Source organism: Dromiciops gliroides, chromosome 4, assembly GCF_019393635.1.
Source record: "Dromiciops gliroides isolate mDroGli1 chromosome 4, mDroGli1.pri, whole genome shotgun sequence".
Lineage (NCBI taxonomy): Eukaryota > Metazoa > Chordata > Mammalia > Microbiotheria > Microbiotheriidae > Dromiciops > Dromiciops gliroides.
In genome coordinates, this window is record NC_057864.1 from 32,255,288 (window position 1) to 32,324,510 (window position 69,223).

The following is a 69,223-nucleotide window of genomic DNA, read 5'->3' on the forward strand; positions in this document are numbered from 1 at the left end:
GCCCCCCATATAGGGCTTTTTTTGAAAATGTGAATTTGTTCCAACAAAATTCATATATTAGGAACAATATGACCATAATGCAAATTTTGTGTTATTTATGCACAATTTCATTTTCAAGAAACAGAGAACACAGAAAATGGCATAACTTCGCAATAATTTGCAAGCTTTGCACCTTCCAACACCAACTTTCCAAGCAAACAAGGTATTTTTTTTAGGGCAAAGTGCCTATCTTTCTGGTGCAGTAGGAACCATGCACTGAGCAGAGCTGGTCCAACCATAGCCTCCTACTATGTACAATGCTCCTGGCCCCAGCTTCAACCCACAAAGGACACCCTCTCATCCTGGGTGACTCAGTTTTGCTATCTCGGGCTACAGGCCAAGGGGCCTGAGGCCTCAGACACAACCATTGTTTAATGCAGTGTTTATGTATTTCTTAACTACTTAATATGTATAAAATTGTTACCATTTTTATAAGGTTCTCTTTTTATTTATACATCACTGAGGAAGTTTCTGTGTTTTGTGCCCCTTAACCCATTTTCCCCACAAGTTCTGTGATTTTACCTGCAAGATCCTGTGTAGTTCAGGGATAATATGTCATCTTATGGCAGAAATTACTGTAGTTGTTTACCTGTTGTCTCCCCTAATAGACTGTGAGCTCCTTGAAAGCAAAAATGTCTTTTGGGGTTTTTTTGTATCCCCCTCAGCAGATAGCACGGTGCCTAGCACACAGTAGGTGTTTAACAAAGGCTTCTTAATTTGACTTGTCTGTGAGTAAGGGATGACAGAGGGGGCCATCTGTTGAAGGAGATTGTATGTAATGAATTTTCTTGTGCAGGGTTTTCCTTGGTAAAGAATAGATCCAGGGGATAGCTAGGTGGAGCAGTGAATAAAGCACCGGCTCTGGATTCAGGAGGACCTGAGTTCAAATCCAGCTTCAGACACTTGACACTTACTAGCTATGTGACCCTGGGCAAGTCACTTAACCCTCATTGCCCCACCAAAAAAAAAACAGTAGTATTCTGACTCCCCCTCCCCCCTCCACCTCTTGCCCAAGCAGTGAACCAAGGGAAATGAGTCAAAATGCAGCCAACTCTGAAAAGGACAAATCATCAGGAAGGAGCGGGGTCTCAAGGTTGGCTAAAAGGAGTGGGAGAAGATTTCATATATAAAGGCAACCGGGGCAGCTAGGTGGCGCAGTGGATAGAGCACCGGCCCTGGATTCAGGAGGACCTGAGTTCAAATCCGGTCTTAGACACTTAACACTTACCAGCTGTGTGACCCTGGGCAAGTCACTTAACCCCAATTGCCTCACAAAAAAAAGAAAAGAAAAGAAAAGAAAAAGATATAAAGGCAAGTCTCTTGCCTATGAAACAAGCCTTCCAGGGGGCACAATAGGAGTGAGGAGCATTTGGCTGGGGCTTTGGGGTGGGAGGGGTTAGAGGGGTGGGAACAAGGAATCAAGTGGTATGGGATAGTAGATGGGGTTGGGACTTTACCTACAGGGATTCCAATTCCTGGAATGTGTGGGGAGTTACCATGTGTGAGGACACTATTCTCTGAATGAGGAGGCTGGGGACCAGGCAGGAGTCAAGCAGTGCAGGCTGGGAGGCACACCGTCAGATAGAGGCCAAGCTTATTAGAGATGATGGTGACTTCAAAGACAAGCAAGTCTAGAGCTCAGGGTTGGAACCAGCCCAGAACTGAGAGGACAGAAGCTGTGGGACTCCCTGAGGGGGAGCAGAGGAGAGAGCAGTTCTGGAGAAGGTCCTCTCCAACAAGATGGCAGCCAAAAGAAAGCCCAGGGACGTTTGGGCCCAGCCCCAGCGCCCTCCAGTGAAATGTGTGCCTTTGTTGCTGGGCACCAGAGTCCTGGCCCCAAACACAAACAGGAGACCTTGGAGACCCAGCCTGGCCCAGGCACCAGCCCCTGGACTTAGCCTAGTAACCAGACTCCACCCAGGGGTGGCCACCTCAGGCCTGGCCCCTTCCAACACACTTTGGCTTCCGCAAGTCCCCCACCCCGTTTGGGTTTGCTTCTTTGTCTTTGCCTCTGCTTTCTCCCTTCTGTCTGGCTATTCCTTCTTCGTGTCTGAGCCCACCAGTGATCAGGTTCTGTGGGTCTGTGAATCCTGGCTGCTGTCTCTCTGTCTCTATCCCCCTGCCTCTCTGAGTGTCACTCCTTGTCTCTCTCTGGGCCTCTCTGAGTATCTCTCCTTGTCTCTCTGTGTGTCTCTCCTTGTTTCTCTCTGGGCCTCACTGAGTGTCTCTCCTTGTCTCTCTGTGTGTCTCTCCTTGTCTCTGTCTCTCTCTGGGCCTCTCTGAGTGTCTCTCCTTGTCTCTGTGTCTGAGCAGCTGGCATACAGATGGCATCAGACCCAGAGAAGCCGGAGCAGCGGGGGGCCTCAGCATCCTTTCCTTGCTCAGCCTGCGACATGGTTTTCCCTTCAAGGACTCTTCGGGAGAGTCACGCCTATCGCTTCTGCATTGGCCCCCTTACTCCAGGAGGGCCCAGGGGCCGAAGGAAGAGCCCAGCCGGGCCCTCAGCCTCCCTCCCACTTGGCAGAGAAGTGAGTGGCAGCCCAGCCAGCCCCCTTGGACCCTCCCATCCCCATAGTCCCTGCTTGGCTTAGAAATATGGGCAGGGGTATCCAGCTCCACCCGCCTTCCCAGAACCTCTGACTCCCCCAGGGATGGGATCCAGGAGTCCCCATGTCCAAACAGGGCCTCGTGGCCCCTCAGCCTGGATCTTGTCCTAAGGGCCAGTCACACCACCCTGAGGATCAGCTGGAGACCCCCAGAAAAACCCCAGGCCAGGGGGAAGCCAGTGGAGCCAGTCTGAAGAGGCTGACAGAGGAGGTGGGTGGGGGCGGGGGCGAAGGGGCAGGGTTCCCCCAACCCCAGACCCCAGGAGGCCTCCCAAGGGGGCCTTTACCTCCATCAGTCAGTCCCTCTCCCTCAGCCTCTGTCCCTTCCTGTCTCGCGTGCTTCTTCTCAGCTCTGTCTCTCTCTGTCCTCCACAACCCCTAGAGACCTTCTGCTCTTGGGAGCTTCTGGGCTGGGGAGAAACCCTTTATCAGCCCCAACCCCATGACAGAGCCAATAGGCTCCCCTTGCCCCCCTCCCCCAGGTTCAAAGGCTTCGAATGTCCCTACAAGAGATGGCTTCTCTCCAGAAGGTGAGGCTCAGGGAATCAGTCCTAGCTCTGGAGCAGGAAGGTCTCTGAGACCATGTAGTCCAACCCCCTTGTTTTAAAGATAGGGAAACTGAGGCCAGGGAGGCAAAGGGCATACTCAAGGTCACATGACTATCATCAGGCACTAATGGAACCGAATTTGTCTGACTCCAGGGCTAGGCCTGGCTGTCTGTGGGTGTAGCCTTCAGGCATGGGCAGGGGGGAAGATGCCCTACTGGGAAATGATACCCCGGGGTGTCCAGAGAAGTATGGCCCAAGGCAGCAGGAATGCTGGGATTCCCCAGGCAGGGGAGCGGGGGCTGCCCTGCCCTGGGATCAGTTCTCCCCTCTTCAGGGCACTGCAGGGTCCCGTGCACACCTAGAAGAAACTCATGCACGGCGTCTGGCAGAGATTGGAGCCCGGACTCAGAGGCTGGAGAAGCACCGGGAGGGTATGGTTAGGACTGGGGCATGGAGGGGATGGAGGAGGACAAAGTCCCCCGGGGACCGACCCCCCCCCCAAGATTCCCTGGAGGTCAGAGCTGGGGCAGAGGGGAGATGGACTCCAGGCCTGATGCACCCCTGGCTAGTGCTTCCATGTCCTCTGGGCAGTGGGGAGAAGCCAAGCCCCCTGCCATTACTTCCTGGGAAGGTCTGGGCCTGGGCTGGAGCTAGGAGGGCTGGCTGCCTGCCATGTTTTCTCTGTGTTTCCTCCTCCCCACCCCCACCCCGGGCAGAGATCAGGCAGCAGCTCGGGGGTCTGGCTGGGGGTGACGCTGGCACCAGTATCCTGGGGCAGGTGATGCTGGTGATCCAAGCCCAAGAGAAAAGGACTCAGCTGGCTCTGGACACTCTTGGGGAGCGTGTAGAGAAACTGCAGGCACGGTGAGCCCCCTGCCCAAAGCCGCAGGCAAGCCGGGGTGGCAGAGAGGGTTAGGGCCTGGCCGACCCCCTATGAGCCATCCCCCTGCCCTTCCTTCCCAGGACTCAGCCAGATCTCCCAGCAGCAGTGAAGGAGGAGGAGGAAGGGTCCAGCCTCAGCCTCTTAGCCCTCCCAGCCAGTCAAGGGGTCCTGACTTCTGAGATTCGGTGAGGTCATGGGGGGTGGGGGGAGAGAGGAAGCCTGGCTTGCTGCTTACGTCACGGGGTCCTAGAGCTAAGGAGAACAAAATCCAGAGAAGGGAAGGGGCTGAGAATCACAAAAGAAGGGATAACTCATCCAATATGCCCCCCATGACAGATGAGAGAACTGAGGCCCAGGGAGGAGACTGGACTGGCCCTAGATTATCCAGATAGAAATGGGAAGGACTGAGAGGCCTTCAACAGCCTCCTTCCTCCTCCTCCTCCTCCTGTCCTAGGGCCCTACAAATGTCCTACCTCCAGTCTGGGGGCAAGGACCCCGGAGTCCTGGCCAAGATATGGGAGCTCTATCTGGAGGCTGCACTGTTGGAAGGGGGGACTCAGAAGAAGCGTGAGTGAGCCCAAGGACCCTGCCCTGAGCTGCCCTGTGAGCCCAGCCCCAAGGGGACCCAGGAAGGGTATCTCAGGAGTATCCTAGTGAATGAGAGGGGAGGGACAAGGCTGGTCATGACAAAGTAGAGAGAGCTGCCTTGGAACATAGTGAGGTTCCCCTCACCATGGACCTTCAGACAAGGGCTGGGGGACTGAATGACCATTTGTCAGAATCTCTCTAAGATGTGGGGATTCTGTGTCTTTCATCCTACGGGTCATAGGCAGTCATGGAAGACTCTTGAGCTGGGGAGGTGCACACTCAGAGCTCTAGCCCAAGCAGGCAGGGAGGCCTACAAACACTTGTCCCCAGTGAAACAGGTTTGGGGAAGCCAGAGAGAGTCAGAGTTCATTGGTCCACAGAAGGGAAGGCAAGTGTTGGCCCCCGGAAACCAGACACACGGTCGCAGGCCCTAGAAGCTATCAATGGGCACTTGGAGGCTGAGATCCTGGCCCTGCAGATGCAGAGAGGACCCCGGAGAGCCCGGCAGGGTGAGTCTTCCAGCATCCACCCTCTTAGTACAAGACCCCCAAGGCCCCTGGGTTGTTTGCTCCCCACTGGTCAAGTATCCCTCCCAAGGGACTCTAGGACATCTGAGTTGAGCCAGCCAGAGCAGGAAGGGGACGGAAGGCCTTGTAGTCCCTTCCAACCCTAATGGGGAGTGAGCTCCCTGTCACTGGAGATGGCCTGCAATTAAGTGTTGTGCCCTGACAAGCAAACTAAGACTGAGACTTGCCCAGTGGCTCCTCCTGATACCCTCACTGGCCTCCCTTTCTGGCCCTGACTACCCTTTCACTCCCAGTTACACTGTAGCCATGCTGTAAACACCCAGTGACTTCCATGTCTTCCCATTAGACTGTGAGCTCCCAGAGGCCAGAGACCATTCCTGTGCCTTTCTTTGTAAGCATAGTGCCACGAACATAGCAGGTGCTTATAAATGCTTAATTTAACAACTGGGATTTGGGCCCAGGTCTGCCTGAATCCAGGTCCAGAGCTCTATGCACTAAGCCTGACTGTTAGTGAAGCAGCAGAGTCAGGAAGGGGAACCTGGGTTCAAATTCTGCTTTCGATGCCTCCTATTTGAGGCAAGTCTCTTCAGCTGGTTGGCACAGTGTATACAGGTCCATGGGCCTGGAGTCAGGAAGACCTGAGTTCAAATCCAGCCTCAGGTGCTAGTTGTGTGACCCTTAACCTCTGTCTGCCTCAGTTTCTTCAACTGTAAAATGGTGATAATAATAATACTGTCCAGGGTTGTTATGAGGATCAGATGAGATATTTATAAAGGCAAAGACATGTGGCCCAATGCTGGGCACATAACAGGTACTTAATAAATATTTGTTTCCTCCCTCCCTCCCTTCCTTTCTCCTCTTCCTTTCTTTTGTTTTTTTTTTTTGTTTTTTGGGGGGGTTTTTGCGGAGCAATGGGGGTTAAGTGACTTGCCCAGGGTCACACAGCTAGTGTCAAGTGTCTGAGGCCGGATTTGAACTCAGGTACTCCTGAATCCAGGGCCGGTGCTTTATCCACTGCGCCACCTAGCCGCCCCTCTTCCTTTCTTTCTGCTCTAAACAACTCTAATGCTCAAAGTTGCAGGGAAGTGGTGGACTTGCATTGATAGGGGGAGTTTCCTCTCCTGGGAGTTCCTTTATATTGATGAAGTCACAGGTTCAGTCCCCATCCCTACCATTTGCTCCAGCATTTATACCCCCATTTTAGAGGATGACATTGAGCCTCAGAATGGTCCAGGGGTTTGCCCAGGATCACCCAGCTTGCCAGTGTCAGAAGCAAGATAAATGTTGATGTATTTGCCCTCCCTGGGCCCCTAGGTCTCCTTTCTTTGAGTGTTCCTCTCCCACCCACTTCCCCATAGTCTCCCTGGGCTTGGTCCCCTCCTTAGGAAGCCCCCCCCCCAAGTCAGAGCCTGGAGTCAGGAGTACATTCCCCCTCCAGGGTGGCAGGGTCCAGCCAAGTCCCATGTAGCCCAGGGAGCTCTGAGCCAAGGAGCCCCCCTTCAGCTCTCGGTGGCTCTGCCGACCTACCCAACAAGAATGTGGTCTCCCCAAGCAGACCTCAAGTTCCCTGAGGCTAAGGCTGCCCAGGACTTCTGAGAGAGACCTAGAAGAGCAGGAGCAATTCCTGGGTTCAGATTCTGTCTCTGCCGTTTGCTCCCCACATGACCCTGTCAAGTCTCCTCGTCCTCCCAGAGGATGGAAGGGCCAGGCTCTTGAAGGCTGACAGACTTCTGGGTGAGGAGCAGAAATAGAGCCTCTTCCAGGCTGAGGATGATTCTAAGCAAGGAGAGCCCAGCCAGGGCCCAGGAACATCGGGGAAGGACCCATTGTGGTTAGCTGGAGGGTGGGGATCAGGGAAGACATCTCTGGGCCTCAGTTTCCTCGTCCGTGCAATGGGGGGAGGGGGGTTTGGACTAGATGTCCTCCAAGACCAGAGATCTATGTCTGGATTCCTGGAGGGGGAGGAGGAGAGCCTCCCCCAGGGTCTGGAGACACAAGAAGGGGACCTGGTGGCCTGGAATTCCTGGGGCAGGAGGAGGGATGAATAGCAGGGGAACAGAAATGAGGGTGGCAGTGATGGCCCATGTTCTGGGGAGAAGCAGGGCCTGAGATGATGGGCACCCAGCTAGGCTTGCCTGGAACCATCCCCACACTGGGCAGCTGGAGACTCCCTGTGTGAGTGGAGTCTGTTCTGGTAGCCCAGGGCCCTCAGATGACAAGGCCCAGGCCTGGGACTCTTCCTTCTCTTCTCTTTCTCTTCCTCTTTTCCTCTTCTTCATCCTCCTCTTTCTTCTGCTCCTCTTCTTTTCCTCTCCTCTTCTTCCTCTCCATCTAATCACCAGCCCCATCCCTGGAGGTGGGGAGAGGGGCCCAATCAGACTTGGGTGAAAAAATACAAGACCTGGGCTTGAATCTTGCCTCAGACCCTTCATTGTCATCTGTAAAATGGAGTTGGACTGGGGGCAGCTAGATGGCACAGTGGTAAAGCACCGGCCCTGGATTCAGGAGTACCTGAGTTCAAATCCGGCCTCAGACACTTGACACTTACTGGCTGTGTGACCCTGGGCAAGTCACTTAACCCCCATTGCCTCACTAAAAAAAAAAAAAAAAATGGACTTGGACTAGGTGACCCCCACCCCTTTCTTTTCTAAATCTCTGATTTTCTGCTGTCTGCATTAATAAAGTGCCTATCATGTGCCAGGTATTAGGAGTAGGAAGAAAAAGAGTGAGCTGGTCCCTGCTCCCCCAGAGATGATATATTCTCCCTGGGGAGATGATACTGAGCAAATCCAAGAGACTTAGCATGAGAGTTAATTACATGTTGTCAGGCCCTGCGGGGGGTTGGGGAGGGGGAGTGGATGGGGGGCTGCTTCCCTCCATAACCTCTACCTGGCATTGCCCCAGCCCAGTCCTCGCTCTCTCTGGGTCCCCTTGGCCAGGCAGGTGTGACAGCAGAGAGCTCTCTGGCTCCCCATCTCTGCACCTGCTTCTGCCTTGTGAGGCCCTTTGTGTGGGCTTCCACTCCTGGGCTCCAGCAGAGGATGCTGGGAGCTGATTCAGGGCCTTGGCCTTGGCCTTGGCCTTGAGACTCCCATTTCTGCTCTCAGGCCTGTGGGAGCCCCATGCCAAGGAGGGGATTGGCCTGCTCCGGAGAGGAAGAGGGGGCTCTGCCCGCCTGCCACCCCCCGTGGCTCCTCCATTGCCACCTCCTCCCCCAGGACCCTCCAGGGACACCCCTTTCTTAGGCATGATGGTGAGCACTGTATGGTGGGAGGGATGAGCATCCCAGAGTATCTGGGTTGGGAGGTAGGAGCTCTGCTCCTTAATTCTTTTTTTTTTTTTTTTTTTTGCGGGCCAATGGGGGTTAAGTGGCTTGCCCAGAGTCACACAGCTAGTAAGTGTCAAGTATCTGAAGCCGGATTTGAACTCAGGTCCTCCTGAATCCAGGGCCGGTGCTTTATCCACTGTGCCACCTAGCTGCCCCCCGCTCCTTAATTCTTAACCCACTTTGGCCTCAATTTCCCCAACTTTAAAATGTGGATTTGGGGCAAGCTGGCCTGAGGGGGACCCCTCCCAGATGCTCTGTCTCCTCCCCACTGCGGAGCAGCTGGGGGACAACCCAGAGGGTTCCTGGAGACCCGGACAGGGTGTCCTTGTCTGTTTGCTGCAGGAGACCATAGAAGCCCCAGCCCAGAGCCGCCACCTCTTGCCACCGCCCGATGTGCTGGGCCCAGCTCCTTATGACCCAGGGTGAGGCTCTGACCTGGCAGGAGGGGAGGGGGCCTGGCAGGAGGAGGGGCCACTACTGACATCCTCCTTTGTCCTCCTCCTGCCCAGGGCCGGATTTGCCATCTTCTATGACTTCCTGCTGGGACTGGAGCCCGGGTGGTCACAGGTGCAGCTGGTGACGGGGCTGGCCCGGGGCGGGCAAGAGACGGGGCCCAGCACTGCCCTGCCCCCCAGCCCCTGTCTACCACTGCCCCCCACCCCAGGGGCTCCCCTGGGCAACTGTGCCATTCTGGCAGCCAGGCAGCCTGTGCCCAGGTCAGAGACAGCCCCTCTCACCCTGGGTGACCTTGGGCAACTGCCCCACTCTGGCCCTCGGTGTCCTCCTCTGAAATCTCAAGGCCCCACCAACCTTAATGTTCAGTGTTCTAGAGCACTCTAGTTAGTGTCCTGAAGTTTCATGCCCCATTCTATCACCATCTATCCTTGGCACTGACCATGACAAGTCCTTCCTTCTCCAACCCCTGGTTGTCCCCCCCCCCCCATAGGTTGCCTCCCTCCCTGGCTGTGACCTTGATCACAGAGCTTCAGGCCTGGGGCCTTTGGGATGGTGGCCAGGAGCCCAGACCGCAGGCTTGGACCAGCGTGCAGCTCTTTGACATGGAGCAGCGAGTGCTGAGTGGACGCTGGAGGCTGCCTCTGAGAGCCCTGCCCCGGGTACCAGGCCTTAGTTCCAGGCAGCTCAATGCCATCCCTCAGGTCTGTTGAGGCCCCTGATGGGGGATGGGGGAGGAGGTACCTGGGCCCCAAGTCTCCCAGTTCAGCAGCTCCCTCTTCCCCGGCTCCCAGGCTGGTCAGATTGAGTTGTACCTGAGAATCGCAAATGCAAGAGATGCTGAGATCCAGGTGCTGGCCAGGATAGACCCAGTGCAAGGCCAGAAATACAGCTATCTGCCTGCGGTGAGCCAGAACCCTGGGGACTAGACTCGGGCCTGCCTGGGGCAAGGGCTTTGGGGACCAGGTCCCTGGCTGACTGGGGGCCCGGAATTGGGGTTGCCATGGACTGGGCTGGCTGACCAGCAGGGGTCAAGAGTGGTTTCCCCATGAGCCAGGCTGGGCCAGGCGGCCAGTGTTTCAAGGCCTAGACCCTGACCCTGTCTGCTCTCCCACAGGTATCCAACTCAGCCTCTCTGGAAGACAGCAACCTGTACTCTCACTTCCTGGGGCCCCCCAGCCTGCTGCCCTCCCTCTCCCTATCTGATGGCTTCCATGACCCTCCGCCTGCTCCAGAGTAGCTTGCACAGGACCCCTCAACTCCTCTCCAGGCCTGGTTCCTCATCTTTAAAATGAGCAGGGGGCCTCATCCCCCCAGGGCCCTTCCAGCTGATAATCAGTGATTCTGGGGTTCCCTGAGGACCCCAGAGAGACACCCAGCTCCCAGGAAGGGTCCTTTGCATTGGTGTGTGTGTGTGTGTGTGCATGTACAAATGTATTGTTTTGTTTTGGTTTTTTGCAGAGCAATGAGGGTTAAGTGACTTGCCCAGGGTCACACAGCTAGTGAGTGTCAAGTGTCTGAGGCTGATTTTGAACTCAGGTCCTCCTGAATCCAGGGCCAGTGCTTTATCCACTGCACCACCTAGCTGCCCCCACAAATTCTGGATGCATGTATGTGCATGTGCAAGTGTGTATGTCTGTGTGTGAGCATGTGAATATCTAAGTGTGAAGTGTGTATGTGTGCGTGCGTGCACAGGCACATGTGTGGGCGGCCAGATTGTTTGGGTGGGGAAAGAGCCCTGCCTAGGGCAGGTTCAAACCTATCCCCAATGAAGAGGAATGCTGAGGACCACCTGCTATGGGTGTCAGATCAGCACGTGGGAGGCGGGGTGGGGAGAACAGGAGCCAGACACTGCAAATGGGCAAGTCCAGAACTGACCAGGAGGAGTGACTACATCGACTTTTCATGACCCTCAAATTTCTCCTGGCTCCCTTATAGCAGGATCCTACCAGTTAGTGGTCATACAAGGAGCCTGGGGCAGGTCCTGAGGGCCTGCCGCACAGGGGTTGTCATATCCTACTCCACCAGCTGCAGTGACCTGGGACCCCTCCCCTCTCAGAACTTCAACTTCCTCCTCCCCAAAATGGGGCTAAATTCCTGTAGCTAGGCCTCCCCCGCCCCATAGGGCTGCCTTTGGAGAGGCTCAGCTGACACTAAAGTGCTTTGCAGACCTCGAAACTCATGGATGAATGTGGGACTGTCTCATGGTGTAACAAGGGCACCTCGGACAGAGGGAGGGCATGGCCAAAGCCACTTAGGCCTAGGCTGTCCACCTGCTGAGCTGCGCCCAGGCCCCAGGCCCCTTCCCCAGCCAAGGCCTCTGAACCCTAATTCGGCTGTCTTCTATCCACCACTCCACCTTCCAGACTTAGGGAGTTCAGGCAGTTCTAATCTGTAAAATGGGAATCCATTCCTTGTTCAATTCGCTGAATGCAAATTATGGAAGCACCTACTGTGTGTGTGTCCAGGCTTGGGGCAAAGTCCTCAGAAACATCTGAGTCCAACCCCTTTGGCCCCTGCTGCTGCTGCTCCCCAGCCCCCCTTCCCCCCAGGCAGTCTTCCACTACATTCAGGTATAGGAGGTTCCTCCTGCCAAAACAGCCAGCTCGCATTTACAGAAAGTTCCCAGAACCCTGCAAAGTAGGTGTTCTCTTCCCCATTTTACAGATGGGGAAACTGAGGCTGGCTGAGGTTGACTGACACAAGCTAACCAGTTAGGGCTTGCCTGAGGCTCTAGGTCTGGCTTGGAAGACACTGTGCTACTGGCTATCTGACCTGAATCTTGTCATTTTAGAGTTCTTGCCCCACCCAACCTCCTTACTAATAATCTATTTGCTCCTCCCACACCCCTGACTCACTTCAAATACCTATTCACTTCACCCTATACCAGGGATGCCCTTAGCACATGGTGAGGGGCTGGTTCTTTGGGTCTAGTTCCCCCAGGAGGCATTTGGGCTTTGAGGTTGGTGCCTTTAGAACCTCTTGGACAGCCGGGGGGGGGGGGGGGGTCTCCTCAGTTGGCTAAGCATTCAGCAATCTTTGAAGCACTTACCAAGTCAGGCACACTGACTTTTTCTCACTAAGTCCCACTCCCACCCCTTACCCCACCAGGGGCCAGGAACATCTACCCACCCATTTCCTCTGGCCTGGGGAGGTTGGTCATCCTAACCTTTGGCCTTTCAGAGGTGATGTCACTTACCTTTGTGAAATCTATGTTCTAGAGCAATGGGTGTCCTGGCTCTTTCTACATTGACACCTTGGCCCTGGCTGTCCCAAACTCCCAGCCCTCAAACCCCCAACTCTACAATGCAGGCCCCCAGCCCATGGACAAGCCCGCACAACCCCAGTCGTCCTGGCCCATGGAGACTGGTCCAAGAAGAGTCAGGCCCACCTGTCTTCAGGGTGCCTGCTCATTGTGGGCAGGAAGCAGTATTCCTGGCCTTGGGTCTGAATCTCGCTACCTCTGACATGTTCCATCCAACGTCCATGTGCCCAGCCCAGTCCTTCCAACACATCAAATATCTAGCTTCAGTCAGGAATCAGTGCCAATACCCCAGACAAGGCCATTTGTTCACGACCCCAGCCCCAATTAATTTTTATTTGCACTCCTTGAGGACAGGGGACATACTTCATACTTATTGCTGTAACCCTCAGGGCCTGGTAGAGTTAGCATTTAATATTCTTTGACTAACTCACCCCCATACAGACTCACATTTTTGACCCATCTTACCATGCACAGGAGACCCACATCCATGATGTCACTTTTTTGCTGTTTTTCAGTGTTGTCCAACTCTCTGTGACCCTGTTTGGATTTTTTTTGGCAAAGACACCGGTGGTTTGCCATTTCTTTCCCCAGCACATTTTATGATGAGGAAACAAACAGGGTTAAGTGACTTGCCCAGGTCACACAGCTAGTATCTACTGCCAGATTTGAAATCAGGTCCTTCCTGACTCCCACGTCTGACATTCTACTCACTGTGTGCCACATAGCTCCCCAAGTTACTTTAAGCCTCTTTACTAAATAACTGAATATTGCAGGAACACAGAACACTGCTTCCTCACAAAAGTCACTGAGACTCCTGAATCTGCCCCCCCCTCCCCCGGGACACCTGCTGAGCCAAGATGGTGACCGGAAACATGGATTCTGTGGTTGCCAACCCACCCCAAGTTGTCGGCCTCTCCCATGGAGGTCTCCACTTGCCCCGATTTTTACACTCCCAGGCAGGGACCCCATTTCCTCCTTCAAAAGGCCAACCAGGACTCAGAGGTCAGATGGAGATTGCAGGTAGAAACTGTAGTCCAGCCCCCGGGGCCCAAGTCCCCCGAAGCCCCATTGGGGGCCCTCAAAAGGCTGAGTCTTTGTAGCCCCCCAAATGGAGCTGAGGCTGTGAGAAAAACCTCCCAGGAGATGAGAACCTAAGGACAGGAAGGGAGGCGGGGGCTGCTCTGTCCTCCCCAGTGCACAAAAAGCCCAAATCCATCAGGACTCAGGTCCTACACAGACACATCAGATGCAAGCTCTGCCTCTGGTGGTGCCCGAAGGTGTGGTCAGCAATAAGAAAGACCCCGCCGCCTTCAACCTTTGCGTACAATCTTTATTGAAGTTATACAAAAAGAATCCCCAAAAGTGAAAAAATACATTATATACAAAAGCATCGTCCTCGGAGAGAAGAAGGGTCCTCCCGCCTCCCTCTGGGTGGTTCATGCGGTGCTTTGTACAGTGGCAGCTTCCGCCTCAGCTGGCGTAGGGTTCTCAGCCTACACAAGACACAGACGGACAGCTGTGTGAGTGCCTAGTGGTGACTGCCTTCAGCCCCTCAATTTTCTGGACAGCAGGATGGAGAGTGGGCTCAGACACTGCCACAGCCCCTTCCCCTCTCTGCTGGACAGTCTTACAAGGACAAGGAAGGGATGAGGGCACCCCCCCACCCCCATCCCTACCCAGCAGACACCACCTCTGCTGTGGGCAGCCTGCTCACCTCTGCCTCCATGTTTTCTGCCGTCTCACTCTGGGGTGCGGCGGCGTCCCCGCCTCCGTCGCCACCGCCCCCCGCACCATTGACAGCTGGTTCCTGCTTGGGCTTCTTGGCCTCGGCTTCTTTCCGGGGACTCTCTTCTTCTGGTTTCCTCTAAGTACAAAAGTGTGAAAGTTTCAGTGCCCACAAACAACCAGGACACTCCCCCCCACCCCTCGCAGACCCACGCTGAGATGCTCTGTGCCCCAGAGGCCCCGCCTCGCTTGTGAAACTGACCTTTTTTCTGACCAAGTGGGATATGTCGGTCACACAGTTGGAGGAAGTTGTGGCAGCACCATCTGTGGATCTTCTGGCTGGGATCTGTCACAAACCAAAGACTGAGTTAGGCCTGAGTTAAGCCTAGGTTAGCCCATGGCTACCAGAGAGCCCGCCCCTGGACACTTACCCCTGAGGCCGAGGAGTTCCCACTGCTTGATGTGAAACCAGATGCAGCCTGAACCTAGAAAACAGGAGGGCCTTGATACTGAAACACCTGCTCAGCCCAAGAAACAGGGTGGGACACCCAGCGCCCAGGCAAGCATCCCAGGAGGAATCTCCAGCCTCGGTCATAGGCATGAGATCAATCCCCTCCCTACTCCCTACTCCCCCACCTCTCACAATGGGAGAAAGACAAGGTGACTGGGTCACTGATCAATAGGTCCTTCCCCGGGGCCTGGCCTAAGTGTCAGGCCCAGAAGCCAACTTTTATAGGAACTATCTGCTCTTATTTGATGACCCTCTTTGACATAGTGGCCATACTGCTCTGTAGACATCCTACTGTGCCCCGAGGAACACATGCAGGTCTGGGCCCTGAAGGCGGAGGTCAGTCAAGGAGGGGACACACATGCCATGAACCCCATGGAAGCTGGGAAGGCACGAGATTTGCTCCCCACTGGCCTACCAGAGTGGCCTTCAGAGCCAGCTCAGCGACATTTCCACTGCTCTGGGACTCCTTGGCATCTTCGATCTTCTCTTTAATCTCGGGGAGCAGCTCCTTCAACTCCTCAACCTCTTTCTCATCCTCAGCAGAGGGCGTCTCAGCTGCCTTTATCCTCTCGTTCAACATGGCTGCAAACACAGGTACCCTTTGCTGAGCTGACACTTTCCCCATACCCAGAGCAGAGGTCTGCTGGGGAGGGGGATGGGGCACTTACCCAGCCTTTTCTCAATGACATCTACAGACTTGGTAAACTGAGACACAGCCTCCCCATACTGGCTGTTGTAAGAATAGGCCAGGCCCAGCTGGTAATGGGTCTCGGCCAGCAGTCGGTCATGGGCCTCCAGGTAATTCTGCTGGAGGGCGAGGCAGGCCTGGAATTCCTCTATGGCCTGGCTATAATTTTCTATAGAACAAGGCAGAACAGGGAAACTGTCAGGTTATCACATACCAACGGAGGCAACAGCCATTCTAACTGCCTGGCACTGACCCAACCCCATGCCCCATCCCAGGCACATGAGGTGACTTCCCCTGGATCCTCAGGGCTGCCTGTCAAGCAGTATAGCCCCTGCTTCCCAGCTGAGAGCAGCAATTACAGTCAGCCTTCACTACATGATCCTTCTACTCAAAGCCGTGGAGCAGCTGCTTAGTTACCAGATTCCACGCTCACTTCCCCCAGCTTCAGGTGGGCTTGAGCCGCATTCAGCTGGGCTTCTTTCGTTTCCTGCCTGAAATGAGAGGAGTGGTGCAGTTAGCGAGTGTGGCGCTTGAGCTTTCTCTTCAGGGAAGAGGGAACTAAAGGGGGCTGGGCAGCTGTTTACCTCTTAAAGATGATCTTTGCCAAGTCTAGCATGTCCCAAGCAAGCTCTAGGTTTCCAATGTCCTCATCTTCATTTTCCTGAAGAGATGAAGAGGGTGTCAGGAGAGTAGTGCTCAAGTCCAGGGGGTCTGGTACAAAGGTCTGGCCCCGGCCCTTTGGTCTATACGTCTTCCACACTGTACGTACACGCACGCACTCACACACCCAAGAACTCACCTTGTTTTCCAGCTTGGAATCACTCCCATGCTCTTCACCTTCTCTCTCATTCTCCTTATCCTCCTCTTCAGAACCTTCAGTTTCTACAAGTGAAAATCCCTCCAGAATGAGAAGCCATCCACAGGCCATGCCCTGGGATTCCACCCAGCCAACTTGTCACTGTCAGCCAAGACCCCAGGTCCAAAGGTCACGGGCGCTTCAACTGCAGCCATTCAAACCACCTTAAGTGAATGCGTCAACAGTGGACGAGAGACTGGACACAAACCCGGGGGTAAACCTGGCTATAACTCAGGAGATACATGGCCTATTTAGGCTCTAAGGCTGAAGAACTATGGGATCAGCTCCTAGCCAGGAGCCTGAGGGGGAGAGAAGCTGATCAGATGCCTTGCCAATCTATACAGGCCCATCTGCAAAGAGCCTTCTCTGGGATGAATTTGTTTGGGCTGCTCTGAAGTTCAGGTAACTCATCCCCAAGTACCATCTGTCAGCTCTAGCCACCTAAAGGGCACATCAGCTAGAAGCCCAAGATGACCACCAGCTCAGAAAAGGCCTCTTGGAATGGACACTCAAGGGCTACATCTTCTATCCGATTAATGCCAGCTAACTTATCAGGGTCTCTTACATAGCCTCATCTCCTAAGGAGACCCAATTCTTCCCAACATGAGAGCAGAGTCTAAGGGGTCCCACCTTCTACTAAGTCCAGTTTCCTTTAAGGAAACACTGGATTTGGGGACTGCTCTTCAACATGTTTTCAGTTTTCATTATTCTAGCCTGGCCTGGGGTGTTCCATGCCTCTGCCAAGGCTCTGGAGCAGTCCTTGAAGGGTGACCACCAAGGATGACAAGGCTGGCCCCAGCTTGCAGCTCTGGAGACAGAGGGGCAGGCCCCAGGTTTCATTCTGTCCTTGTAGTGACCAGCTGTCTTTCTATCTTGAGGCTCTAAATACACATTTCTAAGGGTCAAGTATAAAGGCAAACAGACTGAGGGGAGTGAACCGTAATGATGAGCTGAGTGGGGAGGGTGGCCTCCTTCCTGGAGGCCTGAGAGCAGAGGCCCTGGCTCTTGTCTGGCTAGCAGCTGGCCTACACGAGCACAGAGCTCCCTCCCAATGGTTCTGTGAACTGGCATGGCAGTGCCCATGGCAGAGGGTGACTGAAAATCTCACATTCTTTGATAATTAAGACAGAACCACCTCTTCACTTGCTTCATTTGCAAATGTAGCTTTTATTCCTTAAAGGTGCAGTCGGCCAACATGGGTTAGACTGAACCACCTAGCATCTGCTCCAAAGGGGGTGGAAACTTGGGGTGGCTGGAGTCTTCTGGTCTTTTCTAGATCTGAGCCAGTCACAGTCGCCCTCTAGCGACAGAGATCACTACCATCAAAGGCCTTAACAGGAAATAGGCTGAAAAACCTATTGGCCAAGGTGCCCTTGAGAGGCGGCATGACATGAAAGCGGCCAGAGCTTTGGCTAGAAGTGTTGCCAACAAGCCGCCTCCTTCTCCAATCTTGGGAAGTCTGGCCCTTTCCTAGAGGCAGCTGGTGGAGCAGGGCCTCGGGTCAGTTAGACCTGGGTTCAAATCTGAATTTGGACACTTACTGACTGGGTGACCCGGAGTCACTGAAGCCCTCTGACTTTTCCCTCAACTGTAAAATGGGGATAATAATAGTTCCCAGTGCAGCGTGGTTATTATGAGGGTCAAATACTTGTAAAGCACTTTGCACAATGGTTGGCAAGTAATAAAATGCTTTCCTTCCTAAAAGAGGGTCACAGGAAACAAGAGGAATAAGAAACATGGAGAGGCAATGAAGTGGCCAACTCCCTCTGTTCCTCCTGCCCACTGATGTCTGCTACACCTCCACATTAAGCTTGGGTCGCCTGGAGAATCTCCCTCCATTCACATCTAAGGTAGCAAGGGCTGGGGGCTAGAGCTAGGGCCTAGGGTGGACAGGACTGATCTACTCATTGTTTATAGGAAAAAACAATGGGAACATACCCACGATTAATGACGATGTTAGGTGAACCATTAGACAGTAGAATCCTCAAATGACAACACACTTGAGAGACCATTCCAAAGGAATTAATTTGATCTACGTACACTGTTCGCTTTGTTCTTTTGCCAATTGTAAGGATTGTACAAAACAATTAAAAAACAAAAGTTACCAAGGCTCAAATTAAAGCAGGTGAGCAGCTAGAGCGGGGAAGCAGGTGGAGAGGAAAGAGCAGCAGCAGCAGCAGCAGCAGCAGCAAAGCTTGAGGGACAAAGCCCCTCTCCTGTTACAGGTCAGCAGCATCTGTCTGCGTATCATAGCTCACAATTTTAACTCCTTCCACAGAACAGAGCCCTCACTTTAAACAGCTAGCCTGCTTCTGTGCTCCCCATCTGTGGATTCTACTGTGCTGACCCTACTGCCTAAAATCGGATGTTAAGATAACGCTTATGAACAATAAATGTTTAAATAACCCGAGGCATGCAAGTGAACATCCATTCAGCATTCTCTGCCAGCCTTGGTTCCTGAGGCTACGCCTGCCCCTGCTTGGCCATCCCCCATCTCTATGGCAGTTAGTAAAAGCATTAGTTTGAGCCAGCCAAGGGAGACTTGTTGCCTCCCGATCCCGTTCCAGTGGGCTCAGAACCTTCTTCAGTTCCCACCCTGTTCCTGCTCCTACTCCAAAAGGCAGACAGAAAATCCTGAATGGAAGGCTGACTTTCCCCCACATTAGTGAGTCAGGTCCAGCACGTCATCCCCCCACGGCAGTAGGCCTGGCCTCCCTGTTACCTTCTCCCTCCTCCTCCTCCTCCTCCTCCTTCATCAGCTCATCTTTTTCTTCAGGGGGTGCTCCTAGAGCCACTTGGTCCCCAGGGCCATTCTCTGGCCCGTCTCCAGCTGCCTTGGAGTCTTCTGAGGTGCCTGTGGGCCCCTCCTGGGCAGGCCCCACCTCTGCTGGAGGCTCTGCCTCAGGAGCACTGTTCTCTTGTATGTCTGTTGGCTCCTGGGTAGCCTGGTCTTCTGCAGGGACCGACTCACCAGGGTCAGAGGGTGTGCTGCCTTGACCCTCGGCATGGGTGGCCGCCGGCTGCTCCTCGGGCTGCTCCTCGGGCTTCTCCTCGATTGGTACCTCTGCCTGGGCTTCCATGGGTGTTGCTGCCTCCTGGGCCTCAGCTGACCCCTCTGCTGGCTCCTCTTCAGCGGGGGCTGCTTCTTCCTCTCCCTTCATAGCCTCGGATGTTGCTGCTGGGGCTGCCTCCGCCACTGCCTCCTCTCCTCTTCCCGCTTCTGTTGCCTTTCCTTCCACCCTGATGGCAGCTCCCGGCTCTCCTGAGGCCAGGGCTGGCTGCTCTTCAGAAGCATCTCTGGGCTTTTCTTCTGTTTTTGCATCTACCTCGCCCTGCTTCTCCTCAACTACTGCTTCTGCTTTGGTCTCCTCCTCTTCCTCTGCTTTTCCATCTTGTGGGGGGCTGGCAGCCAGGGATCCTGACCCTGCTGGTGGCTCCTCTGAAGCAGCTCCTGCCTCAGGCTCCTGGGCTGTGCTTGGGGCCTTCTCAGGACTTCCAGGGGCAGCTTCCACCTGGGCCTCCTCCGCCTCTTCCATCTCAACATCGCCTCCTCCGCTCTCAGCCTCCACTGGACGTTCCTGGGCTTCCCCCTCAGCAGGAGTGGCCGCAGCTTCGGCCTTGCCTTTTTGTGCTGCCTCTTGCTCCTTCGTGGCATCAGAGGCCTGTTCTTTCAACACGCCCCTTGCTTCCTCTACATGGTGAAGGAACATGAAGCATAAACATTTCTTCCAGTTTAATGATAAAAAGCAAAATGGAAATGGAAATCTCAATCCCCCTTTAACCCTCGACCTGGCTACGACAGTGGAACTTGCCCCTGGAAAACTATGGCCAAATAAAGAGGAGCCGGGACTAGCCAGCAAAGCTGCTCCTTCCAAAAGGAGTTCCTCTTGCTAAGCTGCCAAGACCGCGTCGGCCAGATTTTAAGCACAGGCGCTGAATACAGGATGCCAAGCCGTTCCAGGCTCAAATGAGATAGAAAACTGAAAGAGTTTTGTGTTTAAATGCTACAGAAACACGGGGCATTCGTGTTATTGTTGTTCTTACACTGTTCTGGCCAAAAGCCAAACTCTTTCCGGCTCCCGCCTTGCCAGGGCACTCAGCCTTCAAGGAGAGTGAATTGGAAGAGACTTCCCTCTATCCCCAGCTGGTTCAGACATGGGGATCAGGGCAGGCTTCTGGACTGCAGCACCGCTCCAAAGAGAAGCCGCACAGGAGCCCAGCCTGGTGAGGAATTTAGTTACTTCCTCCAAAGCGGGAGTTAAGCTTATGTGGCCTGCCCCAAATGTCAGCGGTCAGCCATGAACGTCTGAGCATTCCCTGCATGTGTGGCAGCAGAGCCCCTTCAGGGAAGGCAAGAAAGCCAGCGTGGCGTCTCTACAAGGTGGGACATGCAGCACTACATACCCTCTGGGTTATCAGTACTCTCTACCATAGCCTGATCTTCTGCTCTCTCTCCATCTTCATCCACTGGGACTCCATCCAGGGCATTTCCTAACACACCATTCTCCATTCTAGGAGGAGAACAAACACAAAAAGCACCAAGATACCAGAGCTGGGCTCCTTCTTACTCCTGAGATCAGTACTAGCAATGCCCTGTGCTGAGCTCAGAATACAGCAGAGCAGAATGCCAAGTGTGGAGAGAGCAAGGGGTTAGTGATCACAGGGTGGGAAAAAGAGGGGGGAGGCAGAGAGGGGGTGCGAAAGCAAGTGCCAGTGCAAATGGATGGCAGCTGGGGACATTTTCAAGGTGGGTCAGCGGGCTCTGGGTACCCCAAGGCTGTGCCCATGAGTTGGGGCCTTACAAGACTTCAGAAAATAGCTATGACCCCTTCCCACTCTGGTCAATACTATGGATACTCCGTGTGTAGCAGGACCCCAGCTCAGAGTCACTGAACACTTCTGACCTGGGGCCCTCTTCTCTCCATCAATGCTATGGACCCTGCCTAGCCTCTCCCAGGGAGGTTCTGAAGTAGGGTAGAAATCCAAGCTCCTGTTACCATCAACATTACAACTAGGCAATTTTCCAGGGTTAAGCTGTTGACGCTCATGCAATGTGAAAAACCACCAGATTTCTAAGCTGCTCAGTCTAACCTACAAGAGGCAGCAGACATACCAGTCCACTTTGAAAGGAGGGTCTTTCCTATCCCAGCACCCCCCAGGGCAGCCCTGTCCCCAGCTCTTTAATCTCTTAGGGTCTTGATTTCATCCCCTAATGAAGGGTCCTTAACTTCCGTCAATCTAGCAGAGTGCTAAACAGAATTTCTCTTCCATTCCAGACTTGTTCTCAGCCCTTCATGAAAACACAGAAATCTTTATTTCTAGGTCTTGTCTACTTCTCCCATCCAGAACCAAAGCATCTGTACTACTGCTTGGCCTTAAGCACCAGCTCAAACACTTGGCAACAACCCTGGTAAGCCCACTATGTTCTCCTCCTAGCCCACAGGCCACCTTGGGAGAGGAAGGCCAAAGCTCCTACACCCTCCATGCATCCCAGGCACTGGGCCTTGGAAGACATACCTTGCTAACTCCAGAAGAGACTTCCCATAGTAAAAGAAGGCTTCTCCACACTCATTAGCTGTCTCTCCATACTTCTTACCCCTAGAAAGGACACACAGCAAAAAAAATTTAAAAAATAAGAGAAGCCATCTCCCTAACAAAACTACCCCCCCCCCCCGGGAGCTGTGCTGTGCTTTGCCCATGTCTTAAAGCACTCCACCTAAGGGGGATAATCTGGACAGGATGCCCCAGGCTGCAATGCAGTATGGGCCAGAGGATGAGCCAAAAAGCCAGGGCTGCCTCTTCAGGCCCAGGCCCCAAGTCTATGACTATGACTTCTCAGAGAGTCCCCTGCACCCTACACCCCTACAGTGGCTTCAAGGGACATCTCTGACCAAGCGCTATTTCACTAAGGACAGGTGGCATGGACAATAGCAAGGCAGTCCAGAGTCATATCAGAAAAGTTGGAAAACACAAAGATCAGAAGGGAGAAAGGACCAAAAAGTAACTTGACCTCAGAACCCCACAGAACAGGAACATGGGCTCGTGCTATAGAGCTGGCCAAACAACCTGGAGCTATTAGGATCAGCAAAGGCCAGGGGAGACTGTGGATTGGCTCGGACCAGGCCTGGGGGTGATGCTGTTTGCAGGACCTTGTCTGTGCCCTATAGTAAGGGGCACTTGGGACAGTTGTACGCTCCAGTCAAATGGCCCTATCCAGATGTTTTGGGCACTATACATAGTCTGAAGGCCTGGAGGCAGGGAAAGCCACCCAAGCCATCCAAGAGGAGAGTGAGGCCAGTGAAGGCTGAGCTCAAGAGATCTTCTGTCCTCAACCTTCAACTTGCACTTCACGACACAGGTGAAGTCCCACGGCAAACACCAATACTTACAAGAGACTAGCTGCTTCCTGGAATGCATTCACAGCTGCTGGGATGTCACCCATCACCAGATGTTTCTGCCCCAAGCCCAGCAGCTTCTTAGATTCACTATCCACATCCAGACTGGGGTGTGCCAGATGCGAGGAAGAGAAACAAAAGCCAGAATAGTTCAGGTCAGAACCAACACCCAGACCCCAAAGAACCACAGATTCCAGCTCATCACTTAAAATCCACAAAGCCAACCTTCGCCCCACCCCCAGGAGGAAAAACAAAAACAAAACACCACCGCCTCCCCTTCCATAGGGAACCCCCCGACTTCTGTCATTTCTCAAGGCACCCCCCATATGTCTCCCCTGTCCCTTCACCCTAAAAATTCCCCAGGCTGCTGATCCCTCCTCTGCGTCCTCAGTCCTGCCCATTCTTGTCCACTAGCTGGTCACATTGCTCAACTTTCAAGGTAATAGTTTCGTGAAACCCCTCCAAGTCTGGTCACTAGAACAACCAGCTTAGAAGCATAACCCTGCCCCCAAGCACCTCCACTTTAAGAGGTGGGACCCCATTTCCACTAAGAGTCTGCAGACTGGGCAGAGTGCTAGCACAGTCTCAGAATTCAGGCTGTCATGGGGGCAGCCAGAGGAAAGGTCGGTCCTTGAGCTAAGTCTCTGGTACTGTACGCCCCACCTTGGGGCAACAGCTGGGATGGAAGAAAGCTGAGCCAGGCTTCGGGCCTCTTCTGCCCCCAGCTACATGAATGACTGAAGGAAATGCTCAATTTTTTTCCTGAAGTCACCAAGTTGTATTAGGAGAACCCCAGGGCAAGAAGAAAGCAGCTGCCCAATCACCCCCAGATAATGAATGACTACACAGGGCCACGTTCCACTGGGACACTGACACATGGCTGACCACTCACACTCTCTCTCACCAACCATGAACCAGTCACAACCTGGAGCCTTCATTTACTTACCAAGTATTACAAACCTCACAGAGCTGCTGTGAGGGGTGCCAAGCACTTGTGGGGTGGGGAATGACCACTGGCCTCTGTGGCTAACATCGACTATGCCCTGTCTCCAGAGCAGAAATTGAACTCCCCCCTTTGGGGTTAGTGCACACCGTAGAGCTTTTTACTGAACCAGTGAAGGGGATTACATTTTTCTCAGTTCCTGGGGTCAAGTTCATCCAACACCATTACTATCCCTCAAGAGTGTTAAGGAAGGAAACTATTCCTAAGTCAGAGGAAGAAGGCTGACAGAGCTTAGACCTGCCCTGTTCCTCTCCTCAGTGAGACCAATCAGCCTGCCCCACCAGTGCTGGCACCTCCCTCCAGAAACCCCGCTCCAGCCACCCCCATGGCTTTCAAGCTGCTATAGTTCCAGGCCTGAAAGACCATTGCTCAAGCAGCTGCATTGAGGAGCTCAGAGGGAGAATGAAACTTGCACCAATGCTAACAGAAACCCCGTATCTGACCCCCAAACAAAGCTGCTCAACTCCAGTCAAAGGCACCTTTCCAAAGGGTTTTTCATTTCTTCTTTGGTTCCACCAAGATCTGCCCCTCCCAGGCCTTACCCACTGAATGGAACTAGGCCATGGCACTCATGCTTCCATCCGAGATGAACAGTTGTTGCTGCCTATGAACATCAGGGATGCTTACCTATTGGCTTTGTCTGCAGATGTGGATGGAGCAGGAGCCTCCTCTTCCCTTCTGGAGAGATTTAAGGATAGGTCAAATCAGACTGGGCAGTGGCTAATATGGTCAAGTAATATCCGCTCCCATGTACACTGACGACTTCAAATTTACAGAAAAAGGGGGGCGGGGGGCTGCCACCATGACATCTTCCCACCATTTACTGGTGAATCAACTCCTTCCCACCAGTAGAACTTGGGCTTCTCCCAAGGGTGCTGAGTGGACAAGCATCCAGAGAACTTCCCTTCCAACATAATGAAGATGTCAAGGGCCTTGACACTGAGGAATTCTATACAAGGATGGAGGCCCTCCTGGGCCAGGGAGGAGTCACTTAAACAAGTGCAGACAAGAAGGGGAGGGTTGGACCACCGAAGGACATCTAAGATAATCCTGTCTTCCAAAGAAGAGAGCTGGAACAGCTGCTAGGTTTGACTAGAGGCATGGAAAGCAGAGCCTCTCCTGGCTAAGATCCCACCATCCTCCCCCAACCACAATCCAGTCAATCCCAGCAAAGCTACAACAGACAGTATCAAATCTCTCTGTGGCACCACCCTAAAACAAGACACACCAGACATGACCTCCCTTCCGTCCACTCCACTCACTTAACATCTCTGGGGTCTCAGTTTTCTCAGCAGCAAAATGGGGAGAATGCATGCTATCTCACATGGTTGTGAGGAACGTGTCCCCACTTATAAAACGCTAACATGGCAAATAGGCAGTCCTGTAGGCCCAGCTTCTGGTGCCTGGTGGATTCCTAGACTTGTGCGGCAGCAGTCCTGCCCGGAGGAGGCAGGAGGGAATGCTAAATTTTGGATAAGACCAATCCCCTCAGGTACAGAAGGAATTAAGTAGCTCCCTCCCGGGGTCACAACTGCTCAGCCACAAAGACCCAACCAAACAAGCTGTGTCCATAGAAGCAGTGATCATGGAAAAGCAAGCTGCCTGGACTCAGCCAATGCAGGTGTTACCTACTTCCCAGGAAAAGAGACAGAAAACAGTTTACCAGGCTTGGTATTATAGCTTAGAACAGGATCAATAGAAACACTTTACCTCCCTTGAAGTGTTCCAGTCACATCAACAGTCTTCAAGAGCACAGGGATTTACCGCAGAGATACCCTTAGAGCCGTCACTACAACAAAGGCAGACACATAGGGTCCCACAGAAAAGCCATAAGCTCCTCTCCTCCACAGTAATAGGTTTGACTATAAGTAGGCACCCACTAATCATAGCATCTTATTCAATAAGGGATAGTCAAGCTTAGGTTTCAAATAATTTTAAGTGAATTCTTCTCTGTTGTCTCTATATGGCATTTCCAAACCTCTTCTAGAGCAAAGGGTACAGAGCTGGCTGAGAAACATCTAGAAAGGCAAGGACAGGCCATGCCACACCCACTTAATCCCCTGTTGGGTTGGATCACTCTACTGGATGAGGGGAAACTATGGCTATAGCTGACCTCTTGACAGACTTGGATTGGGCAATCTGACAAACCAAATGAATTCAGAACTGGATGGGTAGTCAGACTGAAGATGTCCGATGAAGTACCCCAGGGCTCTGTGAGCTATTTATCAAATTGGCAGATGACAAAGTTGGGAGGGACACGACACAGAAGGATCTAGACAGGATAGCATGGGGGCTCTATCTAGTAAAATAAAATTCAATAGGGCATGAAAAAAAGCAACTTCAAAAGTATAAATGAAGAAGGCATGAATTGTTCCAAAAGACCTAGAGAGTTTAATGGCTCAGCAAGTCAGCCAAAAACTAATGGGATCTTGGGCTGCATTAATAGCTTCCAAGGAGGTAGCAATCCCATGTTCCAGTTTTGTCTAGTCTGGCCTCCCTAACTTACTTGAATAAAGGTACTGAGAAGCTGGAAGGTCTCCAGAGGATGGAGACCAGGCCTTACATTCATATTCAGTGAGGATCAGTCCAAGGAAGTGGTCCTGTTTAGTATGGGGCCACACTGTCTCCAAGCATTGGAAAAACTGTCCCACAGACGAGGGCTTAGCCTTGTTCTGCTTGGCCTCAGAGAGCAGAACAAGGAGTAATGGGTGCCAGTTGCAGGACAAAAACCCTGACAATGAGAGCGACCAGAGGTGGAATGGCAGCCCTGCTGAGGTCTAGCCCGCCACTTGCTCAGTAGGTTTCAAGGGGGATTCTTCTCATCTATGGGGTGAACTCCTGAGGTCCCTGGCAGTAAATATTTACCAGCCACTCTAAAGTGCAATCTGCATCACTGACATTTATTTTCTCCATCACTTTCTCAGGACCAAACAAAACAAAATCAAGCCCTGATTTCAGAGGCATCAATGTTTATACTGGAAACTAGACGTGTAGGCTGGAAGCAGCTTGTTATCTCTTCATTGGGAGTGCTATAATGGACTAACAGATGACTTCTTTCTTCTTGGAACTTGGATCCACCTGCAAATTAGTTATTCATGCTCACCAATGTCCCATGAGCACCTCAAATTCCACGCGCTCAAAACAGAGCTCCTCCTTCCCCCAAACCCAGCCCTCCTTCATTTCTGTTTCTGTCAAGGGTATGTTCATCCTTCCAGTTGCCCCAAGTAAAGAAGAATCCAGGAATCTTTTTTTTTGGTGGGGCAATGTGACTTGCCCAGGGTCACACAGCCAGTTAAGTGTGAAGTGTCTGAGGGCGGATTTGAATTCAGGTCCTCCTGAATCCAGGGTCGGTGCTTTATCTACTGTGCCACCTAGCTGCCCCTCTTATTTCTTTATTCTTTTCTTCACTATGCCCACTTACTACTTGGGTAAAGCTTTCCACCTTCAGGTGGAAAAAAGCTAGTGACTCTCCTTCCCAAGTTCTGACCTTGTTCTTCCAACCATTTTTAGAGTTCTACTTGTGATAACTGAAGTATACATTTCCCTTTTCTGGGTTTTCCTCTTGGGATTCTCTAAACTCACAGTATTTCTTCACTGTAGTAGAGTCTTCTCCTTTGATTCATGTCTTCCACCTCAGTTCCAGGGGTGGCTAAGCCCCAGCCCTTCACATCTCTCACTTTTGCAGGCCCATTGGGGGGGGGGGGCCCACGCAGCACCTTCCTGGGCTACAGTTCCAGGTGGCATGGCAGGTGGAGGATCTTCTTATGAGACCTGGCTTGGGCCTTAATTCAGACTAGGGTTGCTTTGTCGTTCAATCATTTTCGGTTGTGTTTGACTCTTCATGATCCCATTTGGGATTTTCTTGGCAGAGACACTGGACAGTTTGGCATTTCCTTCTTCAACTCATTTTGCAGATGAGAAAAACTGAGGCAAACAGAGTGAAGTGATTTGCCCAGTGCCACACAACTAGTGTCTGAGGCCAAATCTGAACTTCCCCTGCCACAGGTCCTATGTGAAAGTATACACAGGTCCGGGCTTCTCAGTCACCCATCAGTGCACAGTATTGGTCTTATCCCTCGATGCAGCCACACAGAAGGCTGTACTCCCGGGTATACATACCAGGACCACAATATTTGCAGGTTCACTGGGGTTTCTACTCAATTTTTGTTTAATCTGGCAGTTTTTGCTTTTTTCCTGAGCTATTCTTCTGGGGAGCTGGGCCTGGCTGGAGCCTTTCACAAGGTTATCTAATTTTCAAGGTTACCAACTTCCTGCCTATCTCACTAAGAAGTTGCTTCTTCAGAACACTAACTAACCTGCACAATATTCAGGCTAAGCAAAGAGAATCTAGTAGTGAAGTCCAGCTAGGGATAGATATCACCATGGCCTCAATCTTGGACTACATCATCTCTGATGTCCCTTCCCAGTTCCAATTTCCTATACAGCGTTATCTCTAATTAGCCAAGGCAGCAGGGAACCAAAGCAGTTAATTAACTTGTTCAAGGTCACACAGCTAATTAACCAACACAGCTAATCAGTTTTAAGGTCTCCAAAGCACTTTATACATATTTAATCCACAGAGCTGGTGAACTAAGTGCCATTATTCCCATTGTACAGATGAGCAAACTATGGCTATGGCTGGACATCACACAGCTATTAAGTGCCTGGGGCCACTAGGGGGCGCCATAGCACACAGAGTGCAGGGCCTGTAGTCAGGAGGACATCTCCCTGTGTTCAAACCTGGCTTCAGACACTTACTAGCTGTGCGACCCTGGGGGCAAGTCACTTGACCCTTTTTGCCTCAGTTTCCTCATCTTTCAAATGAGCTGGAGAAGGAAATGGCAAACCACTCTAGTATCCAGTTGCCCAGAAAATTCCAAATGGGGTCATGAAAAGTCAGACACAACTGAAACAACATAAGTGCCTAAGGCAGGATTTAAACTAGAATAAAAAACTCAGAGTTCCTTCTATAGCAAACTCTAACAGTCCCTTTAGTCCCATAAATTAGTCTGTTCTGCTTGGTTTTAAAAATAAAAATGGGGGGGGGCAGCTAGGTGGCGCAGTAGATAGAGCACTGGCACTGGAGTCTGGCCTCAGACACTTAACACTTACTAGCTGTGTGACCCTGGGCAAGTCACTTAACCCCAACTGCCTCACTAAAAAAAATTTAAAAATTTAAAATTAAAATGGGAACAAGTCTCTCAACTCACCTCATATTAGGCAACAGCCAAGTACACCCAGATCATCGATTTCCTACCCAGATATTTGTCCCTAGTCCTGTCCTTTGTGCTCCAAAGGAAAAACAACTTTTCAAATGCTCATTATGGACCTCATCACCAGCAAGTTAAATTCAGAAACATTATTATATTGTTAATGGAGCTGTGAACTGATCAGACCAATATAGAAAGCAATTTAGAATTACACTAAGGAAGTGATTAGAATATTCATACCCTTTAACTCAAGAATGAAAGAAAAACCAATATCCCACATACACCAAAATATTCATATTGGCATTTTGGGCAGTAGCTAAGGGGACTGGCTAAACATTGTGGCAAATGAGGCCAATGAACCAGTGGCATGCTGTTACATGACATCCATGAAGACTTGGGGGCTAGGAACTTTCCTTTTTTTTTCTCCTTTCTTTGATTCACTCTCTGGGTAAGAGAGGAGCACATGGAGAAAGTGGATGTAAGGAAGCCCAGCACTGGACTAAAAGAGGGACCTCAAGGGTTGATTCCCTGGCTTATAGGACCTTGAAGCATTTAAGACATCTGACCAGTCACAAAACACTGACAGGCTCTATATCAAACTTGCCATATAGCTTCACTACTCCTCTCAAACTGTTGTCAAAGTTGACCAACGGTTTCATGGGCCTCATTTTCCAGACCCTTCCCCAGCACGCACGGTTCTATGGTATTCTACTCATTCGGTTTGTCCCCTTCATTGTCTGTCCTTCCCAACTAACCCTCTTCCTTATTTATGCCCCCCATACACATCACACATATACACTTCCTTAGAAATCATTTTGGAAACCTGGAGGGTCTTACGTGAGCTGATGATGAGTGAGATGAGCAGAACCAGAAGAACATTGTACACAGTATCATCAACATTGAGTGTTGATCTACTGTGATGGACTATATTCTTCTCACCAATGCAATGGTACAGAAGAGTTCCAGGGAACTCGTGATGGAAGAGGATCTCCAAATCCAAGAAAAAAAAGAAAGAACTGTGGAGTATAGATGCTGAATGAACCATACTATTTCTTTTGTTTTTGGTGCTGTTGGTTTTTTTTTCTATTTTGAGGTTTTTCATCAATGCTCTGATTTTTTCTCTTATAACAGGACTAATGCAGAAATAGGATTAATGTTATTATGTGTATATATATATATAACCTATATCAGATTACCTGCTGTCTAGGGGAGGGGGGAGGGAGAAAAATCTGAAATTGGAAAGCTTGTATAAACAGAAGTTGAGAACTATCTTTACAAATAACGGAATAAATAAAATACCTTATATGTTAAAAAAAAATCACTTTGGAAAGTTTCCTACTTCTCGATGAATGGCAGATAAGGAACAGGTCTACCAGCTACCAATGGGTCAACATCTAATACAAGTCTCTTCCTCCCCAAACCTGTCCCTGGCTGCTGCCCTCCTCCCTCCTCCTCCAGTCTCACCCTCCGGAAGGGCCCTGCCTTCAGGCAGGAGAGGTCTGGCCTCACCCTTCCCCACTCCCTCCTTATCTTATAGTACAAAACCCCCAAAGGCTCAAGTGGGGCCTTCCCCTCCCTGGCTGCCCTCTGCTGGACAGTTTAGCTGATTAATGTCCCTTCTCCAGAAATGGCTCCCAGAAGGGTACCCTGCACACATGGCCGGCTTAGGCCCCAGGCCTCCCTGGCCACTGATGCAGCCAGACCACAGTGAGGAGCACAGTGAGTTTGCATTCCACTAAGCTCCCCAAGATTTTTCTCTGACAAGGTGAGGTCAGACATACCTTCCACCTCTCCCTCCCAACCCACCACATTTGGACAATTACAAGGCACTACCAGGTATGGCCCCTTAAGCCAATCTTCCATCTTTTTTTATATGCATAAATCTGATGATATCCCCTTACTCTCCCATTAGCACTCTTGCCCCATTTAAAGCCCCTAGTTTATACCAAACATAACTTGCATTTACTTGTAGGGTTGGGGTTTTTTGACTGATTCTTTGGGAAGTAATCAGGATCAAGTGATTTGCCCAAGGTCACAACTAGGAAGTGCCTGAGGGCAGATTTGAACTCAGGTCCTCCAGGGTCAACGCTCCATCCACTAAGCCATTTTAGCTGCCACTTCGTGATTTGTTTTCTAATCATGCATCCTATTCCTCTCCTAGGCTTTGAGAGCTTCTCCAAGACACAAAAAAACCAATGACTTGCTAAGTTTTTCATTGCTCCAGCAGTGAAACACAGGGATCTGCTCGTGGCTCACATTAAAAAAAATTTTTTTTTTCAGGTTTTACAAGTGTAACTGGCTCCCAAAGTTTAAAAAACAAATCTGAGCTGATTCCATGTTTAAATTCTGAAAGACTGGGAGCAGACTTCTTGAGTATTTGCTAGGACAAGGCAGTGGGTCAGAATGTTGTCCAACCTTCTGATCTGAAAAGAGCACAAGTGGTTTCTCCCCCCATAAAGCATCCTCCAGATTTCTGCAGATGTCCTGCCACCATGGAGACTTCCCTGGGGCAAATGCTCAAGATCACACAGCCTTTTACTTTCCTCTTCAATCCCACCCCCCACACATAGCCGAGCACCTCCTCACCCTTTGCTGCAATGAGTTCCTGCTTCTGTCTGTCTCCACACCATACCCTAGTCTGGCCTCTTACTCAATGCTCTGTCCAATGGAGAATGGGGCAGCCGATCACCCTACAGACAGCCTCTCTCCTCTCTGGGTGTCCTTGCCCTGCTCCCCACTGGTTTTTCCTGCCTGTCAAACTGATTCTCAGTCTCCTCTGCTGGTCCTGGGCCCTTTTGTTCCTTTATTCTCTTGGTGATTTCATCAGCTCCCAGAACTCAAGTCATCTCTACACTTGGCAGCTAGCTGGCACAGCCTGAAGTCAGGAAGACCTGGGCAGGTTATTTCACCTGTCTCTGCCTCAGTTTCCTCATCTGTAAAATGAGGATAACAGCACCCACCTACCACCAAAGGTTGTAAGGCTCAGATGAGATCCTGGCACATGGCCCCAGAGAGATGTTTGTTGCCCTTCTTCCTCCACTGAAAACTCACCAGAACCGAATACCCCAATCACCAGTATCACACTACCTTAGCCGCAAGTCCCAACAGAGCTTTCACCTTTACCTCACATCTCCTAGTCCTCCCAGCAACCTCCAACCCCTCTGGCCCTCAGCTCTTTCCAGGCCATTCCCTCCTCTTTTTCCCATCTTCTCACTGATGACTCAGTTCAACTCCGCCTTGGTCTCTTCTGTCCAGTCCCTTGACCCCTTGATCTTGTCTTGCCCTTCAAGCTGCCATCTTTGAGTTATTCCTACCACCTGCTGCCTTCACCTCTCTTCACGTACAGCTAAAAGGATGCTAGAGAAAACCTGCTGGCTGGATCTGCTACCAATTTGTTATATCGTCTCAAGTGGGCCTTCACCAGGGCAAGAGGATGCTTTAACACCTCCCCAGTGGCCTCATGACCCTTTAGCTTTCTGCAAACCTCTTCTCCCCTCCTTCAAGCTCCTGTGGTTCCTCTTCCCCACTCTTACCTGAAGACTTGCCTCATATTTCACTACAAAAAAATGAAGCCAAGAGCTCCTCTCTCTTCTTTCCTCATCTCCCTTTCTGACTCGAAGAGATTAGCCCTTCACCAGGCCTCTACATACCCAGCACGCTACCCCCTTCCCTCCCCCATCATCCTTGTCTCCAATCTTCACTCCCTCCTTTTCTACTGCCTACAAACACACCTATATCTCTTCCATCCATCCCAGCTAGCTAGCCTCCTCATCCCCCCTCTGTGGCTAAACTCCACGAGAAAACCATCTCGAATCTGTGTCTCCACTGACTTCCCTCTTAATTTCTTCTTAAATCTCTGCAGTGTGGTTCAGGAACTCATCATTCACCTGAAACATGATTTTATGTTATCTATAAACTGGACAATGTACCGAGGAAAGGGGAACCAGGATGACGGTGCTGCCCTGGACAAATACTGGGGGGCAGCTAGGTGGTGCAGTGGATAAAGCACCAGCCCTGGATTCAGGAGGACCTGAATTCAAATCTGACATCAAATACTTGACACTTACTAGCTATGTGACCCTGGGCAAGTCATTTAACCCTTATTGCCTTGCCAAAAAAAAAAGCACAACTGGGGAGATTATTACCCAATCCTGATTTCTCCAATTCATTACAATAAGAGTCTAAGAGGCTTTATATAAAATTTCTATTTAAAAAATCCTTTGTTAAAACCTACGTAAATTATACCCACAACAGAATTTCCCTCAACTAGTGCAGTAAGATTGTTCAAAAAGGAAATGGTCTGACATGACATGTGCTTGATGGAGCCAGAATGGTTCTTTGTCCAATGCTTCTTTTTCTCAGTGTTCAATGACCATGTTGCTTGGTGATCTCTTCCAGATTTCCCCCAGGAATCCACTGGCCTAGAGTTCACTGTTCTCTTCACACCTGCCCTTCTCTAAGCTCCTGATACCTCCCCCATTTTCCAGGATCCCTCCCCCATATCACTGGCCCCAGGAACTTGAATTTCCTCCATCCCAGGAAGGACTAAGACCTACTGACTAGTTCCATACTTTCTTTTTTTTGGGTGGGGCAATGTGGGTTAAGTGACTTGCCCAAGGTCACACAGCTATTGTCAAGTATCTGAGGCCAGATTTGAACCCAGGTACTCCTGAATCAAGGGCTGGTGCTTTATCCACTGCACCACCTAGCTACCCCATAGTTCCATACTTTTCAAGGCTATCAACATCACTCAGTCATCTTTATGCCATCATTCCCACTTTGTCTTTGCTGACAAAAGATGAAGAAAACAAGAACTGGGTAGCGTGATTGTCTCTCTTGTCAATTATCATTACCCCATCCACCCCGAGCAAAGGTTCCATTTCTGTTGTGAGTCTCCTTTTTCTTCCAATATAACCAAAAAAGGCCTTTGTGTTCTTGGTTTCCTTTGCCAGCCTCGATTCATTCTGAGCTTTAGTATCCCTATTTTTATTTGTTTTGGTTTTTTTAGTGAGGCAATTGGGGTTAAGTGACTTGCCCAGGGTCACACAGCTAGTAAGTGTTAAGTGTCTGAGGCCGAATTTGAACTCAGGTCCTCCTGACTCCAGGGCCGGTGCTCTATCCACTGCGCCACCTAGCTGCCCTAGTATCCCTATTTTTAAAAGGCTGTAATACACTCATACATCTGTATCTTCAGACAAATCTCATTTTCCCTCCTTGTTGGAACAGATTCCCTCTGTCTTAAGAGAATTTTATTCCTGAGCATCTCACACTACTGGACCTCCTGGCTTGAGTGACTTTCTTCCCCTGAGGCATTTCCCTCCAGGATTCCCTTTTTTCTGAAAATCTGCTCTCCTAGAAGCTTGGGTCCCAGTTTCCCTGTCCTGTCATTTCCACCCCAGCAGCCAGTTCCCTGATTTTAAGATTCAGCTCCACAAAGTAATTTTCCCTTATTGATTCCTCCATATATTGAGGTTTTAAAGGATCTCTACACGGCCATGAAGTTCTTTCTGAGCTGCTCTACTTCAGACAAAAAAAAAACTCCAGAGAACTCAAGGCACCCACAATCCTCTGCCAGGCCTCTAGTTTTCCTTCTGCTCAGGAGGGTCTGTAGTCAAACTCCAAGGACAAAACCATTTCTTTTTCTCCCTCTTTTCACCTTAACCTCTCACCTCCCCCATCCCAAAAATTCCTAACCAATTTACATTTTTGAATACAATTACCCAACCCTCCCATTTCCCCCAATAAACAAAACATCTTTTTAGCATATAGCTCTTCCACACGCCAGTACATAGTCTGACTGTTAAGACTTTAAGCCCCTAGAAGGCAGGAACCCATTCTATTAACCCCAGAGTCAGAGGAAGCATTTACTTGACAAAAGGCTGGTCCCACCCCCTACTCACTACTCCAGGTTTCCTTCAGTGCAAAACTAAAGACGGGTAAATAAAATTTACTAAAACAATCTTATCTTCCGGGCTCAGCCAGCCCCTCCTAGCCACTCCCTCCTCCCCGGGCCCTTGGCCCTCCCCAAGTTGTATGTCCTCAGGGGCCCTTTTCCAAGAGTAGCCCCAGCCTAGAGCTAAGCAGGGAGGGCCCCCTCCACCCCAAGCAGCTAGTGATGGTTCCTCGGGTGCCCAGCACTCCGGGTTTGGGCCCCCAGCTGCGTCGGGGGTGGGGGTGTCCAATAATTGGGGCCCGATGAAGGACCCACCAGAGGTGCACGGGGAGGCAGCCTCCCCAGGGGGAGGGGGACTGTGTCACGGCCCTGGCCAGAGACAAGCATGCCAAAAGGGAGCTGTGTCCCGAGCTTCGGTGTCCTCAGGGGGCCCTGCGGCAGGCTCCCTTTAATTCCTACAGCACTGAGTCGGAACCTCGCACCGAACGCAGCCTGGACCAGAGGAAGCGGAAATATTAACTCCAACCAAGCTCACAAAGTGAGCGCCTGCCCCCAGGCTCTGTGAGGCTTCCTGATACACCCATTTCACAGAAGGGGACACTGAGGCACAAGGATCCAGTCCCAGATGTCTCTCCTCCACTTATAGTATAAAACTGCGATCAAAAGTCGCCCGTGCAGTTCAGACCCGGTCAGGTCCAGCACATCTTTGGAAAAGGGAAACTGAGGCCCGAAACCTGGGCACTCCGGGGCCATCTCCGCCCCCGATCGCGCACGCGCATAGTGCATTTCCCACCCCCACCTCCGCGGCTACCTCCAGCCGCCTGAGACAATGGGAGTTTTCCCGCTTCCCGGTAACCCCGCCCCCTCGGTGGCACGCGCCCGCGCAGGCGCTCTAAAGTGCCATGAAGGCCCTCCCCCTCGGCGGCACGCGCCCGCGCAGGCGCTGGGGAACCCCGCCCCCTCCGGGGCAGTCTCGCTCATGAGGGAAACCTTTCTTTTGGCGCCAAATTCCCGGGAGCGGAATGGGCAAGGGACTGAGGGGGCGCGCGTGCCCGTGCACGTGCCCCGCAACCCGCCCCCCCCTCGCCGGCCTCGCCGGGACTCAGGCGGGTAAGATGGAGAAACCGCCGCGGCGCCGGCAAGATGGCGGGCGACCAAGAGAAAAGCCCGAGAGGAAAAAGGAGGGGAGGGAAGGCCGCCTCCGCCCACCACCCCGGTCCCGGGCTCGGACCCGACGCAGACCCCGCCCCGCTCCCGCCCCTGGCCCGCTCACTTGTCGGCTGGGGCGAGCTCGGTGATCGCGGCGGGCTCGGTGGCCATCGTCTCTCGTAGGCGGGCGGGCGCAGAGGACAGAGGCGGGGAGGGGAAGAGAGGAGGGAAGGGGAGACAAGGGCCGGGACGTTGCACGGCTCCCGAAGCAGAAAATGGCAGATTGGAGAGCCCGCGTCGCTCGGGCCGCTTTATATAGCGCGGCCCAGGGCTCCGCCTACCCACTTCCGTTTGGTGTTTAAAGGGCCAGCGCCGGTCCCGCCCCCTCCAGGTCCCTCCCTCTCCACGGTCCCGCTATCTTTGGCATGGAGAGCCCTAGCCGAGCTCGCGGCTCCACTGGCGAGAAGTGTCCGATCAGCTTCTGCCGTCGGGCCCGCTGCCCTTGAGAAAGGACGTGTTTCCCTGGAAAAAAACCATAGTGCTCCAGGACTTCAACTCCCAAGAGGCTGCGCGCCCCGGGCGGGCTCCGGAAACAGGGGCCGCGAGGCTTGCTGGAAGTTGAAGTCTTCACTGCAGCCGCAGCCTACCCCAGACGTTCTATTTGGCCACCAGATTGGGGTAAAGAGGCTCCGAGGCTTGAGTCGCCTCCTGCTCTCGCTTCTTCGCCTATTCCAGCAGTCTCATTCCGGGTAAAGGTGTCGGCGCCGATCCTAGGAGGTGTGGCCAAGTCTACAGGGAAAGGAGGGGGAGGAGGAGCAGAGCAGCTCCGGCCTCAGCAACGGGTGACGCAAAAGGACGCCTTTTGCCTATTGGATGAGGTTGCTCCCGCGGCGCTCCATTCAAAGCGCTGCCCTCGCCCTAGCGGCCTAGCGCGGAGGCCTCCTCCTCACGTGGGCTCTTTGGTGCCGCCCCAAAGCGAGCCTCAGCCTATAGCGGCACAGGCTGCTGAACCCTCTAGTCCCTTTAACTCGGCCGCGCCTCCTTTCATTTATTCATTCATTCCTTCATTCGTTCTCTCTTCTTCCTCACCTGTTCCGAGCTGAAAGGTGGAGGAGGGTGTCGGGCTCGGGCTCCCAGACTGGTGTGACCCGGGCCCGGGCCCGGCACCGGGCCTCAGCTTACCTCTCCGCGGGAATGGGCACGAAGTGCCCAGAGCTGGGGAATCTCCCGACCCGAGTCCGAAAGCTCCGGAGCAGCTCTGTGACCCTCCCTTCCGCAGACTTGGGGGCTTCAGTGTTCGTTCAAGGGTGCCCCTTAAACATCGTAGCCCCCGGTTATCAGCTTCCCCGGCTCCCGTGGCCTGCCTCTGCCCCCCCCCACACACACACACACTCACACCTTCCCCTCCCTGCCATGAGCTTGGCCTGCGAACTTCCCCTGGGGACCATCCCCCCTTCCCAGTCTGCCGTCCCTCCGGCCCCGTGTCCTCATTGCACTGGACCTCCGGCCCCCGGCCCTCCCAATCCACCAGCCCTGCTTGGGGGTGGGGGGATCAAGACCATGACCATGACCTGCACCACTCGTTTGTCCTCCCTTCACCCTTGACTTCCTGGGTCCTGATCTCGCTGCTGTTCAAACCCCACTATCCTCAAGCCTGAGTCCCCCCATCCCACTGTAGGCCTTCTGCACTTGAACTTCCGACTCAGCCCCAAGGGCCCAAGTCTGAGCCCGCGGGCTGCTCCCAAACGCTGAGCCCAGCCCAAGGTGTTCCAAGCTCTTCCTCCTGGAGGCCCCAGCGGCCTCCCCTCCTCCGTCGGCAGAAAAGCTAACCCTCCTACCCTCCTTGGAAAATTGGGTTCCAATAAGAAATTGAGCTCCATCATCCCCTCCCTTTCTTTCTCCATCACCTCAAAATCTCTACACCCTCAGCCTTACCTCCTTCCCACTACCGACCAACCTACCTCTCCCTCCCCTTGGGCTTCTTCCACCACCACCCCCATTTATTCAGCCGGCATTCCTGAAAGTCTTACTACCCTGGCAGTTAGCTGCAACTAAGGGAGATGGGGGTTGGGGTGGGGGTGAGAACAAGGGCTCCTCATCCCTGGGGCGTTCTCTACTGGAAGACCAGAACCTGGGCTGTCTGTGTGGGAAGAGGATACGGGCCAGCTGGGTAAGGGGAGGGGAGACCTGGACCGTCCAGGTCCAGGAGCTGAGCCTGCAATGGAGTCCCAGCTTAAAAGAGACTTTTGGTCGCCCTGGTCATGCAGAATAGGAAAATGCTGGGGCAGCTAGGTGGCACCCCTGGAGTCAGGAGGACCTGAGTTAAAATTCGGCCTCAGAGACAGTTAACACTTACAAGCTGTGTGACCTTAGGCAAGTCACTTAATCCCAATTGCCTCACCAAAAAGAAAAAGAAAAAGAATATGCTGCACCCCCAGATTTAGACAAACCCAGCCAAAGAGGGCACTGCATCTGTTAACTGCTGCAGGATCTGAAGGCAATGATCTCCAAACAGTTTTGATCACACAACCCTGTCAACAGAAGACGTTTGCTTATACCTCCCTCTATATGCAGAAAAATCATTGGAAAAGAAATGAGAGCGCTAAGAAAAAAAATATGAGAAAAGGGAGTTATGGAAGAAAGAATTGGAATGGGAATTAACAGCTGCTTGGCAGAACATGTTTGAGATCACCTGTGCAACATTCTTTGAAAATTAGAATAAACTAAATAAAGTACACTGACAAGTTGTATACATGAACTATTATTCTGACAGCTATAGATAGTCTTCCCTGGAGTCCCATTCCTGCTCTCCTTGTTGTGTTGTCTTTCTGTTACAATGGAAGATTCTTCTGATTCTTCTTTCACAACATGACTAAGGCAGAAATATGTTTAATGTGATTGTACATTCATAACCTATATCCGATTACTTTCTGTCTTGGGGAAGGGGAAGGGAAGGGAGGGAGGGATAAAAATTTGGAACTAAAAATGTTATAAAAACAAATGTTGAAAACTATCTTTACATGTAACTGGAAAATAAGACACTATTAAGATTTAAAAAAAGAAAAGAATGGAAGCGCCTTGAGAATATCATCTATTTTGGTATCTCCAGCACTTAGCACAAGGCCTGGCCCACTGCAAGCCCTTAATAAATACTGTCCTTTATAAAAATTACACAGAAATAGATATTTAAAGAGTGAGAAAAAGATGAACTATTTTCTTTGCTAATGATACCAAAAAAACCCCCAATAAAACTTAATCCTCTCACTAAGTCCTGAGTCTCTGGGACCCAATAATAATGATTTCCCCCCCTCTTCTTTTATGGAGGCAATCAGGGTTAAGTGACTTACCCAGGGTCATACAGTTAGTAAGTATCTGAGGCCACATTTGAATTCATGTCCTGACTCCAGGGCTGGTATCCACTGGGCCACATTGCTACCCCAATAATGATGTTTAATGAGAGAAATATCACTCAATATGCTTCATTTAAAAAATTTGGCTAAATTGATTTGCTGATGTGATTCAAAATTTAGTACATGTGGATACTTGGTTTTTTTGGTTTTTTTTTTTTTTAGTGAGGCAATTGGGGTTAAGTGACTTGCCCAGGGTCACACAGCTAGTAAGTATTAAGTGTCTGAGGTCGGATTTGAACTCAGGTACTCCTGACTCCAGGGCCAGTACCCTATCCACTGTGCTACCTAGCTGCCCCTGGATACTTGGTTTTAGTGGCTGTCAGAGCTGGAAAAGGACCTTGGCTCCAAATTGGCACACTATGTTAAAGAAAGACAGGGCCTGGCTTTCTCACAAGGCTCATTTTTTTTTAACCCCACCTACCAATTATGTAAAGGTTTTTGTCAAAATTCAGATAATAGATTTCTTTTGTTGTTGTTTTGCAGGGCAATGAGGGTTAAGTGACTTGCCCAGGGTCACACAGCTAGTAAGTGTCAAGTGTCTGAGGCCAGATTTGAATTGCTGTAGTTGTACATATCATTGTCTTGGCTCTACTTTTTTCATTCTGCATCAGTTCAGGTAGATCTTTCCATACTTCTTGGTGTTCATTATATTCCTTATTTCTGTTTTTGTTTTTGTTTTGCAGGGCAATGAGGGCTAGGTGACTTGCCCAGGATCACACAGCTAATAAGTGTCAAGTGTCTAAGGTCAGATTTGAACTCAGGTCCTCCTGAATCCAGGGCCAGTGCTTTATCCTGTGAAATATTTTTAAATTGACTAGCCTAATTTGGGGGCTAAATTGATTGGGGTACTAATTCTGGGACTTGTGACTAACTGGCTATCTGATTGCTATTAATTTAATGTGGGCCGTTTATAAAGTTCCACCACACTGCTCCACTCCCAAATTGATAAGCAAAATATTAAGAAGCCTCTTAACTAAATAATCAAAGTAGAGTTTATTTATGAGATACTATTTAAAATTAAGAATACAAGGAAATAAAATGTACAACCTGACTGCATTGCGGTGAGTCTCCTTCCACTGTGTCTCTTTTCAACCTGCTGTGCCTCGAACTTTTTTAATACAATAAGGGCCTTACCTGCTGCTTGCCTTAGGGCATTCAGGTACTTTATTCTAACTCTGAGCCCCTTTCACTTTGTAAATCCCCCTGCTTCTAACTTTCCTCTCCTTACTGCCACTGCTGAACCCCTGTGTTTCTCTCTCACCGACCTTCTGTCTGTCTGCTCCATCAGTCTGCCCTCTGCCTCCTTTGCCGCCCCTCTAATCTTGTCCGCCATTCTTAATCTTGTCTGCTGGCCTTTCCTTCTTGCTCCTAGTCCTGCGTTACTGTTTGTCTCATCCCCCTCCTTCGGTCTCTCTATCTTGTCCCTCCACCAAAGTCTAACCCCCAGATCTGTATATACCTTTCTTCTCTCCACTCAAATCTCAGGGCTTCCTGCGCCCCCACAGACCAAGCTAATCCGCCAGCCAGGGCTGCAGCTGGGGGGGGTGGGACTGTGCTTGAGCCTCAAGCACCCCAACACAGGCCACGCCAGAGCCCAACATCTCTCAGATACCTCCACTCAGGGCGGAGGGAACTGGGGGCTTCTTCCCCCCAGCTGTCTGACCCAGCATCTTGCACGGCTTTCTGGCTCAGCTGAAGCAGAGGGGGAGGGGCACTAACCCCTCCCACACAGAAGAGACCCTGAGGGCCTAAGGCTTTCCAATCTCAGCCCAAAGGTAGGGTCCCCAAATCAAAATAAATTTCCACAGTCCACTGCACCACCTAGCTGCCCCCATGTTGTTGTTTTTTAAACTTTATTTTTTAATTGATGAAAATCTACCTTCTCTCCCTTTCAACCTCTCCTTATCCCCTACCAATTGAACAAGAAAGGGAAAAAACAAATGAAAACCTTGAAATATATGTAGTCTAGCAAAATAAATGCCCACATTGGCCATGTCCAAAAAAACCAAACAAAACCCAAAAAACTGACTCATTCTGAATCTTGAATCCATCACTTCTCTGTCAGGAGGTGGGTAGTATGAGTCCACTGGAATTGTGGGTGGTCATTGGGTTGATCAGTTTTTCTATCCTTCTTTATAAAGAAGAAGAGTATTCTCAGTAGCAGTGATGGAGATTTGATGCAACCTCTTTCTGCTCTTCTGTTCCTCTTTCCTTTTGCTCATCCAAATCAGATTCTTTTTCTTCCTTCCTTTCTTCCTCCCCTCCTCCCTCCCTTCCTTCTGAGAGAAAGGACTATATTTGGACTCTTCTCAGTGTCCTAAAAGCAGAGAATAAGTCTGGTTTCAGGCCAACAACTTTGTGCCCCTCCCAGCAGAGGACCACTTGGCACAAGAGGCTTGGCTCCTGGGCTTTGAGCCCCAGCAGGGCCTGAAGAAGGGCCTGGGTTTTGTGGGAGTCAGGCTGGGCTGAGAGTTCACCTTGAGGTGGCCAAGGTAATTCCCACGTGACTCAGAGCTCAAGCCCTGACTTGAGTTTTGTTTTGAAAAGTTATGTTTATACAAGCACTGTTTAGTGGGGAATGGGGACATTTTTACTACAGCATAGGGTTGGGGCCTAAGGCCACAATCTGATGGGTTGGTAAATGGAACAATCTGATTGGTCAAACCCCAAGACAGGTTTTCTTTCTTGAAGAGTTATGTATGTTAACACAGTATTGTTCTAAAGGGGGGCTGACACTCTTGCCCAGAATAGGTTAAGGCCTGGTATCATAGTTTGTAGAATCTGATTGGTTAACTGGTACCACCTGATGGATTCTTAGGCTGTTACTATTATTCTATATAAATAGCAACTGTAATAACTGTAATAACTGAAATGTAAATGAGGGGTATCAAAAGGTCTTAATGTGATTGGTCAGAGGGGACCCCTTGAGGGGTATAAATAGAGGTGAGGGACCTCACTTCAGTGCACTCTCTGGCACATTCAGAAGAGTGCCCATCTTCATGAAGATGAATAAAGCCTTCACTCACCAACAGCTGCCTGCCTGGGATTTTTGAACAGCGACCTGCTAGCAACACTAGGGCTGCCAACGCTTGAGCTGCTGCCACTCAAGCTGCCAACACTAGAGCTGCTAACACTAGAGCTATGCAACACGAAGAGTGGTTAACTGTGTTTCTAACCCTTCCTTCCTTCTTTCCTTTCTTCCTTCCTTGCTTTCTCTCTCTCTCCTCCCTTTTGCAATCTCCCCTCCATTTTTAGTTCATTTTGTTTAAAACAAATGCCTACCAAGGTTTTGAGCGAGATTTAGCACTATAAGCCTGTGAGAAACAGTGCGGAAGATCCTTTTCCTTAAGATGGCGCCAAAGGTGAAGAAGGAAGCACTTGTTCCCCCCAAGACGGAAGCCAAGTCCAAGGCTTTGAAGCCCAAGAAGGTGGTTTTGAAGGGTGTGCACAGCCACAAAAAGAAGAAGATCCAGACACCCCCCACCTTCTGGAGACCCAAGACTCTAAGACATCAAAGGCAGCCCAAGTACCCTCGGAAAAGTGCCCAGAGGAGAAACAAGCTAGATCACTGTGCCATCCTTAAGTTCCCCTTGACCACTGAGTCTGCTATGAAGAAGACAGAGGACAACAACACCCTTGTCTTCATTGTGGATGTCAACGCCAACAAGCATCAGATGAAGCAAGCTGTAAAGAAGCTTTATGACATCGATGAGGCCAAGGTCAACACACGGATCAGGCCTGATGGAGAGAAGAAGGCCCATGTCCGACTGGCTCCAGACTAGGATGCTTTGGATGTTGCCAACAAAATTGGAATCATCTAAACGGTGTCCAGGAGGACTCAGTTCAAATGTTTCCCCAGACACTTGACACTTAATAGCCATGTGATGGTTCATCCATCAGCAACTCACTTTACCTGAATTGTCCCACATACTACTACTATTTAATAAAGAACATCTACCAAGACTATACAATAAAGAAAAACAAACAAACAAACAAACCCAAATGCCTCCCTTAATCTACTCTCTCTATTATTTCTTTCTTTCTCTTTACCCCTTCCCTCCTGTTTCCCTTTTAAGTGAAATGTATTTCTGTTCCCAACTATGTAGGAGGGGGATATTCTTCCCAAGTGAGACCAGTTCAGATAAAAGGGAGGGTCTTTCTCTCCCCTTCCCTTTTCATTCTTCTTTTAAGGACATCAAAACACTACATATATAACCTATATCAGATTGCTTGCCATCTTGGGGAGGGAGAAAAATTGGGAATTCAAAATCTTATAAAAATGAATGTTGAAAACTATCTTTACATGTAACTGGAAAAAAATACTATTAAGATTGAAAAAAGAAAACTAATCAAAATATAACATAACTGGGGCAGCTAGGTGGTGCAGTGGATAGAGCACAGGCCCTGGAGTCAGGAGGACCTGAGTTCAAATCCGGCCTCAGACACTTAACACTTACTAGCTGTGTGACCCTGGGCAAGTCACTTAACCCCAATTGCCTCACTAAAAAAATATATATATATATATAACATAACCAGGCCCAAACTGTCAATCTAATTAGATTGTTTTAGGACTCCTGATACTGATAACATTCAGAGGAGACACAGGTATCATCTACCCATATTAGAACATAAACAGTGTATCCTTTAGTCCCTCATGATTGTTTGCTCATCTTTACCATTTTCTTTTTCTTCCTCGGCAGCAGGTCTGATCTTTTCATCAGGAATACTTTGTTGTTGTTCAGTCATTTTTCAGTTATGTCCAATTCTTTGTGACCCCATTTGGGATTTTCTTGGCAAAGATACTGACATGGTTTGCCATTTCCTTCTCAAGATCATTTTATAGATGAAGAAACTGAGGCAAAAGGGTTGAGTGACTTGCCTTGGGGCACATGACTAATAAATGTCCAGAACCAGATTTGAACTCAGATCCTTCTGACTCCAGGGCTGGTGCTCTATCCATTAAGCCACCTAGCTGCCTCAAGGATGTGTGGAAGTCTTCTTAATCATTCAAGGTCCATTTTTTCCCTGTGATGCATCATAATAAGTTTTGTAGGGTAATTATGGCTGTAAGCCTATATTCTATGCATTCTGGAATATTATTTTCTTTTTTTTTTTTTTTTTTTTTTTTTTTAGTGAGGCAATTGGGGTTAAGTGACTTGCCTAGGGTCACACAGCTAGTAAGTGTTAAGTGTCTGAGGCCGGATTTGAACTCGGGTACTCCTGACTCCAGGGCCGGTGCTCTATCCACTGCGCCATCTAGCTGCCCCTGGAATATTATTTTCTAAACTCTCTACTCCTTCATAGTGGTGGCTGCTAAATCCTGTGTGATCCAGACTGTGCCTCCTCAGTCCTTTAATTTTTTCTGACTGCTTGCAGCACTTTTTCTCTGACATGGAAACTCTGGATTTTGACTGTGAAGTTCCTAGGAGTTTTTATTTTAGGTTATCTTTCAGGAGGTAACCAGTGAATTCTTTTTATTTCTGCTTTGTTCTCTGATTCTAAGAAGTCTGGGCAGTTTTCACTTAGGATTTCTAGAAATATGAAATCTAGCCTCATTCTGGGGACACAGCTTTCAGCTAGTCCAATAATACTTAAATTATCTTTGTTTAATCTGTTTTCCAGGACAGTTGTTTTTGCTTTGAGATACCTTACATTTTCTTCTATTTTCTCAATCTTTTGACATTGTCTCATTTCTTGTTGTTTCATGGAGTCATTGACTTTGATTTAGTTCATTCTGATTTTCAGGGAATCTGTTGCTCGCATAGTCTTATACTTGTTGTGCCAAGCTGTTTGTTGACATTCCAATTCTTTCTTCCATACTTTTCTTTTCTAACTTTTCACTTAGCACTCTCATTTCTTTTTTAATCATTTCCTCTAGCATCCACATTTTATTTATAAAATCATTTTTAGTGCTTAAAAAATGCTCTTGCTTTATCTCTTTTAGGAATTCTAGGTGAACTTATACTCAAACTGGGCTTTTCTTTTTTAAAAAATCAATATTGGGGGATAGCTAGGTGGTGAAGTGGATAAAGCACTAGCCCTGGATTCAGTAGTACCTGAGTTCAAATCTGGCCTCAGACACTTGACACTTACTAGCTGTGTGACCCTGGGTAAGTCATTTAACCCCCATTGCCCCGCAAAAAAAATTTAAAAATAAAAAATCAATATTGGGGGCAGCTAGGTGGCACAGTGGATAGAGCACTGGCCCTGGATTCAAGAGGAACTGAGTTCAAATCCACCCTCAGACACTTGACACTTACTAGCTGTATGACCCTGGGCAAGTCACTTAATCCTTATTGCCCTGCTTAAAAAAAAAAAAACAACAAAAGCAATATTGATGTCTTTTGTTTTAAATATAACCATAATTTCCCCCAGTATCCCTCTCCCTTCTGTTATCTCCCAGAGAGCCATCCCTTATAACAAATTTTTTTTTATGGCATTGTTTGGAGGTATGTGCATCTGTGGTGTGGGGAACTCGGTAAGTTACAGACTTTCCTTTGCCATCTTGGCTCCGCCCCCTATATTTTTGGGGTTTTTTGTTTTTTATTTGTGGGTGGTTGTTTTTGTTTGTTTTTTTGTGGGGCAGTGGGGTTAAGTGACTTGCCCAAAGGTAAGTGTCAAGTATCCGAGGCCAAATTTGAACTCGGGTCCTCCTGATTCCAGGGCTAGTGCTTTATCCACTCCTCCACCTAGCTGCCCCTGCCTTATATTTTTAAAAGACAGAAAAATAAAAAGGAAAAAAAGCAGTATAACTGATAAGTACATCAAAAAAGTGTGAAAATATGCACAGGGTACAACACTTGTAGACTTCTCACATCTGCAAAGCTATATATGTGTGGGGGTGGGGAGGGGCATAGCTATTTTCTCATATCTCTTCTCTCAAGCCATGCTTGTTCTTTATAATTTTGCAGCATTCACTTTTGATTTTTTTGTGTTTGTGGTTTCTATTTTCATTGCTGTAGTCATTGTATATATCATTGTCTTGGCTCTGCTTTTTTCATTCTGCATCAGTTCAGGTAGATCTTTCCATACTTCTTGGTATTCATCATATTCCTCATTTCTTTTTTTGTTTTTGTTTTTGTTTTGCAGGGCAATGAGGATAAAGTGACTTGCCCAGGGTCACACAGCTAATAAGTGTCAAGTGTCTGAGGCCTGATTTGAAATCAAGTCCTCCTGAATCCAGGGCCAGTGCTCTATCCACTGCACCACCTAGCTGCCCACTATATTCCTCATTTCTTACAGCAAAGTAAGATTCCCTTACATTTATGTTTGTTTTGGGGTTTTTTTGGGTTTTTTTAGTGAGGCAGTTGGGGTTAAGTGACTTGCCCAGGGTCACACAGCTAGTAAGTGTTAAGTGTCTGAGGCCGGATTTGAACTCAGGTCCTCCTGACTCCAGAGCCGGTGCTCTATCCACTGCGACACCTAGCCGCCCCTCCCTTACATTTATGAACCATAATTTGTTGAGCCATTCCCCTAATTAATGGGCATCTGTTTTCTTTCCAGTTCTTTGTAATTACAAAAGGTGCTGCTGTAAAAAGTACATAAAAAGGGGGCAGTTAGGTGGCTCAGTAGATAAAGCACCGGCCCTGGATTCAGGAGGACCTGAGTTCAAATCCAGCCTTAGACACTTGACACTTACTAGCTGTATGACCCTGGAAAAGTCACTTAACCCCCATTGCCCCACCAAAAAAAAAATACATAAAAGGACTTTCTTCTTTTCAATGGCCTCTTTAGGGTATAAGCCCAGTAGTGGAATCTCTAGGTCTAAGGGTAGTGGTATTTTGGTTACTATATTCATACAATTCCAAATTGCTTTTCAAAATGGTTGTAATGATTCAGTTCTACCAGCAATGCACCTGTTTGCCTGTCTTCCCACACCTCCTCCAACACTAACTGTTCTCATTTTTGTCATCTTTGCCAGTTAACAAGGTATAAGATGAAATTTCAGGGTGTTTGTTTATTTGTTTGATTTGAAGTACTTTGATATTTAGTGATTTGGAGCATCCTTTCACGTCACTATGAATACTCTACAATTATTCTTTTCATAACTGTTTATTTATATCCTTTGACCTCTTATCTATTGGGGAAATGCTATTAGTCTTATTTGTATCTATTAATTATTTATGTGTCTTAAATACCAAACCCTTCTCAGAAAAATTTTATACAAATTTTTTTCCCCCATTCAGCCACTTTTCTTATCCTGGGTGCATTAATTTTGAATGTGCAGAAATTTTTCAGTTTCAAGTAATCAAAGTTATCTATTTTATCTTTTCTAATTGCCTTTATCCTTTTGTTTGTTTGTTTTGTTTTTCTTTTTCTTTCCTTTTTTTTTTTGTGGGGCAATGAGAGTTAAGTGACTCGCCAAAAAAAAAGAAGAAGAAGAATACATCTCCTACCCAAAGAGATCATAAAAAAGGAAAAAGGACTACATGTATAAAAATATTTATAGCTGCTCTTTTTGTGGTGGTAAGGAATTGGAAATTGAGGGGATGCCCATCAATTGGGGAATGGTTGAAGAAGTTGTGGTATATGAATGTAATGGAATTCTATTGTGCTGTAAGAAACATGAGCAGGCGTATTTCAGAGAAACTTGGAAGGACTTACATGAATTGATGCTTAGTGAGAAGAGCAGAACCAGGAGAACATTGTACACAGTATCAACAACATTGTGTGTTGATCAACTGTGATAGACTTGACTCTTCTCAGCAATACAATGGTCCAAGATAGTTCCAAAGGACTCATGATAAGGGGCAGCTAGCTGGCGCAGCAGATAGAGCAGCGGCCCTGGATTCAGGAGGACCTCAGTTCAAATCCGGCCTCAGACACTTAACACTTACTAGCTGTGTGACCCTGGGCAAGTTACTTAACCCCAACTGCCTCACCCCCCCAAAAAAAAAAGAAAAGAAAAAGAAAAAAAAAAAGGGGACTCATGATAGAAAATGCTCTCCACAATTTGGAATTATGCCCAAAGGGCAATAAAGCTGTGCATACCCTTTGACCCAGCAATCCCACTTTTAGGTCTTTTGCCCAAAGAAATCATGGAAGGGGGAAAGGGACCCACATGTACAAAAATATTTATAGCTGCTCTTTACGTGGTAGCAAGGAATTGGAAGTTGAGGGGGTGCCCATCAATTGGGGAATGGCTGGACAAGTTGTGGTATATGAATACAATGGAATACTATTGTGCTGTAAGAAATGATGAGCAGGAAGAGTTCAGAGAAACCTGGAGGGTCTTACGTGAGCTGATGATGAGTGAGATGAGCAGAACCAGAAGAACATGGTACACAGTATCATCAACATTGAGTGTTGACCTACTGTGATGGACTATATTCTTCTCACCAATGCAATGGTACAGAAGAGTTCCAGGGAACTCGTGATAGAAGAGGATCTCCAAATCCAAGAAAAAAAAAGAAAGAACTGTGGAGTATAGATGCTGATTGAACCATATTATTTCTTTTGTTTTGGGTGCTGTTGGTTTTTTTTTTCTTTCTATTTTGAGGTTTTGCATCACTGCTCTGATTCTTTCTCTTGTAACAGGATTAATGCAGAAATAGGATTAATGTTAGTATGTGTATATATATGTGTGTGTGTATATATATATATCTATATGTATATGTATAGAGTTATATAGATATAACCTATATCAGATTACCTGCTGTCTAGGGGAGGAGGGAGGGAGGGGGGGAGGGAGAAAAATCTGAAATTGTAAAGCATGTATAAACAAAAGTTGAGAACTATCTTTACATGTAATGGAAAAAATAAAATACCTCATACATTAAAAAAAAAAAGAAAGAAAGAAAATGCTCTCCAAATCCAGAAAAAAAGAACTATAGAATCTAGATGCAGATTGAACCATACTATTTCTTTTTTTTTATGAGATATTTTATTTTTTCCATTACATGTAAAGATAGTTCTCAACTTTTGTTTATACAAGCTTTACAATTTCAGATTTTTCTCCCTCCCTCCCCTCCCTCCCCCCTCCCCTAGACAGCAGGTAATCTGATATAGGTTATATCTATATATCTCTATACATAAACATATATATATATATATATACACACACATATATACACACATAATAACATTAATCCTATTTCTGCATTAATCCTGTTACAAGAGAAAGAATCAGAGCAGTGATGCAAAACCTCAAAATAGAAAAAAAAAACAACAGCACCCAAAACAAAAGAAATAATATGGTTCATTCAGCATCTATACTCCACAGTTCTTTCTTTCTTTTTTTTTCTTGGATTTGGAGATCCTCTTCTATCATGAGTTCCCTGGAACTCTTCTGTACCATTGCATTGGTGAGAAGAATATATTCCATCACAGTAGATCAACACTCAATGTTGATGATACTGTGTACCATGTTCTTCTGGTTCTGCTCATCTCACTCATCATCAGCTCACGTAAGACCCTCCAGGTTTCTCTGAACTCTTCCTGCTCATCATTTCTTACAGCACAATAGTATTCCATTGTATTCATATACCACAACTTGTCCAGCCATTCCCCAATGGATGGGCACCCCCTCAACTTCCAATTCCTTGCTACCACGTAAAGAGCAGCTATAAATATTTTTGTACATGTGGGTGAACCATACTATTTCTATTTTTTTTTTGTTTTTCCTTTTTGCTCTGATTCTTCTTGCACAGTATGACTAATGCAGAAATATGTTTAATGTGATTGTACATATATAACCTATATCATATTGCTTGCTGTCTTGGAGAAGGGGAAGGGAGAGAGAAAAAATTGAAACCAGAAATCTTATAAAAAACAAATGTTGAAAACTATCTCTACATGTAACTGGAAAATAAAATACTTTTTTTTTTTTGGAGGGGCAATGAGGATTAAGTGATTTGCCCAGGGCCACACAGCTACTAAAGGAAAATAAAATACCTTTGTGGAAAAAAAAAATACTTGTCCTACCATAACTGTGAGAATTGCATGATCTACTCCTCTTGTAATTTTTTTATAGGCTGATCTTTAATTTTAAGGTCACATATCCATTTAGAATGTACTGTCAAACTAAATTTTCCTTTGAGGCTTTGCTTTTCATTCTCTTCTGCTGTATTTGTGTCTAGAGTATCCCTGTCACTATAACAGCCCATTCTTGCAGTCTTATTGCCTGACTTTACACTTTGTGTTGGGGGAAAAGTTCATATAGATGATGCCTCTGCACATGCTCCTAGCTCAGCCCGCACCCAAAGTCTGAGACCATTCCTTGTCCTGAACCACACCCCCTCAGCCCTCCTATGTCTGCACTGTGTCTATGACCCAGCACTGCATAGTGAGGGAAGAACACTTAACACCTGTTTTTGCTCCTAGCCAAGATCACACCTTTCTACAATGGACAGGGAACCTCCTGCCCTAGTGAGATGATCCTTGCTCATTCCCTGTGATATGGGATGGAATTTAGGGTCAAATTGATCGTGAGTTCTCCCAAAAGAATTACAAGACTCAGTGACTCAGTTTCCCAAGTTTTATTGCAGTACTGTGGGTGACCACTGGGAGAGAACCAGAATAGTGGAAAGGTATCTCTCAAATAGTAAAAGGAAAGACAATTATATTTATAGTATGGATAAATTGATTATCAGTCTCATTATAATAATCTCCACCTTGGGGAGGTACAGGGGAGGGTTTGTCCTTCTTATCACAATATTCTCCACCTAGGGGTGTTACAGGGGAGGGCTCATCCTAATTTGGAGTTCCTGGGCTTCTAAGCCAACCCCTAAGGCAGGTACCTTTTTCAGTTGAGGTATGTTTTTTGTTTTTGTTTTTTTTGGTGAGGCATTTGGGGTTAAGTGACTTGCCCAGGGTCACACACCTAGTAAGTGTCAAGTGTCTGAGGCTGGATTTGAACTCAGGTCCTCCTGAATCCAGGGACAGTGCTCCATACACTGTGCCACCTAGCTTCCCCAGTGGAGGTGTGTTTGGGGGGTTTACACGTCATAAGGTGAATCTGGGGACAAATTTGGCCTTTTCTGCACATGTCTCTTTGTTTCCCATGGCTAGTTTCACATTTTTCATTAAAATTTCTATAGCCTTGTCATTTCCTTTATTGTTATATGACCTGACCCTTTATGGTCCCATTATGGGTACTGATTTCTGTGGGTACAAGAACCTAGCATCCTGACTTGTAAGTTATCCATTAACTGGGGTCTGACTCCCTTTTAGAGCTAATATCTGAATTAAAGCTTGGGTCTTAGGTTTTTCTGTTAACCCCTTTTTTGCTTCCTACATCACCTGCACTGGAATGCTCTGCCCGGCTATTTGTTGCTAGACCCCTTTCCTGGAGTCTGAGGTTCTAGCTTTCAATCTCCCTGTGCCCACCTGGTATGGAAAAACAACTTATTTTCCTTGGCATGGTGCATTATCTAGCTCTTTGTAGGGGAATTGTGGGAAGGAGAGCTCAGCTATACTTCAGTCTGTTCCACCATCCTGGCTACTCTCAGCTCATAAAGTACCATCTTCCTTGATGTCTGTCAGTGGATTAGCCTAACCAACTGTTATGGGCCCAGAGCACCCCAGAAGTTCTCTGGGGTACATCAAGGAACCTTCTCCTTGAGAAGTTAAACCAAAGGACAGGCACACCTAAAGAGATAAGTGGAACCAGATTGGACTGAGCTAGTTTAGGGACCTCCACCCTTCATTCTAGTCTCCCTCAACCCTAGGGGGATAGGATTAGGTGTGGCTGCTGCCTTTGTGTCCAGAGGAGATGGCTTCAGAGATCTTCTGCCACCCCTCACCCAACTTCTCCAGCCACTACCAGTGGGGGAGGGTCCTCCCTCACTAAGGGAACTGTCCACAGCCTGTCTGCTGCTTGAGGAGATTGGTATCTCAGAGCCATGCTCTGTGCCATGCCTTTCTCCCCATGAGAAGTCCAATGATTTCTTTCTTGGTTTCCCTTCCCTTCCCTTCCCTTGCCCCTAAATAAATGACTATCTTATTCTAATTGCTTTTGTGTGCAAGAGGGTGTAATTCTTTTTTTTTTTTTGAGGGTGTAATTCTTTAAAGAGGAATTCCTAAGGACACTAAACCCTTACCCCTATCCCAAACCCCCTACCCTATTTTTCCCCATGACACCAACGAATAAGAAGGGGTTGCATTTTTATATTTTTTTTAATTTTTTTTTTAATTTTTGCAGGGCAATGGGGGTTAAGTGACTTGCCCAGGGTCACACAGCTAGTAAGTGTCAAGTGTCTGACGCCGGATTTGAACTCAGGTACTCCTGAATCCAGGGCCGGTGCTTTATCCACTGTGCCACCTAGCCGCCCCTATTTTTTTTTAATTTTAAACAATAAACATTCTTATTGTGGTTTTGAGTACCAGATTTTATCCCTCCTTCCCTCCCCCCTCCCTGAGGCCCTAATTAATGAGATGTGGGTTATACATATGCAATTATGTAAAACATTCCTGAATTAGTTATTTTGTACAAGAAAACTTTAATAAAAGAAAGGGAAAGAGCATGCTTCAGTCTGTGTTCTATCAACATCAGTTCTTTCTCTGGTGGTGGATAGTATGCTTCATCCTTAATCCTTTGGGATTGTCTTGAATCATTGTATTGCTGAGAATAGTTAAGTCATTCACAGTTCTTCCTTGAACAATAGCATTTTTATCAAATGAGTTCAAAAGCCACTGAAACTCTTAGAAGACATTTAAACAGGTTGGAATATTTTCCTTACAAGGTTTCTTGGCTAAAGAAACCAGAGTCTTTATAAGCTAACACTGAGGGATGGCTTTTGGGTCTGGGGGGCTGGAGCATTGTACCTGCCCTTTCTCCCTGAGCTGTTCCTCTGCTCTGGATCCAGGCACAGGATCTTGTACCAGGTTCAATCTGACAAAGCCTGGGTTTTTGTTGTTGTTGTTTTTTTTTTAAGTGAGGCAATTGGGGTTAAGTGACTTGCCCAGGGTCACACAGCCAGTAAGTGTTGAGTGTCTGAGACCAGATTTGAACTCAGGTCCTCCTGACTCCAGGGCCAGCGCTCTATCCACTGTGCCATCTAGCTGCCCTGAAAGCCTGGTTTTGAATGAGAAGGGTTAGCCTCCATTTTCTTATTTATACTCCCCAGAGCCCATAGACTGTGATAGCTTTGGTTTGGGCTCATGTCTAGTCCTTCCCAAAGGCAGGAGTAAAAAAGCACCATACAAATCAGGTATATATGGGATTGGTATTTATTTCCTGCCCATAAAAGAAATGCTTAAACACAAAAAAACTCACCCTGCCCATTAACAATGACTTAAAACAAGATCCAGTCACATAATGTATAACTATTGTTACAATATCTTAAAAGAATGATGCTGTGGCCTCATCAGAAAAGAAAGCATTGGTAGCATAAAGGAGTTTACTGATGAGGTATTTTGCATTTTACCTCACCTCTCCACTGTCCAACAATGCTGCTCTCTTCTCTAAGAGCCCTTCAGTAGTTCCTACAGACTGCTCTTCTTACAGCTATTTAACTCTAACCTAAAGGTCCCAGGACCATCAGACCTTTCAGCTTCAGGAGTTTGCCTCTTAATTCTAGACACAGCCATTTCAAGATATTATGCCCATTCCCCTAAGATCAGGAAAGAACAAGCTCAAAACCAGAAGAGATAGACGGGAACCCAGATGCAAGCTCATCTGATTGAGTCCCCCAGAACTAGCTGCCACCTGGGCTAGGTGGCTATGATGCTAGGGTAGAAAACAGCTATGCCTCCTTAGAAGTCTGTCACAGATGTGTCAGTGGAAAGCTCACATGTAATATCTGTGCTTGTTCTGTATAGTCCTTAGGCCACACATGTACATTGCCCAACCCAACTACCCCCTAGGAAAATACCTTAGACTTTAGGGCAGCTAGGTGGAGGTGGCATAGTGGATTCAGGGGGACCTGAGTTCAAATTTGGCCTCAGACATTTGACACTGTTAACCTGTAAATTAAGGAAACAATAAATTTAGGAGAAAATAAGGTCTTTAATCAGGGCAGAGGAACTATGATTCCTGGTATTGCAAAGTCTGAAGCTAGGAATACCCAAAGATGAGAGCCCACAACAGGGTTTTTATGGGGTAACAGAACAAAAGGGAACCAGAAGACTGCTTGGGGGGGGGGGGGAAGGAAGGAGGAGAGTCAAGTATAGAAACTACTAACTATTTAATGTAAATGAACCTTTAACAAAAGAAACTATAGAAACTGCTCCTGAGTTAAGTATAGACACTACTTAACTCTAAATAGAAACTAATTAATGTAGGTGGACCCTTTTTATATAACATAAAGTCCCAGGAGTAAGGTGGGGAACCATTGGGAGGGGATAGTTTGCTTGGGGGGAGGTCCATAAGTAATCCAGAGTCTAGCTCCAGGCAATTCACCTACCTGGGTAGGGGGAACTGGGTGGGGAATCAGTTCTCAGTAAATTTTGGAGTTATCAACACTTACTAGCTGTGTGACCCTGAGCAAGTCACTTAACCCTCATTACCCTGTGCCAAAAAAAACAAAAACAATAATACCTTAGACCTGCCAGTGCAAGTATAGAGTGAGGGACAGAGTAATCCCAGAAAGAGAAGAGAAGTGTCATGTCACATACTGCATCTGCAGACAATATTGAAAACCCAGTCCAAGGCCACACCAAACTATATTGATTGTTTTTCTTTTTGATGGAGGAGGCCAAAAGGGTTAACAGATAGTCTATCAATAGTACCTAAAAGGGGTTAACAGAAAAACCTGAGACCCAAGCTCTAATTTAGATCTGAGCTTTAAAAGGGATTCAGACCCCAGTTAATGGATAACTTCAAACTTGAGTCTTCATTAATACAAGTCAGGGCCTAGATTCTCCTTACCCCCATTAATCAGCACCCATAACAAGAACATAAAGAGGCAGGTAATAGAGGCCTTAACCATAACAATGATACACCGACAGGGTATAGAAATTCTACTGATAAATGAAAATATTTTGAAATCAGGCATGGGAATGAAAAGGTGACATGCACAGAAAAGGCCAAATTTGTCCCCAGATTCACCTTATGATGTGTAAACCCCCAAAACACACCTCCACAGAAAGAGGTACCCGCCTTGGGGGTTGATTTAAGCCCCCAGGAACTCCAAATTATGATAAGTCCTCCCTTGTCTCTCCCTAAAGTGGAGATTATTATAATGAGATTGATAATCAATTTATCTATACTATAAATATAACTGTCTTTTCTTTCCTTATTTGAGAGAAACCTTTCCACTTTTCTGGTTCTCTCTCTGTGGTCACTCACAGTATTGCAATAAAACTTGGGAAACTGAGTCACTGAATCTTGTAATTCTTTTGGGACAACTCATGATCAATTTGACCCTTAATCCATCCCACATCGTTTTGATATTGTTGTGGTCATTGGATAGCTTGTTTTCTTGGCTCTGTTGACTTCATTTTAGTTCATATAGATACTCCCAGGCTTCTTGGAATTTTTCCACTTTGTGGTTTCCTTTACATTCACATACCACATCTTGCTAAGCCATCCCCCAGTTAATGGGTATCTACTTTCTTTCCACTTCTTTTCTATCTTCATCCTCTTCCTGTTAGCTGGTTTCTTTCCTACTACCTTCAAACATGCCCCCATTCTTTAAAAAAACAAAAACAAAAACAGGCCTGCACTAGACCCTACCATCTCCTCAAGTTCTCATTTAATACCCTCCTCCCTTCTCAAAATCCTTTCCTCTCATTCCTTAAGGCCTAGCAGTCTGGCTTCAGACCTTGTCACTCAACTGAAACTGCACTTACCAAAGTCACCAGAGCTTTCTTTCTTTTTTTCTTTCTTTCTTTTTTTTGCGGGGCAATGAGGGTTAAGTGACTTGCCCAGGGTCACACAGCTAGTGTCAAGTGTTTGAGGTCGCATTTGAACTCAGGTCCTCCTGAATCCAGGGCTGGTGCTTTAGCTACTACGCCACCTAGCGGCCCTCTAGAGGTTTCTTAACTCTCATTGCCCTGCAAAAAAAGAAAAAGAAAGAAAAAGAAAAAAATGCTCTATAATCCATCTCTGCCTATCAACTATCTTTCTATCTCCATGTATATCTATGTTCAATCTATGCCTCTAACCATCTATACGTAATATATACATATTATATGATGCAAATTATATATTCCACCTATCATTTACTTTTTCTTATCTGTCATCTACTTATTATCCATCCATCCGTCTATATATGTGTATAAAATCTATCATGTGCCTATTATCTATCTACCTATCCATCTGTCTGTCTGTCTGTCTGTCTGTCTATTGTTTCCTCCCCCTCTCTTTTCTCCAGACTAAACAAGTCCCATTTCCTTCAGCTGGTCCTCAGGAAGCATGAACTGAAAGTCCTTTCGCTATCCTGACTGCCCTCCTGTGGACAGTCTCCATTTTCCTTCCTCACATGGAGTGTCTTCCCAGGTCTACCTCGTGTAACACGTGAATTCCCAGGACCCAGAGAATGAAAATGTGATAGTCCTGGTTTAGGGGGTGGAGTGCTGGATCTGGAGACCCACAGACCTGAGTTCAAAGCCCACCTCATACATTTACTAGCAAGTCACTTAATCTCTATCTACCTCAGTTTCCTGATCTATAAAATGTGGGTAATAATAGTACCTACCTCCTAGGGCTGTTGGGAGGATCAAATGAGATAATACAAGCAAAGCACTTTAGCACAGTGCCTGGTACATAGTAGGTGCTATGTAAATGTTAGCTGTTGTGATTGTTTTGGTGGTGGTGGTGGGATTGCCAGTCTCCAGAGCATCTGGAGGGGAGTAGAGGGTAATTAGAGCTGAAAGGGAGGGAGAAGGCAGGTTATGAAGAGCTTTAATTGCCATACACAACTCTGTATTTGGTCCTGGAGGTAACAGTGAGCTGCCAGTCTATTGAGGAAGAGATTCTCTAGTTTAGGAAATCGCTTTGACAGCTGAATGGAGGATGGATTAGAGTGGGGAGAGACTCAAGGCGGGAGGACCCACCAACAGCTTTTTGCACTAGTCTAGGTGGGAGATGATGGGAGCTTGAACCTGGCTTGTGGCTATGTGAATGGAGAAAAGGATAGCCATGTGGGAGATGCTGGGAATGTACAAATGTTGAAACTTGGGAATGGTTTGAATATGTGGAATGAGAGGGTGGGGCTGGGATGGCATTGATGGCAACCTGGGTGACTGAGAGGATGGCGATGGCCTTGACACAAGCAGGGAAGTTAGGAAAAGAGGGGAGTTTGGAGGAAGAGACAGTAAGTTCTGTTTTGGACCTGAAGGATTTACGGAGTCCAGTGCCATCTCTATACTAATGATTCCCATGTCTACTTAGCCAGCCCTGACCTCTCAGCTGACCTTCAATCTCACATCTCCAGCGACCTCTTAGACATCTTGAATTGGGTGTCCTGTAGACATCTTTTTTTTTTTTCTTTCTTTCTTTCTTTCTTTCTTTTTTTTTTTTTGGTGAGGCAATTGGGGTTAAGTGACTTGCCTAAGGTCACACAGCTAGTAAGTGTTAAGTGTCTGAGGCCAAATTTGAACTCAGGTCCTCCTGAATCCAGGGCCGGTGCTCTATCCACTGCACCACCTAGCTGCCCCTATCCTGTAGACATCTTAAACCCAACATGTCCAGAACTGAACTCATCTTTTCCTCAAAACCCTCCCTGCTTCCAAACTTCCCTGTTGTTATTGAGGATGCTACCAGTCACCCAGACTCAGAACCTAGGTGTCATATTTGGCTTCTCACTCTCTCACCCCTCATATCCAATCTGTGGCCAAGGCTTGCCAATGTTACCTTTGAGTATCCCTCACATAGGGCCCATTTCTCTCCTCTGATGTTGTGGCCAAATTAGCGCAGGCCCTCATGCCTGTACTATTACTGGCTGCTTGGTCTTCCTGCCTCATGTCTTCCAACACCAATCTATCTTCATTTCATCTGACAGTGATTTTCATAAATCACAGGTGTGACCACATCATACGCCCCAAATACACACACACCTACTTCAAGAAATTCCTTAAAATCCCGTTTGTCTTTTAAAGTTCTCCACCCTGACCACCTCTTACAGTCTTTTCATAATCTGATTGGGTGACACTGGCTGTTCCACAAACAAATCCTTCCATCTCTCTGCTCCAGCCATTTCCCCATGCTGTCCCCCATGTCTTCTTCCTCATTGCTGCCCAGTGGCTTCTCTAACTTCCTTCAGGTATGAGCTACAAGGCCATCTTCTATAAGCTTTTTCATCCTATGAGTTACTGCCTTCCCTCTACTGATTATCTCCAATTTGTCCTGTATATAGCTTATTGGTACATGGTTGTTTGCCTATTTTCCCGTGTAACGATTGGAATGACGCCACCTGCTGGAGACTTACTGTAGAAGAGTTCCGCCCATGAAGCAAAGGTCTTTGAGGGCAAGACCAGGAGTCTTTTCTTTGGCATCACCTGACGTTGGGTAGTGGGAGGAGGAAGGAAGAGACTGGCGCTCACTCTCGCTCTCTTTCCTGGGGAAGCTGGTGAAGAGGGGAGCTAGAAATGCGCTCTCCCTTTAATAGACAGATGAATGTAGGCCTTTCTCTCTCTCTTTACCAAATTCTTATTCTCCTTAATAAACGCTTAAAAGTCTAACTCTTGCTAAAGCTTATCATTTGTTGGCGACCACTCATTGGATGTTTTAGACTAGCTAGAATTTTAACCCTTAACACCCACCATTAGAGATCAAGAGTTAGTTTATTTAGTTAGTTATTTATTGCCTTTCTTTGTATCCCTAAAATTTAGTGCTTATTGACTTTCGTCTATTTTGAGATGTCCAGTTAGGCAGCTGAAGATGTGAGACTAGAAACCAGGAGAGGTTACAGCTGGCTAAGGAGATGTGAGAATCATCAGCATGGAGATGATGGCCATTGGATCAATGGGAGCTGGGGGCATCACTAAGAGATAGTTTTGAGTGAGAAGAGGGCCCAGGACAGAATTTGGGAGGACTTTAACCTCTAGGGAACATGACACAGGTGACGATTCAGCCCTGAGTTGGTGCCTAAGAGTTTCTTTTTTTAAAATTTAATTAAAACAATTTTTTTTGCAGGGCAATGAGGGTTAAATGACTTGCCCAAGGTCACACAGCTAGTAAGTGTCAAGTATCTAAGGCCAGATTTGAACTCAGGTCCTCCTGAATCCAGGGCCAGTGCTTTATCCACTGCGCCACCTAGCTGCCCCTAATGAGGGTTTCTTAAAGTCCACATCTTGGCTTGGCCACTTCGTTGGCTTCCTAGTTGGGGAACCATAGGCAGGCCATGTTCCCTTTTGGGGCCTCAGTTTTTTCATCTGTCCTGAGTGGGCTTGGGCTGAATGATCACCCAGGTTCCCTACCATTCTGATTGTTCCCTGGTTCTCAGGAATGATGCAGCCACAAGGTGGTGCTGCTCCACCTCAGTATGAAGCCCAGACACTTCCCAGAGGAATGTGGAGAGAGGCGGGTACCACAGGGATACTTCAGTAGTGCTCTTCTTTCCCCACATCCATCTTCTTCATCAAACCTCCAGGTCCCAGGCAAGCCCAGAAATGTAAGGAACACAGTAGGCTTAAACACTCCTCCAAGATGCTCTGTGACAATGATCCCTGAAACTCTCAGAGGTGCCTTCCCCTAGGAGAGAATTCCTCTCCCACTCCCCAATCTCCCAACCAGTGGCCACCCAGCCTCAAGGACCTCCAGAATGTGATAAAGAAACAGCCTCAGGGGCAGCTAGGTGGCACAGTGGATAGAGCATCGGCCCTGAATTCAGGAAGCCCTGAGTTCAAATTCGGCCTCAGATACTTAACACTTACTAGCTGTGTAACCTTAGGCAAGTCAATTAACCCCAACTGCCTCACTTAAAAAAGAAAGAAAGAAAGAAAAGAAACAGCCTCTCCCCTACGAAACCCTCACTGTGGGGCAGCTGTTCAAATCCTACCCATGCTGGCCTCTCTGCCCATCCCCTGATGGATCTGCCTTCTGGGGGCCAAGCAGCAGGATAACCCCTTCTCTAGAGCCCCAAGATACACGGGAGCAGATCTCACATCCCCCTTTAGTCATCTCTTCTCCAGACCAAACATTCCCTCTTCTTTTTTTTTCTTGGTGAGGCAATTAGGGTTAAGTGACTCGCCCAGGGGCAGCTTGGTGGTGCAGTGGATAGAGCACTGGTCTTGGAGTCGGGAGTACCTGAGTTCAAATCCAGGCTCAGACACTTAACACTTACTAGCTGTGTGACCCTGGGCAAGTCACTTAACCCCAATTGCCTCACTAAAAAAAAAAAAAAGTGACTTGCCCAGGGTCACACAGCTAGTAAGTGTCAAGTGTCTGAGGTCAGATTTGAACTCAGGTCCTCCTGACTCCAGGGCCGGTGCTCTATCCCGTATGCCACCTAGCTGCCCCCATTCCCTCTTCTTTCAACTGATCCTGAAGCGACACAGCCTCGAGGCCCTTCTTCCCAGCTGCCTCCCAGGGACACCCTGCAGCCCACCAATCTCTAACAGGTAGCACCCAGCACTCCAGATGAGGTCTGTGTGTCTTCACACAAAACATTTGGGAGGAATGGGGGTTACAGTTCTAGAAAGGCAGATTTTGGTAGGTGTCAGGAAAAAAAAATCTCTCAGAGCTATCCAAGGGCGAAGGGGGATGCTGGTCACTCAGCAGGCTCTGACCCTTTGCTCTTCCTGTAGTCTTCCTGAATAAGAATATGCCCTTCCAGAGGGCAGGGACCATCTTTTTGTTTTGTTTTTTTGTGAGGCAATTGGGGTTAAGTGACTTGCCCAGGGTCACACAGCTAGTAAGTGAGTCGCATTTGAACTCAGGTCCTCCTGAATCCAGAGCGGGTGCTCTATTCTCTGCCACCTAGCTGCCCCCTAGGGACCATCTTTTTGCTTGCATCTGTTTAGCATAAATGTATCTTGAGCATTGTGGTTTCCAGCTCTCCAACGACTAAGGTGAGATGACCCCCTGGGGCAGGCAGGTTGAGGGAAATGGGGGTCTTTGAATCTAAGCTTCGGTGATTTGGGAAGCTTGTTTTCTCCAGGGCCAACATCTGATGGATAGAGGAAGACAACACAAAGGGATGGGGGAGGGGGTAAAATTCAAAGCCTAGAAGGAAATACACAAGCTGAGAAGAGGACTTGAGGGTGTGTCCTCAGAGGCAAAGGTCAGCAAATCCTGGAAGGTAGGGAAAGCTAAATTCGGGAAACTCCAAGTGTGCAGGGAATTGGTAGGACCTAGACATCATTCATAGGGAGGCAGAGCTGGGCAAGGTCTGCATAATGTAATATATATTTTTTTAATTTTTTGTGGGGCAATGAGGGTTAAGTGACTTGCCCAGGGTCACACAGCTAGTAAGTGTCAAGTGTCTGAGGCCAGATTTGAACTCAGGTCCTCCTGAATCTAGGGCCAGTGCTTTATCCACTGCACCACCAACTGCATCCCCCCCCCCCATAATGTTATATAAGCCCTCCTCCCACTCCTGCTTCTGACTCCCTAGAGTAGCTGGGTGGACAAGTTGTCTGGAATCAGAAGACCTGAGTTCAAATCCAACCTCAGATTTACTAGTTGTGTAATCCCACTCAAGTCATTTACAACCTGTTTGCCTCAGTTTTCTTGGCTGTAAAATGGTGGTAATAGCACCTACCACCCAGAGTTGTTGTGAAGATTGAATGAGACATTTGTTAAACACTTAGCACAGTGACTGGCACACGTTGCCCACTGCTTACATTCTAGCTATGCTTACTGTCCCCCTGACCGCCCAACTTGGGGGCCTCCATTGTCCTCAGAACACAAGCAGTTGCCGCTGCAGCTTTCTCCTGAGGTGGGATCTGAGGCCCCCTTCCCAGAGCTTCACCCCTGGTCATAGATCCCAGGGCTCAGGACTACTCTAACTTCTAGCCCCAGGGCAGGATTCTCCAGCAGGAGGGCCTCTGGCCTTGGTGTGCATTGGCAGCAAAGAGGGAAGACCTCTTCCCCCTCACCTCATTCCTACACCAGTACTCCTATGGATTCATCCAACCTTCCAGACATTCTGTTTTTGTTTTTTTTTGGTGGGGCATTGAGGGTTAAGTGACTTGCCCAGGGTCACACAGCTAGTAAGTGTCAAGTGTCTGAGGCCGGATTTGAACTCAGATCCTCCTGAATCCAGGGCCAGTGCTTTATCCATGCGCCACCTAGCTGCCCCCTTCCAGACATTCTGGACCCAAGATCACAGGATCCCAGATCTGGGGGTTGGAAGGGACCAAGAAGGCCATCCATTTATACATGAGCACTTGAGAAAGAGGAAGTGACTTGCCCTAAGTCACTGCTGCGGAGCATTTGGAGCAAGCGTCCAACCCAGGTCTGCCAGACGCCAAGGCCCAGGCTCTAGGCCCTGTAGCCCCTATGGGCTGGGCCGGTCATGCCTGCTCTCAGAACTACAAGAGAGGGGCTCAGCCAGGAAGCCAGTGGCTTGGTCTCACTGGAGTCGTGGAAGCCCCTTTAAAAACCACCCTCCTAAATAAAAAAAAAAAAAACACCCCCATCCTCCTCTGAAACCCTAATGCTAGACTCCTTCCCTTAGGAAGGTGTCTTGGAGCCCAAGGACAAAGGCAAGGTCCCTGGAATGGGAAGAGTATGGAGATCAGCCTTTAACAAGGGCTACCTCCCCTCCCAATCCAGGGGTCCAGTCAAGAGCCTTCTTTGTGTGTCGCGTGACTACCACGGAAGTGCTTTGATGGACTACACATGGATAAACTGTATCAAACTGCATTCTCATTGCAGGGGTGAGAATTTGGAACTCAAAACTTTAAAAATCAAACGTTAAAAATTGTTTTTACGTAATTTGGGAAAACAAACTATTAAAGGAAAAAAAGCAGCTTCTTGAGTGCTGGCCAGAAGCCAAGGTCAGTGATCCGGCCTGGCTTCAGTTCAAATAAAAGATTAGAATGGGCCAAGACCCAGCAGGGCCCTCATCCACGGCCAGGAGAGTAGCCAAGGAAGAAACTGAGCAGCTCCAGCCAAAGAGGAAAGGACTGTTGCTAGTGAGTCGTCCCCAGTTTACTTGACCCAAGTTGTCTGGGTGACCTTTTTATCTTTGATAATCAGATAAATGTCCCCGCAAACTGTTTTGGGGTAGAGATGTCTGAGAGCAGCTGGGGGGCGCCAAAGTGTAGAGAGCAGCAGGCCCAGAGTCAGGAGCACCCATCTTCCTGAGTTCAAATCTGGCCTCAGACACTAGCTGGGTGACCCTGGGCAAGTCACTTCACCCTGTTTGCCTCAGTTGCCTCATCCATAAAATGAGCTGGGGAAGGAAATGGCAAACCACTCCAGTATCTTTTTTGTTGTTGTTGGAGGGAATGAGGGTGAAGTGACTTGCCCAAGGTCACACAGCTAGTAAGTGTCAGGTGTCTGAGGCTGGGTTTTTTTTTCTGATTTATTAAGACGTATTCCATAAAATTTCTTCAATTAGAAATTCTTTGAAACAATACTGTCATTTTTTGCCAGCTGGAAAATAGAGTCATCAGATTCTCCCATCCTACAAATTGCATAAGTTTTAAATTGGCCATTGAATCTGCCTGTGACCTTGTCAACCTCAGCCACGTTCATCTGGATGGATACGTGGTCCTTGGCCCTGATGATCCTGTTGCTCGTGGAGCATTTCCACATCATGTACAGGTCCATGAACTCACTGGCGTCATTCTGCATGTCAGCAGCTGAGGGAATAGAGTGCAAACTCGAAAGAGGTGCAAGAGAAAAAAAAAAACTTTTTTTTTTAAGTGGGGCAATGAGGATTAAGTGACTTGCCCAGGGTCACACAGCTAGTATGTGTCACATGTCTGAAGCTGGATTTGAACTTAGGTTCTCCTGACTCTAGGGCTGGTGCTCTATCCACTGTACCACCTAGCTGCCCCACTCCAGTATCTTTGGCCAAAAAAACCCACCAAATGGGGTCATAAAGAGTGGGACTTGACTGAACAACAACAGAGAGAGAGAGAGAGAGAGAGAGATGTCTGAAGATCCAATGACGGGAAAAGGATAGAAAAGCTTGGATTTAAAAGGTTAATTTTTTTTAAAGGATGTTGGCAGGTTTTGCCCGAAATCCAGAGTACAGTATTACTGATTTTCTTTTCTTTTCCCGGACAGATTGAATTACTTCGACCTTCTTCCTGTTATTTGAGACAATTCTGTGCACTGGCCCCAAAGTTCCCTCATGGTGAGTGGCCCAGAGCTCAAGTGGGAGCTTTATCCCTTCCTGTCCTTGTTTCCTTCCCACCTGTGATTAACCCACAGTGTGACCTTGAGCAGATCCCTTCCCCCAGTTTGCCCATCAGTCCATGGGCAGTGGAAGGAACTGGAGCGGTCCCTCCTTGTCTTCCTCATTAGTCGGAGCTCCTTAAGAGCTGGGATGGGCTTTTTGCTTCTCTCTGTAGCCCAGTGCCTTCAGACAGGAGGAGAATAATAAATGTTTGTTGATGGGCTGACTGAGGTGGAGGCCATGACCAAAATCTTCCAAAGAAAAGAGGACAACGATGAGCCCCACATAAGCGAGATTTCCCCACCAATTAGAACTGTCCAGAAACAGGTAGGCTCCTATCAAAGGTGGGAGACAGAGGACTTTTGGTTCGGGGCAAGGAGGCTGCACCCACGGGGATTTCTGCCTCAGGCAGGAGCAGCCTGGGGGGTATTTGGGCCAAGGACCCTCCCAATGCCTTAACTCTGTAACTAGGCTGAGGGTGAAGGTTCTCTGAAGGCCTCCCCCCCACAATTCGGGCTCAAGTTCTCAGATTTGATAGATCCTCTATTTCTGCAGCAGCAGAAGAAACTGAGGCAGGCAGTATTTCCAGGGTTGGCTGGGAGTCAGTGGCAGAGCTACACAAACACAGCCATACGCAGCATGCATCACAAGCACATACCTACCCCCCCCCCCACGTGCCTCTTTTTCCCCCCTTTCCCTCAATCTCTCTCTCTCCCAGCTGGAGCATGGAGGGTAGGCTGTATACTAGCCAGACGTGGGTTCCAGTTCTGCTCTGTAACCCTGATCCCCCTTCCTGAGGCTCAGTTTCCTCACCTGTACAATGGGACCATGTGGGCTCTCAGGTCCCTTCTAGGCTCTGTGCTCTTCAGACCTCTATGGTTCAGTGAGGCTCTTCTGTCACTGCCCAGGGTGACAGAAGGGGGGGGAGGGGAGGAGCTGCTAGCACAGGGGCCATTGTGGTCAGCATGACATCAGGACAAAGAGGCATAGAGCAGTCAGAGTTGTGAAGGCTACAATGTGTATATTGATACCGGCTCTTGCCCAGGCTAGAAAAAATCTTTTTAAGGCCAGGCCTTAAAAGGGCTCGTTGAAGGGGTAGAGAGGATGTCCTGCATCTCTTGGGACCCGTTTCTCACCCACCTGCAAAGACAGAGACAGAAGGCTGTATCGGGGGCTTCTCGGCCCTGCCTGTGGCTCCCACCCCACCCAGGCCAACGGCTGCTGGCACAGCCCTCACCGTTATCATGGGCACGATATACCGCCAATTCTTGTTCAGAGACCCCAGCTGCTTCATCTCCTCAGGGGTCAGGGTGAAGTCGAACACCTGGGAGGGGAGACCCACAGTCCTGAGCCCAGACCACGTTCCTGGGGCTCTCACCCACCTAAGACCCACAGAGCTGCCCCTTCCCCGCACCCAAGTCCAGAGTCTGCTTCCTCCTCACCTGTATGTTCTGCAGGATACGGGAAGGAGTGATGCTCTTGGGAATGCAGATCACCTTCCGCTGGATTTGCCACCTGCCCGGAGGGAAAGCAGGGCCGGGGGGGAATATGTCATGCCCGGCAGGGATGTCCCCCCCCCCAGTCCCCAAGTGCCAGCTGGGGCTCACAATGCAGCAGGGATTAGTGGAAATAGTCAGGGGTCTCCCACAGGATTTAGGAAGGGATCTTAGTGGTTATTTAGTTCAATCCCTTCATTCTAAGGACCAGTGAGAGGATGCAGCTAGGCTCGTGGTTCCCTTGTTTTCTCTAGCCAATTTAAGACAATAATAAAGAGCATTTACACAGCAAAGCAGTTTACAACATTTCATTTTATCATATAACTACCCTGGGAGGCAGGGGGTATTACTATCCCCATTTTACAGATGAGATAACCAAGATACATGTGACTTGCCCAGGGTCACACAGCTGGTAAGGATCTGAAGTAATATCTGAAATCGGGGTTTCCTGATTTCCAAATGCCTTTTGGACATCTCAAATTCACTCAATGTCTTGTAGTCATCTTAAGTGCAACATGGGGGCAGCTAGATGGTGCAGTGGATAGAGCATTGGCCCTGGATTCAGGAGAACCTGAGTTCAAATCCAGCCCCAGGCACTTGACACTTCCTAGCTTCCCTCACTGCTCCACAAACAAGAACAAAAACAAAAACATTTTAAATCTATAATTGAACTTGTTATTCTGCTCCCCTCCCACTCTCTTCCTAATTTCCCTGTTACTGTTGTGGATACCAGCTGTCACCCGGGGTCATCCTTGATTCTTCACTGTCTCACTACCCCCCCCCATGTCCAAGCTATCATCAAGGCCTGTCAACTCTGCCTCTGTCACATCTCTCAGTCACATCCCCTTCTCTCCTCTGATGCTGCCCTCACCCTTGTACAGGCCCTCATCACCTCACACCTGGACTATTGCACCAGCTAATGGGGGGTCAGCCGGCCTGCCTTCGGGCACCTTACACAGCTATCAAAGCCATCCTCCCAAATACGGGCCTGCCATGGCAACCCCTTCTCAATCAACCCTGGCAGCTCCCTATCACTTCCAGAATCAAACACAAAATGCTCTGACTTACAGACCCTTCCATAGCCCGGCCCCTTCCTACCCTTCCAGTCTTTTTATACCTCACTTCACCCCACCCCTCACCCCCACAAACACACACAATGACCCAGTGACAGTGGCCTCCTGGCTGTTCCCTCCCACCAAACCCCCCATCTCTAGATGCCAAGCATTTGCCCTGGTTGTGCCTCCTGCCTGGCATGCCCTCCCTCCTCATCTCCACCTCCAGGCTTCCCTGGCTTCTTTCAAGTCCCAGCCAAAATCCCACCTTCTGCAAGAACCCTTTCCCCATCCCCCTCAATGCTCATGCCTTCCCTCTGTCAATCATCTCCAATTTATCCTGTCTGTAGCTTGAGTGTCTCCCCCATTGAGCGCAGTGCCTGGCCCATAGTGGGCCCTTGATAAACGTTTATTGACTAATATGGCAAATATCGACAGCTATGACTCATATGAACAAATCTCTTGTGGGGGAGGGGTTTGCTATTATTTTTAGGCGTATAAGGCACCCTGAGACCCAGAAGTTTGAGAAGGGCTAATGACAGCTGGAATCCTGAGAGATTTAGAAGTTCATGAAGCACATTACAAATACGACCTTCACCCTACGACAACTCTCTATGGCTGATAACACAGATATGACTTTCCACTTTTCAGGCAGGAAAACTGAGGTTCAAGGAGCTAAGTCAAGTCAACAAGTGTTCATTATGAAGCACCTGCCCAAGGCCATGCCTGCGCTAAGCATGGGAAGGTGAGATGTAGATGGAGGCTTTCCTACTGAGCCCAGTGCTCTACTCATAAGGGTGTGCTACCAATCATGGATATTCTATTTTGTTTATTTTATTATTTTTTTTGTGGGGCAATGAGGGCTAAGCGACTTGCCCAGGGTCACACAGCTAATAAGTGTCAAGTGTCTGAGGCCGGATTTGAACTCAGGTCCTCCTACATCCAAGGCTGGTGCTTTATCCACTGTGCCACCTAGCTGACCCCTGATCATAGATATTCTAACAGCTGAAGAAACTGAGGCCCAGAGAACAGAACTAAACTCCCCATAGGGACACAACCTGGCAGGGGCAGAGCCAGGCTTCCAAAGGGCAGGGCTGAGAAACACCAAGGACACATGGGGAAGGGTCTAAGTGGCTGAGCTGAGCCTTGAAGGGTAGGTGGGCTGCTTCATGGCAGACAGGGAAAGGGCCCTCCAAGGAGAGGCTGCGGTTTGAGCAAAGGTGTCAGGAAGACCTGGGGGACACTTGAGGAGTGTCCTCCAAACTGGTCTGGATAGAGCACAGGGCCTTGAGGGTTAGCCTTGTGCCTCCAGCTCCCATCAACCTCAGCTATGTGTCCCCTGGGCCCAGCCCCATGAACTCCAGCCCAGGGTTCTTCCCTGTCCCTCATCCCTAGCCCAGCCCCCACTCCTACTGGGCCGTACCTGAGCAGGACCTGGGCTGGTGACTTCCCGTACTTCTTGGCCAGCTCAAGGACCACAGGCTCCTCCAGCACGACCGGCTCTAGGGGGTCTCTCCAGCTTCGATCTGGGGAGCCCAGAGGACTGTAGGCCGTTACCTCCAGCCCCCGCTGGTGGCAGTGAGCAATCAGCTCATTCTGGGCCAGGTAAGGGTGACTCTCCACCTTGTCCAGAGAAGGCAGGGAAGGTTGGTGGCAAGCCACAGGCAGTACCCCCACACCCCAGGCAGCGCCCCCACACCCCAGGTAGCACCCCCACACCCCGGGTAGCACCCCCACATCCCAGGCAGCGCCCCCACACCCCGGGCAGCACCCCCACACCCTGGGTAGCACCCCCACACCCCAGGCAGCGCCCCCACACCCCGGGCAGCGCCCCCATGCCCTGCCTCTGCAGCCAGCCCAGGGTCACCTGGAGCACAGCAGGCCTCACTGTGGCTATGCCGAGAATGTCGTCGATCTGGCGGCTGTTGAAGTTGGAGAGTCCCAGGGCCCGCACCAGCCCCTTGGACACCAGCGCCTCCATTGCCTTCCAAGTCTCCTTGTAGTGGATGGTATCATAGCGGATAGTGCCGTCATCATTCTTGGGGAACACGTTGTCCCCCCGCCTGTGGAAGTAACAGCCCTGTGACCTTGGCCTTCCTCCCCCTCCCCCTCCCCCTCCCCCTGCATGGGTCCCTTGGGCTGTCACCCACTCAGCCAGCCACCCTATGACTGAGCAGCACAAGACTTCTTCCTCATCGGTTGATGAAAGGACGTGAAGGCTGACTGGACACCATGTGCCCAGCACTGGGTCAGCCTGGCCTCACTGACGGGCCTGCAAGCTCCCCAGGGCAGTCTGTCCCCTGGAGACGCTTCTGCGCCTGCCCAGCCTCCCCCACCCCCACCCCCACCTCCGGCTCACTCAAAGCCATAGGGCCAGTGCATCAGGTAGAGATCCAGGTAGTCCAGCTGGAGGTCTGCCA

The 69,223-nt window shown here is 48.9% G+C and overlaps 4 protein-coding genes across 8 annotated transcripts in view; 2 read left to right on the forward strand and 2 right to left on the reverse strand.

Moving 5' to 3' along the window:
- The first annotated feature begins 2,095 nt into the window (after window positions 1–2,095).
- CCDC17 (coiled-coil domain containing 17) lies at window positions 2,096–10,281 on the forward strand. The gene is made up of 15 exons (XM_043963454.1): window positions 2,096–2,118; window positions 2,353–2,567; window positions 2,758–2,856; window positions 3,128–3,175; window positions 3,528–3,624; window positions 3,910–4,057; window positions 4,157–4,261; window positions 4,531–4,643; window positions 5,045–5,173; window positions 8,299–8,444; window positions 8,862–8,941; window positions 9,029–9,235; window positions 9,466–9,676; window positions 9,767–9,877; window positions 10,090–10,281. Exons 2-15 carry the CDS (start codon window positions 2,364–2,366, stop codon window positions 10,210–10,212), a joined length of 1,821 nt encoding a protein of 606 aa, XP_043819389.1. The 5' UTR covers window positions 2,096–2,118; window positions 2,353–2,363; the 3' UTR covers window positions 10,213–10,281.
- Window positions 10,282–13,551: 3,270 nt separating this feature from the next.
- Window positions 13,552–38,574, reverse strand: LOC122756138 (nuclear autoantigenic sperm protein). 2 transcript variants are annotated; one of them, XM_044005266.1, is made up of 14 exons: window positions 35,792–36,692; window positions 24,043–24,093; window positions 22,407–22,517; window positions 21,535–21,615; window positions 20,422–20,528; window positions 15,961–16,043; window positions 15,746–15,822; window positions 15,579–15,652; window positions 15,142–15,330; window positions 14,889–15,055; window positions 14,394–14,447; window positions 14,225–14,308; window positions 13,952–14,101; window positions 13,552–13,730 (listed from the first exon to the last, which is right to left on the reverse strand). In XM_044005266.1, the coding sequence occupies exons 1-14, from the start codon at window positions 35,836–35,838 to the stop codon at window positions 13,674–13,676; spliced, it is 1,332 nt and encodes a 443-aa protein (XP_043861201.1). In that variant the 5' UTR covers window positions 35,839–36,692; the 3' UTR covers window positions 13,552–13,673. The 2 variants fall into 2 exon arrangements, with proteins under 2 accessions (XP_043861201.1, XP_043861200.1); XM_044005265.1 differs by lacking the exons at window positions 13,552–13,730; window positions 13,952–14,101; window positions 14,225–14,308; ... (4 more) ...; window positions 15,746–15,822; window positions 15,961–16,043 and adding an exon at window positions 17,993–19,708 and having other exon boundaries at window positions 35,792–38,574.
- A 3,853-nt stretch (window positions 38,575–42,427) lies between these two features.
- Window positions 42,428–42,859, forward strand: LOC122726399 (60S ribosomal protein L23a-like). Its single transcript, XM_043964088.1, has one exon. The coding sequence runs from the start codon at window positions 42,428–42,430 to the stop codon at window positions 42,857–42,859; it is 432 nt and encodes a 143-aa protein (XP_043820023.1).
- A 22,397-nt stretch (window positions 42,860–65,256) lies between these two features.
- The window catches only part of AKR1A1 (aldo-keto reductase family 1 member A1), a 12,020-nt gene continuing 8,053 nt past the window's right edge, over window positions 65,257–69,223 (reverse strand). For all 4 annotated transcript variants that reach the window (XM_043963417.1, XM_043963416.1, XM_043963418.1 and 1 more), the window contains exons 4-9: window positions 69,163–69,223; window positions 68,671–68,866; window positions 68,227–68,426; window positions 65,698–65,770; window positions 65,493–65,579; window positions 65,257–65,395 (exon numbers count right to left, since the gene is read on the reverse strand). The exon at window positions 69,163–69,223 is cut by the window's right edge and continues 91 nt beyond it. In XM_043963417.1, the coding sequence (XP_043819352.1) occupies window positions 65,330–65,395; window positions 65,493–65,579; window positions 65,698–65,770; window positions 68,227–68,426; window positions 68,671–68,866; window positions 69,163–69,223 (683 nt within the window). In that variant the 3' untranslated portion in view covers window positions 65,257–65,329. The remainder of the gene's footprint in view (window positions 65,396–65,492; window positions 65,580–65,697; window positions 65,771–68,226; window positions 68,427–68,670; window positions 68,867–69,162) is intronic.

Coding starts and splice junctions, on each gene's coding strand:
- LOC122726399 (XM_043964088.1), top strand. CDS start 42,428: ATGGCGCCAAAGGTGAAGAAGGAAGCACTTGTTCCCCCCAAGACGGAA.
- LOC122756138 (XM_044005265.1), bottom strand. CDS start 35,838: ATGGCCACCGAGCCCGCCGCGATCACCGAGCTCGCCCCAGCCGACAA. Junction 22,518..24,042: donor TCTGCAGACAAAGCCAATAG/GTAAGCATCCCT, acceptor GGCACACCCCAG/TCTGGATGTGGATAGTGAAT. Junction 19,709..20,421: donor GAGTACTGATAACCCAGAGG/GTATGTAGTGCT, acceptor TTCACCATGTAG/AGGAAGCAAGGGGCGTGTTG.
- CCDC17 (XM_043963454.1), top strand. CDS start 2,364: ATGGCATCAGACCCAGAGAAGCCGGAGCAGCGGGGGGCCTCAGCATCC. Junction 3,625..3,909: donor GCTGGAGAAGCACCGGGAGG/GTATGGTTAGGA, acceptor CACCCCGGGCAG/AGATCAGGCAGCAGCTCGGG. Junction 4,262..4,530: donor GTCCTGACTTCTGAGATTCG/GTGAGGTCATGG, acceptor CTCCTGTCCTAG/GGCCCTACAAATGTCCTACC.